This window comes from Drosophila subpulchrella, unplaced genomic scaffold (genome assembly GCF_014743375.2).
Source record: "Drosophila subpulchrella strain 33 F10 #4 breed RU33 unplaced genomic scaffold, RU_Dsub_v1.1 Primary Assembly Seq34, whole genome shotgun sequence".
NCBI lineage: Eukaryota > Metazoa > Arthropoda > Insecta > Diptera > Drosophilidae > Drosophila > Drosophila subpulchrella.
Genome location: NW_023665571.1, coordinates 579556 through 651644, shown reverse-complemented (window position 1 = coordinate 651644; position 72089 = coordinate 579556).

The window sequence follows — 72089 nt, the reverse complement described above, 5'->3', positions numbered from 1 at the left end:
TACAAGAATGCGTGCTTACTTTTTGTAACACACCTAAATATATAAATATTGATTTGAAACCATATATTCCACCACAAGCCCCAAGTAAATATTTAGTAATTGAAAACAAATAATGTTAATAAGATATATAGGTGATTAATATTAAATGTAAGAACAACTGTTATTGTTTCGGTTTTGTTATTGAATATCGAAATTAAAATGCAATCTCTGTATATAATTGTGAAAATGATCATGATGGCTTAAATTATTTATATCTCTGTCGGTCGAGTAATTATGCATATCTCACACAAAATTCAGTAAGGGAACATTAATCTGTGCACTGGGTCAACGCCTAAATAAAATAAGTTGCCATGGTTAGGTGGGTAGAGATAGGAGACAACTATCACCTTTGATCCCCTCACCGGATATATATTTTCTCTAATATACCAATTCACTCAAATGCGTGTCGGAGCAGCCTAGTATATTAATTTAACTCACTACTTAGGGACTTGTGTTAAACTTAGGTGCGCAAGAATGCGCACAGTTGATCCCAGTTCCTTTTAACAGTGAGTCAGAACCAATATAATGAGGCCAATGTGATAGAAAATATATTTTAAATTTTGGCATCGCTCCTTGTCCCAAACTGAACACTGCACACACTGGCGAAACAACCTTGCGCTGCGCTGGAATCTCTGCATGCCTAGTCCCAGTATTGTAGCTTTTATAGTTTCCGAGAACGCAGCGTTCATACAGACAGACGGACATGGCTAGATCAACTCGGCTATTGATCCTGACCATACGTTTACGGCAAACATTTTATAGTAAAATATACATTTTTTCATTGAAAGATCCTAGTTCAAAACGGGGAAGAATGCTATAGTCGAGTACCTCGACTATCAGCTACCCGTTACTCAGCTAAAGAACCAAGGGGAGATGGAGATATGCAAGCAGCATAGCGAGATTATAAAGCGCCACCTAACCGCGATCTCAATATATGGTTATGTGGGCGGCAGACAGATTAAGCGTTATGGGCGTAAGAGTGGGCGTGGAAAACTTTTTTTTTAGATCAATCGATAGGTATTGACGAGACTAATACATTTCAGTTAAAATTTTCTCTCTAGCATACAAATTGTGGGCGCCGCAGGTTTGGGCGGCTTGTGGTCGTTAGAGTAGGCGTGGCATATTCGCGTGATAAACTTGCGCCTCGTACAAGGCTACGGAATCTAAATCTTATATCCCATTTCTCCATCTTTGATAGTTAGCGTTCATATTTACGATTTTTTGAAGTTTGTGGGCGGCCTATGGGCTTTAAAGTAGGCGTGGGTCAATCGATAGGTATTGATGAGAACAATAAATTTCATTAAAATTTTTTATTCTAGCATTAAAACTGCAGGAGCCACTTTTTTGGGCGGTTGGGCCCAGACGGGGCGTGGCACACTGACGAAACAAACTTGCGCTGCGCAGGAATCTGCATGACTAATCCCAGTCGTAACGAACATCTAATAAATATCAACAAGGCTGGGTGTTATGGACGGGTTAGAGCGCACACAGAAATATCTGTCGCCTCAGCTCGTCGGCTAGTGGGGTGGATCCTTGCTTTTGGATAACTATCAGAGTGCGTGCTAGGACAAACGAAAACTTAGGCCGGGGAGAGAAAGCACTTCTACACATAGGCTATTGTCGGGCATTAGGCCCCCTACACCTTTTCCTTCTCCCCTTCGCGGTTGCGGCTTTACGGGGTCTCATGTCCGCCGAGGACAAACACTTACTTTACCACATTATAAACATATTGGTTTACCAACTAACAAATTAATATCGCCCAAAATACGGACTCAAAATAAACATCGAGTACAATATTAACAGTATAAAAGCAAGGAAGTACGCTATAGTCAAGTAACTCGACTATTAGATACCCGTTACTCAGCTAAAGGGACAAAAGGGAAATGGAGATATGCAAGTAGCAAAGCGAGACTGAAATGCACCACCTACCCCTGATCTCAATATATGGTTATGTGGGCGGTAGACATATTTAAGCGTTATGGGCGTTAGAGTGGGCGTGGCAAACTTTTTTTTGGATCATTCGTTAGGTATTGACGAGGCTATTACATTTCGGTTAAAATTTTTTATCTAGCATAAAAATTGTGGGCCCCACAGGCTTGGGCTGTTTGTGGGCGTTAGAGTGGGCGTGGCATATTTGCGTAACAAACTTGCTCTGCGCTCATGGCCACGGAATCTAAATCTGAAATCTCAATTCTTTATCTTTGATAGTTTGCGAGATAGCCGCGTTCATATTTACGATTTTTTGCAGTTTGTGGGCGTTAAAGTGGGCGTTGCAAACTTTTTTTTTGGGTCAATCGATAGGTATTGATGAGAAAAAATTAATTTCAGTTAAAATTTTTATACTAGCATTAAAACTGTAGGAGCCACATTTTTGGGCGGTTTGTGGGCTTAGAGTGGGCGTGACTCGCTGCTGAAACAAACTTGCGCTGCGTAAGAAGCTTGCCAAATCCCAATAGCCTAGCTCTTATAGTTTCCGAGATCTCAGCGTTCATCCGGACAGACAGACAGACGGACAGACGGACATGGCTAGATCGACACGGCTAGTGATCCTGATCAAGAATATATGGGGTCGGAAACGCTTCCTTTTGCCTGTTACATACTTTCCGACGAATACAGTATACCCTTTTACTCTACGAGTAACGGGTATAATAATACATAGATAAAATATCATAAATACAATAAATAGCATAAATATAATAAATAGAATAATTAGTTTCTTATAATTACGGGTAGGTGCAATAAACATAGTTTATAAACGTTTTGATTAAGATCGGCATGCTAGTTTAATTTAATTGACCTAAAACATTTCTTTACTTCAATTTCAAAAGGATTTTTATAAAGTTGTGGCCCTTTAAAATTTGTATTTGCTTCACTTTCTTTCTGTTCTCACTTACATACTAAATCAAAACTTAGGGAGCGCAAACGCAAAGGCCATTTATTCGTGCGTTGAGTGGGTTTCTGACTGTTCAAATCTACGGTATTGGGTTTTCACTCAATTTCTCAATTATCTTTATTTTTCCATCCTTTGCAATAACATAATGTCAATTATGACTTTGGACAAAACAAATTAAACTTGGAAAATTTTTTATTTGTTTTGTTTTCCACTAGCATCCTCACAACAAACAACAAAAATTTAAAAAAAAATTAAAATGGCCGCCTACCATAAAATATGCATGTTTTATAAAAAACGCTCACCAATGTTTCAGCAGCATCCTCGAATTTTCTTTTTATTTTAAAAGGGGTAAGCTAGCAGGCAAATTTTGTTAGACTTTCATTTTTTTTTGATAATAGGGAAACAATGCCTGAGTTTTTTCAGCTTACCGCAAACCCCAAACACTTTTCGAAATACGCAAAATACACATTAAAAGAACATATTAAAAAAATATCTTATGATTAACAAAAAAACTAATAATTAAATTCGGCTCTATTTCGACATTTTGGCTATTCTTTTCTTCTATCTCTTATCCTTTCTTCTTCTCGCCAATATGTGAGGTTAAATAATTTTTTTCACTGGGTTTTCAGCAATGGATTTCTCATTGCTCCCGGATTTAATGGGGGTCTTTGCAGATTCTTCACCAGCCATAAACAAAATCGGGGACAGGGTTAAATCAACACATCACGCCGGAAATTTAACCACTTCTTTCTGCGGTTTTTCTGAGGTTCCGCGCCGATCGTAATTAACGGCGACACTGGCTGACCTCTCCCGAATATCACTCCAATGTGAACTTCTCGTGCGCTCAGCTGGCTGAAGTCCATTGTGTTCCAGCCGGTATCAAATATCGTAATTGGGTTTTCTAACCGCTGATCGGAAACCGTTTGGTTTTTCTTTTCTTTCGAAATCACCCTCTTATCGGACTCGACCGGAATTAATTAATTAGTTTCCCTTTCAACCTCTTCTAGAGTTTCGCACAATTGACGGTTATCCCCAGACTTTTTACTATCTCTTAAACTTTTCTGATGTCTTAATCGATGGAAGGCTTAGATGGAAAATAACGCCGATGCCGCATTCCATGGGCGGCAAGCCCCTTAACAGCCGATATGACAGCCGCACTCAGCGGAAACCAACTGACATTTCGCCCTGTTGACCTATTTAGCTTTCTCTTACCCCCAAAGCCAGTTCAGCAATCCAGCCACAGATGGCGCTAGACCCGATCTGTTCTCATTTGACTACCAGCGCTGCACAGTATTGTAGGTTTTATAGTTTTCGAGATCACAGCGTTCATACGGACATGGCTAGATCGACTCGGCTAGTGATCCTGGTCAAGAATATATATACTTTATGGGGTCGAAAACGTTTTCTTCTACCTGTTACATACTTTCCGCCGAATCTAGTATACCCTTTTACTCTTCGAGTAACGGGTATAATTAGCCAGTGCCCAAAAACTCAGATGAGCCGCGGAGATTCGTAGCATTCTGTAATTATTATAGAAGATTTATACAACATTTTGCAGATTACTCTACACACATAACAAAACTTTGCAAGAAAAATACTCGCTTCGAATGGATCGGTGTTGTGGGCGTTAGAAGGGGCATATTCGCGTAACAAACTAGAGCTGCGTAGAAAGCTATGGAATCTACATTTGAAATCCCTATTCTCTATTTTTGATAGTTTCCGAGATATCCGCGTTCATATTTACGATTTCTTAAGGTCTGTAAGCGGTTTTGGGCGTTAAACATTTTTTGGGTCTATCGAAAGGTATTGATTAGAACAATACATTTCAGTTAAAATAGTTATTCTAGCATCAAAACTGTAGAATCCACAGTTTTAGGCGGCTTGTGGGCGTTAGAGTGGGCGTGGCACTCTGCTGAAACAAACTTGCGCTGCGTAAGAGGCTTTTATAGTTTTCGAGATAGCAGCGTTCATACGGACAGACGGACTTTGCTAGATCGATTCGGCTAGTAATCCTGACCATACGTTTACGGGAAACATTTTTTTCAACTGCTCTCGCTCTCAGCTCACGATCCGCATCAACCCCCGACTCATTGGGAGATTGTGAGAGCGATGAGAGAGATAGCGAACAGTGAGCGGCATCGTACAACAACAACAACTTATTCTTAGAACGTACAAGAATGATCTAGAAGGAATACATCAACACATACATACATACATACTACTACGTGGCAATCCTGCTACAATTCGGCCGTCCTGACATTTTAAGATCCCCTGATCTTCTGTTACTTTACAATTGATTTCAGCTTATATTTATCTTAGTTTCTATAAGTTAGTTTTGTATTTACAAATTCTTAGATATATTTACAACCTTATTTTCGTTTTCCAATTCAATGCTCAATATTTTGGCTACTCCAGACACCTTGACATGGGCAACGCGATAATTGAAAACCTTCAACATCTTTTATCAATTATCTATCATTTCTCAAAACTTTATCTGTAACATAAGGGCCCTTGTGTTTAGGTATTAGCTTTCTAGCAACTCCTACTGAGCTATCAAAATATTTTACCATAATATAGTCTCCCACTTTGTACTCCGAATTCTTTGTGCTTTTTTCATTATATCTCTGTTCGTTGTCTTTTTGTAATTTTCTTTGTGCTTCTGAGCCGTCTTTTCTAATTTTGTCTAAGTCTCTAACATTACTAACATTATCTAATTCTTCTAACTTTTGTCTTAATCCATCAATAACTTTTCCTTTCTGCTCGATTCCAAACAACATCTTACTTGGCATTTGTGCTATGCTTCTTTGCTTCGTGTTGTTCAGTGAAAACTCAACATCCTCCACAACTGTGTCCCAATACAGTTTCTCTTCTGGATCCGCTAATTTAGCTATCATTGGTCCCACAATTCGGTTAATCCTTTCTTCTGGCCCATTGGCTTGAGGTGACCCATTCGCAATTTTAACATGTTTAATATTACATTCTTCCATAAATTTTCCAAAATCTTCTGACGTAAAACAGCTTCCCCTATCCGAAACTATTTAAGTTGGTCTACTGTAAGACCTATAGTGGTTTTTCAATGCTATAATTACTTCCTTTTTGTTCGTCGTTTTTGTTGCATATAGCCTAAGATATTTGGTAAATCCGTCTATAACCACAAAGAGATGTTTCTTTGCTCTTCCATTATCAAATGGTCCATAATTATCAATATGTATAATTTCGAATGGCACATTTCCTTTTGGTATACTGTGCAACAGTCCTTCCCCTTTCCCTGACTTTGGCGAATATGCTACACATCTTATACAATTTTCAATATATCTAACCACTTTCTCTTTCATATTCAAAAACCAATACGTCCTAACAATAGCATCCATAACTTCATCTCTTCCTAAAAGACCTAATTCATTGTGATATTGCATAATATCTTTTCCTCCATTTCTTCTGGAACACAAAATAACAACTTTCCATTATTCGACATTTTATATATATGACTCCATTCCTCATCTCAAACATTTTATCTTCCTCATTTTCTAACTTTCTTCTAACATCTTTTAATTGTTCATCTTTCGCTTGACAAATAATTAAATTATCTTCAAAGCTATTCGTTTATACTACCATTATGTTTGTATTTCTACTTAACGCGTCAACATGTTGCATAAGTTTTCCCTATTTATGAACTAATTCAAAGTCATACTCTAGCAATTCTAATGCCCACCGTGCAATACGGGGGCTTAACTCAATTCTATTTAACGACAAAGTCATTGAGTTACAATCTGTGACTATTCTAAATCGTCTACCCTGCACATAAATTCTAAATCTTCTAAGAGCGTAAATTATTGCTAAAGTTTCCAGTTCAAAACTATGATATTTTGCTTCGTCTTTTGTTGTTGCTTTCGAAAAATAAAATATAGGATGTAGCTTTTTATCCTCTTTTCTTTGCAGCAAAACTGCCCCATAGCCTTGTGCACTGGCGTCCGTATGCAACTCTACCTCGTCCTTGTAATAATATAATCCTAACACTGAAGCTTCCACCAACTTTTTCTTAAGCATTTCAAAACATTGCAATTCCTTTTCTTCAAATACAAATTCTTTATCCTTTCTTAACAATTCATATAGAGGCTTAGCGATCATCGAAAAATCTTTAATGTACCTTCTAAAATACGAATACAAGCCCATAAAGCTTCTAACACCGTGTACTTTGTCTGGAACGGGAAAATCTTGAACAGCTTCTATTCCTTTGTCATTAGCCTGTATTCCATTGTTAGCTACCAAAAATCCTAAGTATTGTACACTTGCTTGTAGAAACTCACACTTGTCCATTCTCAATTCTAGTTTGTTTCTTGCTAATCGATCAAAAACTTCCCTAAGAACATCTAAATGTTCTTGCATTTCTCTACTCGCAGTCATAATATCGTCCATGTATATAACTACCTTACCATCCCTTATCATGTCTGCAAAAATCTTATTGATAAAACGTTGAAACACCGCTGGTGCATTCTTCAGCCCCATTGGCTTCCGCATAAGCTCAAATGGTCCTAATGGCGTCATAAATGAGGTATATTTTATCGATTCACTATCCACAAACACAAGAAAGTAGCCATGCTTTAAATCTAACTTTGAAAATATGGTTTTATTTACCAACGTATCTAATAAATCGTCGATCAAAGGTAACGGATAATAATCTTTAGCCATTGTCTTATAAAGCTTTCGATAATCCACACATAGTCGTAAGTCGCCTGACATTTTTTTAACTAACACTGTTGGAGATGCATACTCGGATTCACTTGGCCTTATAATTCCTTCACTTAAGTATTCATCTAATATCACCTGTAATTTTTCTTTTTCTGTGTAAGCTAAACGTCTGGGCGAACAACTAAATGGCTTTGAATCCTCTAATCTTAATTTCAGTTCGCATCTAACCTCTGGTTCTTTTGGCCTTTCTTTATTTACATAACAACTTTCTACCATCTTAACAAATTGACACCTAACATTATAATTCACATGATCACCAACTTTATATTCCACACTTTCATTCGTTAAATTTATATTAAATAATTCTTTTTCCACTAGATTTATTTTCGGCTCAATATAATTTCTTTCCGTAACTTTTACTTTGTCTCTGATTTTACTAAGCATTTGTTTAATTGTTTTCCTGCTGTCGCTAATTTCATCACTAACATCGCAAAAAATTTTATTTTTATCTTTAACATTACTAACAACCTCGCTAACTATTTGCTTTTCATCACTAACATTACTAACATCATCACTAACTGTCTGCTTTTCATCACAAACATCATCACTAACTGTCTGCTTTTCATCACTAACATCATCACTAACTATCTGCTTTTCATCATTAACATCATCACTAATATTACTAACATCAAAAGGTTTTTCAATATTCTCAACCGTAACCATTTTCAAGGTGTCAAGGTTTAAATTTAAATTATAAGCATCCATAAAATCTCGACCCAGGATTACATCATGACTCATAGATTCGTTTGCCACAATAACTTAATTAAAATGAATTTTATCTAAATTTTTCATAGCATAACATAATACTTTTCCATACGTTTTTAGGTAACTTTTGTTTAAACCGTAATATAAACTTTAAACTGGTAATTTTGAAATGTCTTTGGGTACTTTGGATATTTTGATAAATAAAATCGGACTTCTTGTATCTATGAGGCATTCTGCAATTAACCTGGTATTTGATTCGTCTACAAAATTAATTTTACCATATCTTACATAATTATTTTCGCCCTCGTTCTTGTTTTTATCTTCAAGCATTTCGCAACAAAATGTCCCCTCTTACCGCACGCATAGCACGATCCTTTCTTCCGCTTCAACTTCCTGCACTCCTACGCCCAATGCCCTTTTGCATTGCAATTTAAACAGCGAGTCTTCTTGCTGTCCTTGGGATCCGTTGATGTCGTCGGCCTGCCAACTCCATATGACTTTGGCAAGCTTACATCCGCAAACGCTCTCTTAATGTGTCCAATATCCACAAAGCATTGAATATGCGCCTGATTACGTAGCCCTTGATTGGGAATACCTTCGATGATGCAACTCAACATTTCATCAGCATCAATATTAATGCCCTGAGCAAGCATTATCTTGTCGTCGACATAACTTCCGAAAGTTTCGCTTTGTTTCCATTTGCGACCTTCGAATTTGCGTCTTATCTCCAACTTCGATGATTTTTCGCCAAACATTGAAATCAGCTCTGCAGTCATGCCATCCAACGGTAGCAACACGCAGTCTGAATTTGCGTGCAGCCACTCATAAGATTTTCCTTTAATTTTGATCACCATTATCATTTTCTCGAATTTTCCACCTATTCCATAAGTCTTCGCGATATTATGCATTTGAGTAGTCCATTTGCAGGCACACGACTCGTCAGGAAACTCTCTTAACACCTGTGTTGCCATACTCATCGAGACGCCGATGCTCTCGTTAAAATTTTCCACCACCGCAACGTTGCCGTTTTTCACTTTACGTTCGCTGCTTTTTGCGTTCCTAGAATTCTCTCCAGCCTGGTTATGCATGTCGTTTTCTGCATAATTGTCGTTCCTTCCACCTTCGTTTTGTTTGCCGCCTTTTTCGTTGCTCCGTTTGCCTCTAATTCTGAGAATGCTGCCAGCAACTTCGTCATTCGCTTCTTCGTCGTAATTCTCAATGCTGCCGTCTTCGCCGTTACTTTTGTCGCCGTCTTCTTCGTCGTAACTCTGGATGTCGCCATCTTCTTCGTCGTAACTCTGGATGCCGCCGTCTTTGCCGTTACTTTTGTCTCCGTCTTCTTCGTCGTAACTCTGGATGCCGCCGTCTTCGCCGTTACTTTTATCTCTGCCTTTTCTGTTACTTTTGTCGCCACCTTCTTTCTGGATAGTTCCGCCGCCGTCTTCGAAATTCTCGTCGCCGCTATCTTCGCCTTTACTTTTTTCTCCTTTTTGTCTCGCCATTTGGTCAAACTTTCCACGATTTTCCTTCGGTATATTATTTAATCGCAAGATCAATTGTCTCTTTGTTCCGGTTGTTAATAACTTCAATACACACCACCTTTTTAATTGTTCAATCGACTCGTTGTTTAAATCCATTTTGATTTTCTTTTGTACTAACGATTTAATTAATTGGCTCGTGATCGGCCCACTTCTGATTTTCTAGGGGTATAATATATTCCCCCGAAGTCAAGCACCAACACACATATATATGTACTTCTAGTCTTTACTTTTATTTTATAATTTCGTCTGTTCAGGATCACGGTCGGCGTTCAACTTCAATACTCTTAGCCACCTTTTTAATTGTTCAATCGACTCGTTGTTTAAATCCATTTTGATTTTCTTTTGTACTTACGATTTAATTAATTGGCTCGTGATCGGCCCACTTCTGATTTTCTAGGGGTATAATATATTCCCCCGAAGTTAAGCATCAACACACATATATATGTACTTCTAGTCCTTACTTTTATTTTATAATTTCGTCTGTTCAGGATCACGGTCGGCGTTCAACTGCTCTCGCTCTCAGCTCACGATCCGCATCAACCCCCGACTCATTGGGAGAGTGTGAGAGCGATGAGAGAGATAGAGAATAGTGAGCGGCATCGTACAACAACAACAACTTATTCTTAGAACGTACAAGAATGATCTAGAAGGAATACATCAACACATACATACATACATACTACCCTTCAGTTCCAAAAAAAAAAGTTTCACTTGTGAATCACCTTGGGAATCACGTGGGACATGTCCTCTTGCACAAGTGAAGAACAAGTGACGCTCCATATAGAAAATTGTATGGGATGGCCGCATTTTCACAAGTGAAAATTCAAATGAAAATTTTTCGAAGTCCTACGGGATTTCACTTGTTCCTTATACTCATTTTTCGTATGGCCTGTCACGTGCCGGTGACACGTCCCAAGTGAAGCACTTGTGAAAATCAGAATTTTTCCATGAGTTTTCACTTGTGAAATCACTTGCAAGGGACACGTCCCAAGTGAAATAACTTGGGAAAATCAGAATTTTTCCATGAGTTTTCACTTGTGAAATCACTTGCAAGTGACACGTCCCAAGTGAAATCACTTGGGAAAATCAGAATTTTTCCATGAGTTTTCACTTATGAAAATATAGAATTTAAAATACATACATTTTTATTTACTTTTAAATTCATTTTAATTAAATAGTGTTATTTAGGTTATCTGTTAAAGGACAATTATTATAGTAAGCCTAGTTTTATGTTACGTTATTGGCTTTTTACATTGGTCATCGCTTTCCTTAAACCTTTGTCCGGGTCCTCCGAATCCTTGGCCAACGCTCCTTAAAAATGTATGGGGATATGATTAAAGAATGCGTTTTACTTGTTTATTTGTATATTTACCTTTTAGAGCTGTGTATAAACCCTTTGCGGGATTTTTTTTTGCCACAAAACATTTCGTCATCCACTTTCGGCTAACGGAACGCATTGAATACCTTCAAAATATACGTACTTTAAACTAAGATCAATGAACAACATCTTAAACTTAACGTAGCACTTACCTGACTTTATTATATTAACTTAAAGAGACGATTAAAGTAACTCTGCTGCGCACAATTAAAATGGATGCTTCCCTTTCAATCACTCAAAAAGAATGCACCAAGTCTTCTTCTCACCCCTTTACTCGATTTCCTTTGTTTTCTCTTCGCTGTTGGCGCGTGCCACTGCACTTATACCCTTTCTAAGGCGAAATATATCCGACTATATAATTTGTACTTCTTCAGTAAAAAATACAATACGAATTTTTTAAAAATGTTAATACTAATACTACTAATGTTTTAAATATTGACATCAATTTTAACGCACTAATTTTCTATAATTACACTAAAAAAATATATTGTAAAAAAAATGTATAATAAGTAAACATAACATTATAAGTAAATCCAAATTACTTAATTTTACTATAATCAAATAATTTACTTTTATAAAACAATATAAGTTGTATATTTTCGATACACAATAATGCTCCTAAAATATTAGGGCATTCACATATCGCTGCTCCACGAAAATTTTTCCGCCGAAAATTAGTCGCTAGCCGAACATAACGGAGAGACGCAAAAAAAAACAAGGAAGAACGCTATAGTCGAGTACCTCGACTATCAGATACCCGTTACTCAGCTAAAGGGACCAAAGGAAAATGGAGATATGCAAGCAGCAAATGCGCCACCTACCGGCGGTAGACAGATTTAAGCGTTGTGGGCATTAGAGTGGGCGTGGCAAAGTTTTTTTTAAATCAATCGATAGGTATTGACGAGACCAATACATTTAAGTTAAAATTTTTTGTCTAGCACGAAAATTGTGGGCGCCACAGGCTTGGGCGGTTTGTGGGCGTTAGAGTGGGCGTGGCAAACTTTTTTTTAAATCAATCGTTAGGTATTGACGAGACCAATACATTTCAGTTTAAATTTTTTATCTACCATTAAAATTGTGCGCGCTACAGACTTGGGCGGTTTGTGGGCGTTGGAGTGGGCGTTGAGCTGCGCTCAAGCCTACGGAATCTAAATCTGAAATCTCGTTTCTCTATCTTAATAAACTTGAGCTGCGCTCAAGCCTACGGAATCTAAATCTGAAATCTCGTTTCTCTATCTTTGATATTTTCCGAGATATCCGCGTTCATACTTACGATTTTTTGAAGTTTATGGGCGGTTTGTGGGCGTTAAAGTGGGCGTGGCAAACTTTTTTTTAGGTCAGTCGGTAGGTATTGATGAGAACAATACATTTCAGTTCAAATTTTTGTTCTAGCATCAAAACTGTAGGAGCCACAGTTTTGGGCGGTTTGTGGGCGTTAGAGTGGGCGTGGCACTCTTTTGAAACAAACTTGCGCTGCGCAGGAATCTCAGGAATCTGCATGCCTAATCCCATTATTGTAGCTCTTATAGTTTCCAAGATCTCAGCGTTCATACGGACAGACGGACAGACGGACAGACGGACAGACGGACAGACGGACAGACGGACATGGCTAGATCGACTCGGCTAGTGATCCTGATCAAGAATATATATACTTTATGGGGTCGGAAACGCTTCCTTCTGCCTGTTACATACTTTCCGACGAATCTAGTATACCCTTTTACTCTACGAGTAACGGGTATAATAACGGACCGGCCGAAATTTGTCTCTGCGAGCGCGGAGTGCAGGCAGATTATAAGACAAGAAAGAGAGGGAAATATCCGAATAACTGCCTCTCTTTGTTGCACGATCGTTTTCGTGGGCAGTCTTCTACGGCTGCGTCGACTGCTCTGCTGACGTCAACAGCGGCACAGCGTTTTAGGCACAAAAAAAGCTTTTTGCCTTGAGCCATGTCACCGCGTCCCTACTGCAGAACTGAAGGGTACTACGTAGCAATCCTGCAACAGATCCTAGTTCAAAATAAGGAAGAACGCTATGGTCGAGTACCTCGACTATCAGATACCCCTCACTCAGCTAAAGGACCAAAGGGAGATGGAGATATGCAAGCAGCATAGCGAGATTATAAAGCGCCAGACCGGCAGACAGATTTAAGCGTTATGGGCGTTAGAAGGGGCGTTGCAAACTTTTTTAGGTCAATCGATAGGTATTGATGAGTACAATACATTTCAGTTAAAATTGTTATTCTAGCATCAAAACTGTAGAAGCCACAGTGTAAGGCGGCTTGTGGGCGTTAGAGTGGGGGTGGTACCCTGCTCAGGAATCTGCATGCCTAATCCCAGTATTGTAGCTCTTATAGTTTCCGAGATCTCAGCGTTCATACGGACAGACGGACAGACAGACAGACGGTCAGACGGACAGACGGACAGACGGACATGGCTAGATCGACTCGGCTGGTGATCCTGATCAAGAATATATATACTTTATGGGGTCGGAAACGCCTCCTTCTGCCTGTTACATACTTTCCGACGAATCTAGTATACCCTTTTACTCTACGAGTAACGGGTATAACTACTAACTGAGTCGCCTTAACGCAAAAAAGCCAGCTTATCAGCAGTTAATACGGTCACGGTATCCTCCCCAAATCCTAACTTGGTAGCTGCAGCAGTGCCTATGGATACAGCTGATTCTGGTGGAGTCACTGTTTCTCGAAATCTGGTGGTAAAAAATCTTCAGTGCCGGCTACGGTGCCAACCGCACCTATATGTACAGAAGGTACCGTTTCTGGCTCTCAGCTTAGTGTGGTTCACTCTGCTGCTGGGGGACGTAAGAAACTGTCAGTTGTTCCACTTTGGAAGCAATTATTTGTTTCTAGATTCACCCCAGGTACCACATCTGAGGATGTTTTGGAATTTATACGTGAAAAATTCCCACCCGAGAATATTTCAGTTGAAATATTTCGATTTTCTTACGTTCGTAGTATATCCTCTTTTAAAATATTTGCACCGCCTTATGTGTTTAAGGTACTACTTTCTGAAAGCTTTTGGCTTAATGATGATTTAGTAATAAAAGAATTTGTTCCCAATAAACCGAGAACAAATAACAGAAAAAGTTTATTTTTGGTTTATCAAAATGTTAGGGGACTAAATATGAAGCTACCTAAGCTTTATGCTGACTCCTCTGCATTAACTGCAGATATTTTGGCTTTTACGGAAACTTCGCTGAAACCAGAGATATCTGACTCTGAAGTTCTGTCAAATAACTTTAATGCCTATAGGACCGCTCGCTCCTCACGTAGGGGAGGCGGTGTGCTGATTGCCGTTACCACTAGCCTAACATCCGAAAGAATTCAGTATGATACTCCTAACGAAATTGAATTTTTATTGTGAAATTTTCCTTGCAATCCTTAAATATTTTTGTAACATGTTCCTATATTCCACCTGGCTCTGATTTAATAATTTATGAACTCCATCTGTCTGCGATAAAATCTGTTCTATCCCTTCTTTCTAACAGAGACCTTTTGATTGTTTTGGGTGACTTAAATCTCCCTGATATTTCTTGGTCTCCTCCTACTGACTCTTTTGTCGCTTTACCCTTATTTGTCCATGATTTTGTAAATGGCCTTTTAGAATTATCGTTACAGCAAGTAAGCTTTATACGGAATTCATTAAATAGACAACTAGATCTTGTGTTTGTTTCAGATCCGTCTGAAGTCTCGGTATCTAGAATTGACGCTCTTGTTGTACCTGAAGACCGATATCATCCAACAATGGAATTGACAATCTGCCTCCCATGCGTTGATAGCCTCTCTCCTTTGGCTTCTTAAACTAAAATGAGATTTTTTCGAAAATGTGACTATAAAAAACTTAACGATATGATTTCTCAATATAATTGGACAGACTTGTACAATTGTAGGGATATTGAAAGTGCCACTAAACTATTCTATATAGTGTTACATACTTTTTTAATGAAAGCGATCCTGATAGGCTTCCTTCAAAACTAAACAGGCCTCCTTGGTTTACCAATGCGCTTCAAAGACTTAAAAACCTTAAAACAAACACCTATAAAAAGTATGAAAAATCGGGTAAGCCATCTGTATTTCGAAACATGTGGTGGCTCGATCGGACTTTAATGTTCTGAATAGTCATTGCTATTCTATGTATTTAAGTCGATGTAAATTTGAATTTTCAAATGGTCTGAAGCAGTTTTATAACTTTGTTAATGCCAAGCGTAAGTCGTCGCCATTGCCTTCATCGGTGCGTTTTAACTCTATGGAGGCATCGACGGATTCTGAAATTGCTGATTTATTTGCCGAGTTTTTCCAAACTACATATAGTTCGGCTGCTTGGTCAAATTTTAACTACCCTAATCCCTTAAATAGGGCAAATTGTATTTTTACCCCTGAAATAACGGAAAATTCTCTCTTTAGAGACTTAGCAACAACAACGCCAACATATTCTCCCGGTCCGGATGGACCACCCGGGGAGTCCATGTGCTTAAGTTTTGTGCGTCAACTGTATGTAAACCGATTCTTAAACTTTTTAATTTGTATATTTCATCATCAGTTTTTCCTACTATCTGGAAGGACTCTTTTATCATTCCACTTTACAAAAAGGGTGCGATGGCGGATGCCCAGAATTATAGAGGTATTTCTAAATATTCGGCAATTCGCAAAGCATTTGAACGTATTATTACTTCTCATTTGCAACATTTATGTTCCTCGCTAATATCACCGTGTCAGCATGGTTTTGTTAAGCGAAGATCGACCACCACCAACCTTCTTGAATTGTCATCTATTGTAATTTATGGAATTAAGAAAACAATGCAGACTGACGTTATATATAAAGATTTCAGTAAGGCCTTTGACCTTGTCAACCACTCTCTTCTCTTAACCAAATTAAATCAGCTTGGGTTTCCATGTAATCTATTAACTTGGATTTCAAGTTATTTGAATGGTAGGACTCAGAGGGTTATATTCAAGAACGCTGCTTCAAAATTGATCTACGTGACATCTGGAGTGCCTCAGGGTAATCATTTGGGCCCTTTGCTGTTTACTTTGTTTATTAACGATCTTCCATAACACATTCTCGTGTACTAATGTATGCTGATGATGTTAAGTTTTGTTTATCATATAATGATATAGCGTCGGGTTTCAACTTAGAGTCAGACATTGATTGTTTTCAGGGATGGTGTGAGTACAACCTTTTAAATTTGAACTGCATTAAATGCAACGCTATGACTTTTTAGAGGGGTACTCCTACTTTTGTTAGATACTCTCTTCAAAATACGTCACTCGACCGTATATATTCAGTTAATGACTTAGGCGTTCTTCTGGACCCAAAACTTAAATTTGACTGCCACATAATGTCCACTGTCAACAAGGCCATGAGTGTTCTTGGGTTTATAAAGCGTTGGTCAAAAGAATTTGATGACCCTTATACAAACCAAATTATTATTTACCTCCCTTGTCCGTCCTATTTTGGAATATTGTTCTTCGGTTTGGAGTCCACAATATCAAGTGCACATTGACCGTATTGAGTCGGTACAAAAAAAGTTTCTTCTTTTTGCCCTTCGTAGTTTGAACTGGGATCAAAACGTAAGGCTACCTTCCTATCAGAGTAGATTACTGTTGCTTAATTTACCTACACTTGTAAATCGTAGAACAATGCTTGGTAGTATTTTTATGCAAAATTTTATTAGAGGTGATATTGATTCTGTAGAACTTGTAAGCCGCCTAACTTTCAATGTCCCTGCTAGACTAACACGAAATTATTATCCCCTAAATTTGCCACGATGTACATCAAGTTTTTGTCTGAACGATCCCTTTTGCGTTCTATGTAATAATCATAACATCCTCTATCATTTAATTTGCACTTCAACTTCTATCCCGGTATTAAAAACTAATATTTTAACTCATTTGCTTAATTCTTAGTTGCTTCTTTTATTTTCATTTGTGTACCGTCTCTATTTGTTTTTTGTATCTTCCTGATAATAGGCACCACGCGTAACAAGCACGTGCTTGGTGTCGTTGGGCCACTTGTTTGTACTGCTCGTAGTGCATCAACGTCCATCATATATATACAATACTCATCTGGTTTTCGTGATTCATGATGGCGGTTGAGCTGATTGGACTTTGATTACTAGCTGTTGGTAACTGTTATGATCTTTTATTAGATGGTTACTATCTGCTCAGTAGATCTCTACTAGTTGCCTACTTGCTGTTATTAGCTGGTTACTACATATATGTTTAATTGATGTATACAAGTTGTTTAATAGATGTTATTAGCTGGTTACTAGCTGTTTAGTTCTGGTTTCTACATGTTTAGTAGATGCATACAAGTTGTTTACTAGATGTTAGTAGCTGGTTACTAGCTGTTTAGTATCTGGTTTCTATATGTTTAGTGTTATATAGCACATATTTAGTATATATCGCATGTTAAGCTTTCGATCGATATCTTTGCCTGTATAATCGACATTAGAGATCTTGGTACTAAACCGTGACGGCCACACTTTGAATAAAACCATGCTGGAATACATTACATATTGGCGACGAGACGCTAAATTTTACAAAGTGAATAACAAACTTGTATTACAAGGACGGAAAAGTTGTATGTACAACACCAAAACCAAATGCCTGACAATAAGCAAAAGCTCGCAGACGCTCAAGTTCCGGCAGTGGCTCAGTCTAACCTCACCATCATGCAGGCTGTGAATTTTCCAGAATTCGTACCGAGTAAATCCACGTGGCAGATGTGGCTAGAGCGTTTAGAGGTGCATTTCACAGAAGTGGCGATCACGTTGGACGACTCCAAAAGGGCGACATTACTGAAGTCAGTTGGCTCAGAAGCCTATTGTGTATTACACAGTCTCTGTAGTCCAGAATTACCGACAAGAAAAACATATAAAGAACTATGCGCCATGCTACACACCCAGTATACACCGCCAACAATCACATTCTACGAACGCAGGCAATTTCATCTGGATCGTAAACTCACTGAAAAATCGGCGGCAGCATGGTTTGCAAGGGTAAAAAACCTAGCGATTAGCTGCACTTTTGGACAGCATCTAGAAGCATTTGTTCTAGACAAGTTCATCGTTGGAATGTCCAACAAGCTGTTTGAAAGATTTTACGAGGAAGACGGGACTATATTTCTGGATGTGGCACTAAGGAAGGCGGTACTGTACGAGACCAAGTTGGCGACTAACCAGGTCAGACGGAATGGTCAATTTCGTAAACAAGACGCACCATAAGCAAGTGGCGAAAGGCAAAAAGCGGCAGCCATGTTCAAGATGCGGATGGCGAAATCATTCATCACAGGAGTGCAAATACAAAGACAGTACTTGTCATAAATGTGGCAAAATTGGACATCTTGCAACTGTATGCAAAGCAACTAAAGGCAGAAATTGAAACTTTGTATCTGATCCAAATCACCTAAACAGGCATAACGAAATTATTAATAATAGCATTTTCAGTATCTTATGTATAGGTTCAGAGGAAGTGTTCACACTTACTGTTAGAGTGGACGGCATCAAATTTGATGCAGCATGTGACACGGGTCCACCTTGTAACCTGATCCCTGTAGATCTATTTCGACAAATGAAAACGCCCAAGTTAAAATCTTGCGAAACACAATATGTAAATTATAATGGTGACCCGATAAGGATTCTGGGTGAGTTTGTTGCACAAATTAAATTCAAAGACACCTATGCCAATTCTATTTTTGTCGTGACCTAGTCTAAAAATATGCCTCTATTAGGAAGATCCTTTTTACGAGCATTCAACTTCGAATTATGTCAAGTCAATGCCATAGAGAGCAGTGAAAGCCCTAAAACGCTAGTAGATCAAATTCAAAATGAGTTTTCTTCAGTTTTTCAGATGAATTAGGAGCGTATCACGGTGAAGCAGTCAAGCTTCGACTTTCGGAAGAAGCTTAACGTATCTTTCACAAGCCGAGACCCTTACCATTTATGATGATAAGGAAGCTGGTAGACCAGGGCATGCTTGAGCAAGTAGATAGTTCAGATTGGGGGACCCTTCTTGTTCCCATACTGAAACCTAATGGTGAATTGAGGGTTTGCGCAGACTACAAAGTTACCATTAATAAAAATCCTAATGAGTTTAGGTACCCGCTTCCAAGAATTGACGAGATATTCGCTGTATTACAGGGAGGCCAACGTTTTACAAAGCTGGATTTATCTCAAGCATACAATCAGTTATTACTTGATCAGGAGTCTCAGTCATTATGCACGTGGAGCACACATGTAGGAATCTTTAAGGTCAAAAGATTGCCATTTGGAACTAAAATTGCAGCATCCATATTCCAAAAGACAATGGAATCTTTGCTTCGAAACATTCCTTATGTTGTTGTTTATCAAGATGACATAACCATCAGTGGTTTAGACTTGAAATCTCATGTAGACACATTAAGAAAGGTTTTAGGAAAGCTTAAGTCAGCTGGGTTACACTTGAATAAAGAAAAGCGCATGTTTTTCAAAAACAAAATAACATATTTAGGGTTCAATATTGACAAGGACGGTCTCAGCAAAAACAAGGAACGAGTTTCATGTGTGCTGAACGCACCAAATCCAAGAAATATGAATGGTAAACTACTATTCCAAGTTCTTAGATAGATTTTCCGAGAAAATGGTTCCGATTTATCAGCTTCTCAGAAAAGGTGTAGAGTTCGAATGGACGAATCAATGTCAGAATGCCTATCAACAGATTAAAGAAGATGTTGCTTCTGATCATGTGTTGGTACACTTCAATCCAGAGTTGAAAATATTTTTAATCACAGATGCGTGTAATACAGCAGTAGCAGGTATTCTTTCACACAAGTTCGTAGATGTTTCTTTAAAACCAATAGCTTTTGTTTCGCGAGCCCTTCAGTCGAGTGAACGAAATTACAGCACTGTGGAAAAGGTGGCGTTAGCAATTGTCTTTTTCGTTAACAAACTTCGCCAGTATCTACTGAGCAACAGATTAACGTTGCGTACTGATCACAAGCCTCTACTTACTCTATTTGGCGAGTGTAAAGGATTGCCTGAAATGGCGTTAGTTCGAATACAAAGATGGGCTTTAAATTTTTCAGGGTTTGATTATAGTTTAGGTACCCGGATCAAGGGATCAGTGAATGAGGCAGGTAGTTTATCGAGAATTCCGCAAGTTCCATTAACACAGACGCAGACTGAAGAGTGCAATTATGTGAACTTCGTAACTCAACATAATCATTTAAACTTAAATTTTCAATGCATATCCAGACTATCCCGACGTGATTCTACATTGTCAAAAGTAATAAAGGCAATAAAACATGGTAGCATTTAATCCTTGGACAAGGAGTTTCGACCCTTCATTCAGAAACACACAGAGCTATCAATTGAATAAGGCTGTTTTATGTCGTGATATCGTACCATTGTACCAAAGAATCTTTATAAGGAAGTTCTTGAACTTTACAAAGCATTGGCCAGAAACTTTGCATGGTGGCCAAGGTTAGAAAAGGACATAGAGTACATGATTAGCAAATGCGATCCATGTCAAAAACTCATGGATAGTCCCAGCAAAAGGGCTTTAATTTCATGGAGCCCTGAAGACTGAGTATGGAAACGAATTCACGTTGATTTTGCTGGGCCTATTAAAAATCATTACTTCAAGGTTGTGGTCGACTCGTATTCGAAATGGAGCGAAGTTGTAATCACAAAACAAATTACAAGTAACTTTACAGTGGAAAAGTTAAGAGAAATGTTTTGTAGGTATGGATTAATAGATGTTTTAGTCACTGATAACGGGCGTCAATTTACATCGCAGGAGTTTAAAACGTTTACGGAAATAAATGGAATAAAACATGTTTTAACCGCTGCAGGTCTTCCTGCCACGAACGGACAGGCAGAGATTTTCGTTAGGGTCTTAAAAAATTAATACTAGCAACACTTGATAAGGAATGTCACGGAAGTTTAGAAACCATTACAAACAGATTCTTAGCAGACTACCGAAATTCACCCCATTGTACAACGGGAGAAGCCCCAGCAAAGCTTTTCTTTGGTAGAAGTCTAAAAACTAGATTTGATCTCATGAGTCCACCCACAGTCAGTTCAAGAATTTTGAAACAGCAAGAAAAAAGCATAAGAAGTTATAAAGGGAATCGTCTAAATCATTCAATCAGGGACAAAAAGTATACATTCGGGATTACACGAATCCAAATAAGGCATCTTGGTCACAAGCAACAATAGTCAATTTAGTCATTTGTGCAACCTTGCTCACAACCACAGAATCATAAAGCGGCACACCGATGAATTCCGAGCTCCCGAGGATAACACAAAACGAATGGACAATACGGATCAGGTTCACAAATGTGCACAAGTGTAGAAATTGTAAGCATTGAAATATTAGAATCATTAATGAATTGAAATTGAAAGCATTGAAAATATGAAGAAAGCCTTTAGAAGGGACATGTTATATAGCATATATTTAGTATATATCGTATGTTAAGCTTTCGATCGATATCTTTGCCTGTGTAATCGACATAAGAGATCTTGGTACTAAACAGTGACGGCCACACTTTGAATAAAAGCATGCTGGAATACATTGCATATAGTAAATGTATACAAGTTGTCTACAAGATGTTATTAGCTGGTTACTAGCTGTTAAGTATCTGTTTACTAATTGTTATTAGCTGGTTACTAGTTGTGATTAGTTTCTACGAGCTGTTATAGTCATAGTTAAGAATGATCAAAAATTCTTAATCACTAGACGACTTTCGAAGTGAAGTAAAAACTTACACTCTGATTTTCAATGTGTTTGCTGTGTACGTAAGAAAGAACGTACAACCAAAATATCTGAAGATTGATATATAAATCTTAGAGGAACATGTCTGATTATGTTGGGGAAAGATGTATCCTGTGACAGATATTAAGATTATATAATAATATCACTAGTCCATTGTAAAAAAAAAACATTTCCTTTTTACATATTCCTTCATCTTATGTATATATAATAAGTGTGTCCTAACCTACAATAGCTAGCCTTACACACCATAGCTATAGTTATTAGCTACATTAAAATGTCTAGAAAGAACAAAATATATGAAAGTCATAAAAATAAAAACGATTTGAAACTAACTATAATTGGGAAAGTAATTGAAATCGCTGCGGCGTAATACAGTAAAAAACAAGGAAGAACGCTATAGTCGAGTACCTCGACTATCAGATACCCGTTACTCAGCTAAAGGGACCAAAGGAAAATGGAGATATGCAAGCAGCAAAGCGAGATTGAAATGCGCCACCTACCGGCGGTAGACAGATTTAAGCGTTGTGGGCGTTAGAGTGGGCGTGGCAAAATTTTTTTTGGATTTATCGATAGGTATTGACAAGACCAATACATTTCAGTTAAAATTTTTGATCTAGCGTGAAAATTGTGGGCGCCACAGGCTTGTGCGGTTTGTAGGCTTCCTAGTGGGCGTGGCATATTCGCGTGACAAAATTGCGCTGCGCTTAAGCCTAAGGAATCTAAATCTGAAATCCCATTTCTCAATCTTTGATATTTTCCAAGATATCCACGTTCATATTTACGATTTTTTGAAGTTTGTGGGCGGTTTGTGGGCGTTAAAGTGGGCTTGGCAAACTTTTTTTTGGGTCAATCGATAGGTATTGATGAGAACAAGACATTTCAGTTAAAATATTTATTCTAGCATGAAAACTGTAGGAGCCACAGTTTTGGGCGGTTTGTGGGCGTTAGAGTGGGCGTGGCACTCTGCTGAAACAAACTTGCGCTGCGTAAGAAGCTCAGGAATCTGCACGCCCAATCTCAATAGCCTAGCTCTTATAGCTTCCGAGATCTCAGCGTTCATCCGGACGGACAGACAGACGGACAGACGGACAGACGGACAGACGGACATGGCTAGATCGACTCGGCTAGTGATCCTGATCAAGAATATATATACTTTATGGGGTCGGAAACGCTTCCTTCTGCCTGTTACATACTTTCCGACGAATCTAGTATACCCTTTTACTCTACGAGTAACGGGTATAAAAACACTGTGATTATCCCATTTTCTATCATAATAAATGTATATACCCACACCTAAATGACCAATTGTATCCTTTGTCCAAAATGTCTGTGACATTCACTTATAAATTTGTCACCGATAATTTAAATCCTATTAAGCAAACCACCCATTGTTAACCGTACCATAACCCCAGAGTCAATTTGGTTACCTACAATAAACACTGATGGTGGTGTAAAAGATTGCTAAAATACCTCGACGCAGGCGCAAAGGTCAAGGTAATGGGAAAAATGCATGGAATATTATCCCTTCATAAAACAGATCATAAAAAATATAATTAGGACATTTTTTTAAATTTGCGAACCATTTATAACTGTTACCAACAACACAAATAGTTATGTTACAAAGGATTGCTAAAATGCCTCGACGCAGGCGCAAAGGTCAAGGTGTTGGAAAAAATTCATGGAATATTATTCTTTCATAAAAAAGGTCATAAAAAAATAATTACGAAAGAATTTTTTATTTGCCAACCATTTATAACTGTTATAAACAACACAAATAGTTATGTTACAAAGGATTGCTAAAATGACTCGACGCCGGCGTAAAGGTCAAGGTAATGGAAAAAATTCATCAAATATTATCCCTTGACCAAAAAAAAAAAAAAAACGAAAATGTTTTCTGTTTGGATAATAAAAAAAATATAAATTAATTCAATACTTTGATTGAGTAATGAGTTTTCATGTGCCTTTTTAATTTACCGAAAACAGTATTAGTCTTCTCTCTTAAAATTGACCGGTGAAATATATGTTGTTCATATTTAATAATGATCGTTTGCCAACTCCGACCAACCTCCGCAACATAGATGGGTACTTGTAATTCATATTAAAGATATTTCCATCCTTCTCTAACTAATATTCTTTTATCCATCATGTAAACAGGTTAAGAATTCTATTGCATGCTTCAACCCCTAGCCACAGCCATTACTGAAACAGATTTGACTTTTCCAATGGCTGCCCCAGCTACCTAAACTGTACATATTTCTTTTGATTTTCTTTTTTCTTTTCTAAGCAATGTACACAATTTTTAAACTGGTTCTGACCTCCCTCTTTCATGACATCCTATACTTTATTTTCGTTATATTTCTGATCTTTTCCTAACAGTAGGTTGTTAAACTTTAATCATTTTATGGGATTATTGAGCACCCCAAATCCCAGATATTAACTCATAGCATGTAACTAGCAGAATATAGGGAAAGTGATCGGACTCGAAAAGGACAAGATTTACCTCCAATTCAATTAACCATCTACAATCCCTGGAGAACAGTTTAGTATTTGCAGTTGCATTTTTTATTTTATTGATTTCACAGATTCCAGCTGGTGAATACCAATTTTTAAAAAGATACTATACCATTCAGACACTGGTTTACAACCTCATAGAACTGACTTTCAAGGTATTTGTAATGCACAATAAATTTCCGTCTCTTTCCATCAATATTAAAAAATGTCATAAATGATAGTAAATCATATCTTTTTTTAAGAATAAATATTAAGCTAGGATCGTCCTCGCGAGACATAGCGCTGACCAACTCACATTGGTCTGCCTCACCATTAAATTGAAGACATTCTAAGTCTGATATTGAATCCCTTATACGAAAAATTATCTCCTTATCTTCCAGTAGCAGTCTTGACAGCGGATTTTTTTCGGATTTTTTCCGATGTTGTTTTCGCTCTGCAAATCCACCAAGCGCCATTTCAGGATGTCCAACTCTTCTATAATATCGTAATAGATACTACCAAATTCCCGTAGCGACTCCTTGGAAACTTTTAAAATTTCCTTAAAGATTCGTATCTTAGTCAACAAATCTTCATTTATTTGAAAGTCACAGTGGTTGATTTGGCTGTTGATGATTTCTGAACATCTTTTGACTTTCGATTCAGATTTTGTAACAAAAAAATAACATGAAACATAACAGAAATAAGGAAGGTAACAAAATTATAACAGTTTCAGTTCAACATTATTGTTTTAGGACACGGGTACGATGACGTCCTCGTGCCCAGAGATCGCCAGGGTGCCGACGCTTCAGTCTTCTTCTAGTTGTAGTTGGGTTTGCCAGGGATGCTGCTAGATGGTTTGTGTGGGCTAGTAGACGGTCGTTGTAACGGCCTGAGTGCATGTTTATCTGCTCTCGCACCGTGGGGATGTGAAGATCGCAGGCTAGGACCTCGTTCCTTACGTACCAAGGCGCATCCGCAATCGTACGTAGCGCCCGGTTTTGCACTCTTTGGACCCTCGTGACATTTGAGTCTGAATCAGTACCCCATATTTGTATGCAATAAGTGAATGAAGGAACCACTACCGACCTGTACAGCAACATCTTGTTGCTAAGGCTGAGCTCACTTGTACCTTTAATCATCCAATTTAGTTTCCGCAGTTTAGCACGACATGTTGCTGTAATCTTAGTTATGTGCTGCCTCCACGTAAGACGTTTGTCCAAAATGAAGCCCAAATACTGATCCTGGGCTGATTGCGGTATGACTGTGTCCTGGAATTTCACTCTGGGGAGAATTTTACTTCTAAGAGAGAAGTTGCAGTGCTGAGACTCATTCCCGTTAATCGAAATATTCCATCGATTCGTCCATTCGCCATACAAATCCAAAAAGTTTTGTGTGATTTGAGACGCTTCAATTCGACACGTGGAGTTGGCAATAAAGGCTGTATCATCAGTATATGTAGCCAAGAGGGTACCCAGTTCCCTAGGGTATGGCAGGTCAGCGGTAAACAGAGTGTATAGGACCGGACAAAGAACGCTACCCTGAGGTACGCCTGCTCGAATGCATCTGATAGACGATCTCACATCTACCATAAAATTTCGTTCTAAGAGATACGATTTCAGGAGAAGATATTGGGCAGTAGGCAGGAGAGTTTTCAACTTAAACAGCAAGCCATCGTGCCAAACGCGGTCAAAAGCTTCTTTGACGTCAAGAAAGACTGCTGAACTGTACTGCTTGTTTTTGAACGCTCCAAGGATGTGCTGCGTTACCCGATGTGCTTGCTCTGGGGTTCCATGGTGACGTCTAAAGCCGAACTGGTGGTCTGGAATGGCGTCCTGCACTCTTCTTACTGCCATCATTCTGCTAAACAATATTCTTTCGAATATTTTAGAGAAGGTGGGCAGTAGACTTATTGGACGGTAGGATGCAACAAGATTTTCCGGTTTTACTGGCTTAGGTATCATCGATATCACAGCACACTTCCACTGTGCGGGAAAATGGTAGATACGTAACATGGAGTTGAAAAGGAGAACTAGAAATAGTATACCCTTCCTAGGTAGGAGTCTTACTGCGTTGCAGTTTACGAATTTGGAGACAGACCTCTTCCGGACTCACATGTGGGATGGGTTCGATCGCCGAAGAGGGGGCATTTAGAAATGGTAGGGTATTATCCGAATGGGAATGGGAATGGGATTTGGTCCGAACGTAGTTCAACAATTTCAGAGATGCTTAGTAAATCAGAACGAATTCCTTTGTAAATGGCAAAGTCTATGGATTATGGCATGCGTTGGCTGTACGGGTAATGTGTAGGCCCTCCGGTAGCAAGAACCTGCATATGAGATGTGAGTATTATATCCGCTAGAGTTCTGCCCCTAATTGTAGAGCTACGTGATCCCCAGAGACGATGATGCGCATTCCAGTCCCCTGCAATTATAAAATTTGGCCCAAGCTCCCTAAGAAGCTCTTCGTAGTGGTTAGCTGTGAGAGGCGAATTTGGAGGACAATATATAGACGCAATGACTATTTCCCCTTGATCAGTTTTGACTTTGATCGCAGCACACTGAGCCGTTTGGTGTTCTATACATACGAATTGGTAGTATTTATGGCACGATTTTATGATAATTGCGGATCCTCCGTGATGGCGATCAGCAGGATGGTTTGAGAGATGTACGTCATATCCCCTTAGCTGGTAGTATGATCTGGAAGAGAAATGAGTTTCGCTGACCAACATAACGTCGATATGATGTTGCTTTACAAAAAGCTCCATCTCGAGTGACTTGTTGGTCAAGCCACACACCGATTTTGAGTCCAATTTGACTCATGGTCGGGCTGTAAAGGCAGAGTGGAGACCAGCGGCTGCTTGTGCAGATCCTGGCGCTATTTGGGGTAAAGGGTTGGTTATGAGGGACATCATCGACATCATCATCTGAAGCATTTTGTCAAACCGAGCAACAAGGTCAGACAGTTGTTCTTCGGATCGTAGATACATTTGTTCTTGTCGTTTCCATTGCGGATCGTTTTGGAATTGCTCGCGATTTCGTTGATGTTGTTGCTGGAAGGACTGCTGCTGCTGATGGCGGGTCTCTGGGAATTGTTGTTGGTCTGTCGTCTGTATGGCTTGTGGCCGTAACCGAGGGAGGTCATTTGGCTTATGTTGCTGGTTAGGCCTCTTATTGCTTGTTCCCAGTGGAGGGAATTGGCTCTGGTGCAAGTTCGCAGGTTGCTGCAACTGGGGCCGTTGATTGATCTGATTTTGGTGTCGAGAATGACCATTGGTGACATTTGCGTATGACAGAGCTCCCACGACATCCGATCGAACAGTCGTTCTTTTTGCAGATGTTTTTTGGGGAAGAGCGTTACCCTGGGATGAAAGATTTTTTCGGCGTCTTACTGTCTGTTGGTAGACAACACAGCCCTTGTAATTTGCTGTGTGCTTTTCACCACAATTAACACATTTAACAGGATGAATATCTCGTTCGCAGGCCTCTATGGCATGTTTCTAACCACATCTCACACAGTTATGATTCAGAAAACAGTTGTTTTTTGTATGGTGGAAATCCTGGCAACGATGGCATTGTACGACTTTATCCGTTTTGTATGGTAATTCCACTTGAACACGCTGGCGACATAGAGTATTAACTTCGTGGATTTCCTTGTTGGTTGGAGATGGCTCTAGTTCAACAAACACTAGGTTGACGAACTTTGTTTTGTCGAATCGGCTTTTTGGTCTATTGATGAAACGAACAATATGGCCAAGCAAGGTAAGGCTTTCTTTAATATGTTCGTCCGGAGTGGAGTGATGAACACCTCGAATAACCATGCGATAAGATCTGTCCTCTTTAAGCTGCCAGGAGTGGAACGGGACCTTTTTTGCAATTAAATATTTACTGATAGCTCTAAACGCGTCTGAATCTGCAGCAAGGATCGAAACGGAATTGTTGGAATGACATTTTAGGGAGTATTTAGACGGATGAACGATTTTATCTATAGATCGAATAAGCCCGTTCAGATTCCCGCAGTTATTACTTACAATCGGCGGAGGCTTGTGATTGGGTTAGTGTTTGTTAGTAGCATTGTTGATACTGTTGTTGTTGGATTGACTGCTGTTGCGTTCGACGTTCTTGTTGTTACTGGAGCTGCCGTGGCTTAGGCCTATGCTGGTACTGGCCTGATCAGGGTTGTTAACCAACTGGCTGACTGTTTGGTAAGATTGTAAATATTCTTCGGTTGTGTCCATGTCCGAAAGCTCAGCAAATCGGTTGGCGGACTCAGTTGTTTTGGGACTAGTGGAAATTCTCCGCATTTTATTGGCAGAATTGGGAGACCTGGATTCTGGACGGCGTTATTCATAGTCTGTTGCGCCTTAACCACCTTTGAATGGATGTCGAATTCGGATTCGGAGTCCGACATTGTAGGCATATTGGAAGCTGTGCACTGCTTTTTACTGCTTTACCGGCTTCCAGTAGACAAACCCGGTAGGTTTGACAAAAGCAGTCGTAGCCTAGTGGGCAAGGTGTGCACCTTGCACCCGGGAGGCACAGGGTTCAATTCGGGAAACGGATGTCTGTATTTTTTAAATTTTATTGTTTATTTTGTTGTTTATTTGAAATCGAAACAACAAATTGGAACTGTTGCCTTTTGATCTATGTTTCACTTATTTTCGCGATTTACCAGAGCTAACGGAGAGTCTGACCACTGTCACTGCAGCCTTAGCTGCCGGATTTACAAAAACAAATTGTTTTGCCACGAAGGTGGACTTGTCCATAGAATCTTCACAAAGAATTTCGCAGCAATGCAAAAACGCGTCTGCACTCCACGAAAGCATGATCGAGACTGATTGGTTTAAATAAAACAATTCCACACTGTGTCAAAGTGAGATGGAGAATACATAAGAAACCGGAAATCAAAGGCAAAGTAAGATTGTTGGCCAATATATATCGATAGTAGGAACTGTTAAATTGTATTTAATATAATAGTTGTTGATAATGATAATTGTATAATGATCATCATTAAGTAGGAGGAGTGGTACAGAACTTTTATTTTTAATATTTAATCTTAAAAATAGATATGATGCAATATGCATTTAATTGATGCATTTAATATTAATACTTGGGAAACTCTATTGATAAGATATATTATAAAAATTATTTGAATGCGATTAATGAATAATTTTCTGAAATAAATAATTTTGAAAATATGTAAATAAGAATTATGTATTATTCATGGGATATTATCACAAAAACATTATTATCTCTGTTGGCTTAATATTTTTGAAAAATTTAATTGTAAGAATAAAATGAACTCCAAAACCAGTTTTTGAAATTTTTTAATATTGATTAGAAGGAAAGACACGGAAATATATTGTGCATTACAGATACCTTGAAAGTCAGTTCTATGAGGTTGTAAACCAGTGTATAGTATATTATCTTGTTAAAAATTGGTATTCACCAGCTGGAATCTGTGAAATCAATAAATTAAAAAATGCAACAGCAAATACTAAACTGCTCTCCAGCGATTGCAGAAGGTAAATTGAATTGGAGGTAAGTAATGTCCTTTTAGAGTCTGATATCTTTGACTATATTCTGCTAGTTACATGTTGTGAGTTAATATCTGGGATTTGGGGTGCTCAATAATCCCATAAAATGATTAAAGTTTAACAACCTACTGTTAGGAAAAGATCAGAAATATAACGAAAATAAAGTATAGGATGCCATTAAAGAGGGAGGTCAGAACCAGTTTAAAAATTGTGTACATTGCTTAGAAAGGAAAAGGGAAAATCAAAAGAAATGTACAGTTTAGGTAGCTGGGGCAGCCATTGGAAAATTCAAATCTGTTACAGTGGTGGGTGTGGCTAGGGGTTGAAGCATGCAATACGATTCTAATCCTGTTTACATGATGGATAAAAGGATAGTAGTTAGAGAAGGATGGAAATATCTTTAATATGAATTTCAAGTACCCATCTATGTTGCGGAGGTTGGTCGGGGTTGGCAAACGATCATTATTAAATATGAGCAACATATATTTCACCGGTCAATTTTAAGAGAGAAGACTAATACTGTTTTCGGTAAATTAAAAAGGCACATGAAAACTCATTACTCAATCAGGAGACATTTGTTTCTAGGTTCACCCCAGATACTACATCTGAGGATGTTTTGGAATTTATACGTGAAAAATTCCCATCCGAGAATATTTCAGTTGAACAATTTCGATTTTCATACGCTCGTAGTATATCCTCTTTTAAAATATTTGCACCGCCTGATGTGTTTAAGGTACTACTTTCTGAAAGCTTTTGGCTTAATGATGATTTAGTAATAAAAGAATTTGTTCCCTATAAACCGAGAACAAATAACAGACCCTCCACTGCGCCAAAAAACTAAAAAGTTTATTTTTGGCTTATCAAAATGTTAGGGGACTAAATATGAAGCTACCCAAGCTTTATGTTGACTCCTCTGCATTTACTGCAGATATTTTGGCTTTTACGGAAACTTGGCTGAAACCAGAGATATCTGACCCTGAAGTTCTGTCAAATAACTTTAATGCCTATAGGACCGATCGCTCCTCACGTAGGGGAGGCGGTGTGCTGATTGCCGTTACCACTAGCCTCACATCTGAAAAAATTTACTTTGATACCCATAACGAAATTGAATTTGTTAGTGTGAAAGTTTCCTTGCAATCCATATCTATTTTTGTAACATGTTCCTATATTCCACCTGGCTCTGATTTAATAATTTATGAGCACCATCTGTCTGCCATAAAATCTGTTCTATCCCTTCTTTCTAACAGAGACCTTTTGATTGTTTTGGGTGACTTTATTCTCCCTGATATCTCTTGGTCTTCTCCTACTGACTCACATGTCGCTATACCTCTATCCGCCCATGATTTTGTAGATGGTCTTCTAGAATTATCGTTACAGCAAGTAAGCTTTATACGGAATTCATTAAATAGACAACTAGATCTCGTGTTTGTTTCAGACCCGTCTGAAGTCACAGTATCTAGAATTGACGCTCTTGTTGTACCTGAAGACCGATATCATCCAACAATGGAATTGACAATCTGCCTCCCATGCGTTGATACCCTCTCTCCTTTAGTTCCTCAAACTAAAATGAGATGTTTTCGAAAATGTGACTATAAAAAACTTAACGATATGATTTCTCAATATAATTGGACAGACTTGTACAATTGTATGGATATTGAAAGTGCCACTGAACTCTTCTATATAGTGTTAAATACTTTTTTTAATGAATGCGTTCCTGATAGGCTTCCTTCAAAGCTAAACAGGCCTCCTTGGTTTACCAATGCGCTTCAAAGACTTAAAAACCTTAAAACAAACACCTATAAAAAGTATAAAAAATCGGGTAAGCCATCTGATTTTTCGAAATATGTGTTGGCTCGATCGGACTTTAATGTTCTCAATAGTCATTGCTATTCTATGTATTTAAGTCGATGTAAATTCGAATTTTCAAATGATCCGAAGCAGTTTTATAACTTTGTTAATGCCAAGCGTAAGTCGTCGGCATTGCCTTCATCTGTACGTTTTAACTCAATGGAGGCATCGACGGAATTTTTAATATTTAATCTTAAAAATAGATATGATGCAATATGCATTTAATTGATGCATTTAATATTAATACTTGGGAAACTCTATTGATAAGATATATTATAAAAATTATTTGAATGCGATTAATGAATAATTTTCTGAAATAAATAATTTTGAAAATATATAAATAAGAATTATGTATTATTCATGGGATATTATCACAAAAACATTATTATCTCTGTTGGCTTAATATTTTTGAAAAATTTAATTGTAAGAATAAAATGAACTCCAAAACCAGTTTTTGAAATTTTTTAATATTGATTAGAAGGAAAGACACGGAAATATATTGTGCATTACAGATACCTTGAAAGTCAGTTCTATGAGGTTGTAAACCAGTGTCTGAATGGTATAGTATCTTGTTAAAAATTGGTATTCACCAGCTGGAATCTGTGAAATCAATAAATTAAAAAATGCAACAGCAAATACTAAACTGCTCTCCAGCGATTGCAGAAGGTAAATTGAATTGGAGGTAAGTAATGTTCTTTTAGAGTCTGATATCTTTGACTATATTCTGCTAGTTACATGTTGTGAGTTAATATCTGGGATTTGGGGTGCTCAATAATCCCATAAAATGATTAAAGTTTAACAACCTACTGTTAGGAAAAGATCAGAAATATAACGAAAATAAAGTATAGGATGCCATTAAAGAGGGAGGTCAGAACCAGTTTAAAAATTGTGTACATTGCTTAGAAAGGAAAAGGGAAAATCAAAAGAAATGTACAGTTTAGGTAGCTGGGGCAGCCATTGGAAAATTCAAATCTGTTACAGTGGTGGGTGTGGCTAGGGGTTGAAGCATGCAATACGATTCTAATCCTGTTTACATGATGGATAAAAGGATAGTAGTTAGAGAAGGATGGAAATATCTTAAATATGAATTTCAAGTACCCATCTATGTTGCGGAGGTTGGTCGGGGTTGGCAAACGATCATTATTAAATATGAGCAACATATATTTCACCGGTCAATTTTAAGAGAGAAGACTAATACTGTTTTCGGTAAATTAAAAAGGCACATGAAAACTCATTACTCAATCAAGAGACATTTTCGTTTTTTTTTTTTTGGTCAAGGGATAATATTCGATGAATTTTTTCCATTACCTTGACCTTTACGCCGGCGTCGAGTCATTTTAGCAATACTTTGTAACATAACTATTTGTGTTGTTTATAACAGTTATAAGTTATAACTATTTGTGTTGTTGGTAACAGTTATAAATGGTTCGCAAATAAAAAAAAATTTCCTAATTATATTTTTTATGACCTGTTTTATGAAGGGATAATATTCCATGCATTTTTTCCATTACCTTGACATTTGCGCCTGCGTCGAGGCATTTTAGCAATCTTTTACACCACCACCTGTGTTTATTGTAGGTAACCAACTTGACTCTGGGGTTATGGTACGGTTAACAATGGGTGGTTTGCTTAATAGGATTTAAATTATCGGTGACAAATTTATAAGTGAATGTCACAGACATTTTGGACAAAGGATACAATTGGTCATTTAGGTGTGGGTATATACATTTTTTATGGTGATAGAAAATGGGATAATCACAGTGCTTTTTTTACTGTATTACGCCGGAGCGATTTCAATTCCTTTCCGAATTATAGTAAGTTTCAAATCGTTTTTATTTTTTGACTTTCATATATTTTGTTCTTTCTAGACTATACTATAGATATAATATCTGTCACAGGATACATCTTTCCCCAACATAATCGGATATGTTCCTCTAAGATTTATATATCAATCTTCAAATAAAAACGGAAACCTTCTTCGTCGAATCTAGTATACCCTTTTAATCTACGAGTAACGGGTATAACGAGAAAGAATGCTATGCTCGAGTACCTCGACTATCAGATACCCCTTACTCAGCCAGAGGACCAAAGGGAGATGGAGATATGCAAGCAGCAAAGCGAGATTGTAATGCGCCACCTAACCGCGATCTCAACATATGGTTATGTGGGCGGCAGACAGATTTAAGCGTTATGGGCGTGGCAAACTTTTTTTTTTAGATCAATCGATAGGTATTGACGAGAGTAATACATTTCAGGTATAATTTTCTTTCTATCATAAAAATTGTGGGCGCCGCAGGTTTGGGCGGCTTGTGGTCGTTAGAGTAGGCGTGGCATATTCGCGTGATAAACTTGCGCTGCGTGCAAGGCTACGGAATCAAAATCTGAAATCCCAGTTCTCCATCTTTGAAAGTTACCGACATATCAGCGTTCATATTTACGATTTTTTGAAGTTTGTGGGCGGCTTGTGTGCGTTAAAGTGGGCGTGGGTCAATCGATAGGTATTGATGAGAACAATAAATTTCATTTAAATTTTTTATTCTAGCATTAAAACAGCAGGAGCCACTTTTTTGGGCGGTTGGGCCCAGACGGGGCGTGGCACACTGATGAAACCAACTTGCGCTGCGCAGGAATCTCAGGAATCTGCATGCCTAATCCCAGTTGTAACGAACATCTAAAAAATATCAACAAGGCTGGGTGTTATGGGGGGGTTAGAGCGCACGCAACAATATCTATCGCCTCAGCTCGTCGGCTAGTGGGTTGCATCTTTGCTTTAACCCGTCGTTGCCTTTTGGATTACTATCAGAACTTGGATTGCGTGCTAGGACAAACCAAAACTTAGGCCGGGGAGAGAAAGCACTTCTAGACATGGGCTATTGTCGGGCATTAGGCCCCCTACACCCACTTTTCCTCCTCAGCTGTTGATGAGGCGGCATTCAGCCCACTCTTCCACCTTCCAGAACCCTTTTACTTCTCCTAGAACGGCCCCTTCGCGGTTGCGGCTTTATGTCCGCCGGGGACAAACACTTAGTTTACCACATTATAAACATATTTATTTACCAACTAACAAATTAATATCACCCAAAATACGGACTCAAAATAAACATCGAGTACAATATAAACAGTATAAAAATAATAAATAGATAAAATATCATAAATACAATAAATAGCATAAATATAATAAATAGAATAAATAGTTTCTTATTAATAGGGGTAGGTGCAATAAACATAGTTTATAAATGTTTTGATTTAGATCGGCATGCTAGTTTAATTTAATTAACCTAAAGCATTTCTTTACTTCAATTTCAAAGGGATTCTTTTAAAGTTGTGGCCTTTTAAAATATGCATGTGCTTCACTTTTTTTCTGTTCTCATTTACATACTAAATCAAAACTTAGCGAGCGCAAACGCAAAGGCCATTTACGAGTTTCGTGCGTTGAGTGGGTTTCTGACTGTTCAAATCTACGGTATTGAGTTTTCACTCAATTTCTCAATTATCTTTACTTTTTGCATCTTTTGCAATTACATATTGCCAATTATGACTTTGGACAAAACAAATAAAAATTGGAAATTTTTTTATTTTTTTGTTTTCCACAGCACACTAATAACAAACAACAAAAATTAAAATAAAAATTAAAATTGCCGCCTACCATAAAATATGCATGTTTTATAAAAAAAAAACGCTTTTTTTGAAGCCGGTTGAAAATGCTGTGAAAAGAAAAAAATATTCTTCGTTTTTGGGACACTTTTCCACTTTTTCACTTTACTCAAATTTTCTTTTTTTTTTAAATGGGGTAAGTTGCCAGGGAAATTTTGATAAACTTTCATTTTTTATACCCGTTACTCGTAGAGTAAAAGGGTATACTAGATTTGTCGGAAAGTATGTAACAGGCAGAAGGAAGCGTTTCCGACCCCATAAAGTGTATATATTCTTGATCAGGATCACTAGCCGAGTCGATCTAGCCATGTCCGTCTGTCCTGATGAACGCTGAGATCTCGAAAACTATTAGAGCTAGGCTTTTGGGATTTGGCATGCAGATTCCTGAGCTTCTTAAGCAGCGCAAGTTTGTTTCAGCAGGGTGCCACGCCCACTCTAAATCCCACAAACCGCCCAAAACTGTAGCTCCTACAGTTTTGAAGCTTGAATAAAAATATTAACTGAAATGTATTGTTCTCATCAATACCTATCGATTGACCCAAAAAAAGCTTGCCACGCCCACTTTAACGCCCACAAACTTAAAAAAATCGTAAGTATGAACGCGGATATCTCAGAAACTATCAAAGATACAGAACTGGGATCTCAGATCTACTCTAACGCCCAAAAACCGACCAAACCTGTGGCGCCCACAATTTTCATGCATTCAAAAAATAGTTTTCCACGCCCACTCTAACGCCCATAACGCTTAAATCTGTCTACCGCCCACATAACTATATATTGAGATCACGGGTAGGTGGCGCATTTCAATCTCACTTTGCTGCTTGCATATCTCCATTTCCCTTTGGACCCTTTTAGCTGAGTAACGGGTATCTGATAGTCGACGTACTCGACTATAGCGTTCTTCGTTGTTGTTTTCAATTAACTCATTGATTTTTTTTTGTGCTTTAATGAAATCATCATGATCCGGAGTTCCAGCCAACCAATCCCACACGGTGCCCAACTCATTTATTCCTCATTTTAATCTAGCTGATATTAACTGGGATAAAATAAATTCGATTACTTCTATGTCGTATTTAATTTCCCATTGTGACCTTTTATTTGAATCCCTTTTTATATAATCCGATTCTATATTTATTATTTCTTTATAAAAACTTTAATTAGTTACTTGGAATAAATCGTTTTACGATTCATAGGAAAGAACATCACTGTTTTCTTTCAACCGAAAAATGCATGGTTCGAGTAATCAATTATTTCTGAACTCGCCATATTATGATTGACAATATAGGTATTAAGAAATGCATTTTCTGCAAGTTAAAAAAAAAAAAAATTATTAATTCTTAATATTATCTTTGTATATGTTTCTGTTTCTATTGTTGATTATTATTTTATTTGTCATAACCTCCTTAACTATTTGCTTTTCATACCTTGGTTTAAGTTTATTTCTTTCTCCATATTTATTTTCATGAACAACTTGTAATGCATGATATTGTATTTCCCTTCTGTTTTCATTATGTGTTTCTAGCATTTTCTCTTGAGTTTTTTTCAACATTTGAGGAATATTTTCGTGTTCGATTTTATTATAAGGAATGTCAAAAGGTTTCTGGTTTGTTGTGGATTATATTATATTCCTGAGCTGCACTAGTTACAATTTCCGAATAATCGGTTAGATTAATTTCTTTTTTTAAGCAGCGTGCTAAACACAAGGGTGGTCAAAAGTATTTTCACAAAACATAAGTTTAATATACTCATAATTTGAACTTACATCTTGTTAACTTTGGCATCAATGGAAAGGTAATTAAAATGCCGTTTGAATGATACAATACATTTTTTAACCCATTCAGTACTTATTGAAAAGGACGAATTTGAGTGAAAATGTCCTTTTTGAACTTTTTTCCTCGACTTGAAAACTTAAATTTTTTGATGCAAAAAGTTTCTTCAAACAAAAATAATAGTAACTGCAAAAAGAATTTTTCAAAAATCATTTTGCTTATATTTTTTATGATTTTTTGAAGGTGACAATGTCGAACAAAAATTTGTATGAAAAAGTGAATAATATGGCTCAAATGCATGTTTCTAAGCATTTTCAAAAAATCATAAAAAATATAAGCAAAATGATTTTAGAAAAAGTCTTTTTGCAGTTACTATTATTTTTGTTTGAAGAAACTTTTTGTCGAGGAAAAAAGTTCAAAAAGGATATTTTCACACAAATTCGTCCTTTTCAATAAGTACTGAATGGGTTAAGAAATGTACCTTTCCATTGATGCCAAAGTTAACAAGATGTAAGTTCAAATTATGAGTATATTCAACTTTTGTTTTGTGAAAATACTTTTGACCACCCCTGTATGTTAGTGTCGAAGATGCCCTTTCAACCTGTCCGTTTAGGGTACTGTGCCTCGGATCTGCGTATTGTAAAGTTAACACGCACCTTTGCTCAAAAGATTTAAATTGGGAGGATGTAAACCTTTGTTCCTTATCTGCCATAAGTACTTTGGCTTGGGGAAATTGTTGAAGTGGTTCCTTTACTTTATTTTCGATTTTCAATTTATTTTGAATTTCTTTAATTTAGAGCAAGCGTCAATACAAGTGATAGAAGTTCAACTTTGACCATAGTATATGTCAATGCGTAAGTTTTCTCCATATTTATTTTGTATTGGGGCTTTACAATTGGAATTTTAATGGGATATCTTCTATAGTTGTTCTCATTGCAAGTTTTACAATTTTGTATGTATTATTTTAGTTTTGTATATAGATTGGGCCAATAATATAAACTATTGATTTGTTTATAATTTTCGTCCAGTCCCCTATGAGCTCGATTGTGTGTTTCCTCTACTGTTATAGTTCTATCTTCGGCGTTTTCTACGTCTTGCAGAAATATATGCGTAAAAAGATATTTGTTAGTAAAATTATTTTTTAAAGATTTATGAATATGATATAAATCTTCTAAGCTGGAGTGAATTCCAACCGTTATGTTAGGTTGAAGATTCTCTCTTAACATGGTTACTAAGTTCTCAGCTGTATCATATTCCATTATGTGTCTCGTCTTGTCAAGAATTTCCAGTGACTCATGTATTGTATATTTCCCCGTTGTTAATAACAATTTTTTTTAAAAGTAGATTAACGGCTTACATTTTCAAAACTACTTTTATCAGAATGTTGTGTGTCTTGATCTGAGTTTGACTGTTTGGAAACCTCTATATCGCTGATTGTAATATTATTTATTTATATTCGTGATAATGCATCGGCTACACCATTTGTTGGTATAACTTTCAATGAAAGAATCTTTTAATTTCTACGTTTGGCTACGTTTCTGTGGCAAACAGTCCTTTTTTTATTTGTGACATAAAGTTGTTCCGTTTTATCTAATTTTTAAGAAAGAAACGTAATTGGCTTAATTTTTTATGTTAGTACTGCCCTGATAGCTATATCTAATGCGTCTGTTTTTAAAACTAATTTCTTACTATAATCTGGCTGATGTAATTCAACTTGTGCTACTAGATTCTCTGTCAGCTCGTTAAAAGCTTGTACAGCTGATTTGTTAAGCTTTATTGAAATTTTTATAGACTTTCTATTATAGGGCTGTCACAGAAACTAGCGACGGATTTGTGAACGGTTGGTTTGGGAACCAACCCATCAAAACCGTATGTGTCACAGAAATTCGAGCAACATCCTTTTTTCGGAAAAATTACCGAAAAATGACAAAGGCTTGATACATGCACTAAATATCGAATATTGAATAGTTACCGAATTTTGTTTCACTTATTTTGACCATTTTTCCATAAGTTTTAAACCTAAATTATGTTTTTTTTTTCAAAATTACAAAAATAATAATTGTTTAAAGCGCATTATGTACAAAAAAAAGAAAAAAATGAAAAATTTGAATTACCCGCCAAGCTACATACTGCAGCCCTGAACAGCTGCTTGCGGCTGCTTATTTGGTGTATTTACATTTGAAAACTGTCAACTGTCTTGCTCTAGAGTACTTGCAAAGACAAAAACTTCGAGAGGCTAGGTTGCAGAATATGGCGTCCCCTAAAAATTAGCAACGTTTCTTAGTTTAAATTTATAATAAACAACAATCTTTTGCGTACATGTTTTCTTTCTCTTCATAGCCGTCTTCTTATCCGTGCTGCCACTTTTTTGCAAAGGCGGCATGTTTTTATAATTTTTCTCAATAACTACAACTTATTTTAACATGAAATTTTTACCAGAAATAGGTTTTATTTTTTACTACAATACTAAGTACCGTACTATAAAAAATTCGTTACCACAACATTTTGAAAACTACTCCGAAATTTGGTATTTAAAAGCTCGAGCAAATTGGTACCACTGTCAGGCTGAACGGTTTGCAGACTGTTTTTTTAGCTATTTTTTTCAAGACGGTGTATAAAATGCGTATTTTTAAATATAACCCTAAGTAAATATAAAAATTGGAGTGTGCAGATTGTTCATAGATTTCATTAGTGTTGTCTTAATTAAAGTTTTATTCTTAACAAGCATTTGAAAGTTGGTTTATTTTATCAAAACGTCTGTCAATAAAGCGGAGACTTAGAAACCGTCAAAAATGACGTATGTTACACCGAGATTGGCTTTTCGGGGGAAATTTGGTTGGAAGGGATTTCTATGACATCCCCGTTGGAAACCTTTCCATTTTCCCCTCCTAGATATTTAGTTAATAGTTTAGCAATTTAGAAAACTTCGGAGTTCTCTAATATTGCGTGGAATCGGAAATTTGTAGTTGTGGCAATTTTTTCAGGATCCGTTTTAATAACATGGTAATTTTTTCCTACTTGTTCTTTTAAGATATCATCCATGGATCTTTGAAAAATTCTTGGTGCGTTTGTTAACCCAAAAGACATTCGTAAGAATTCAAATTTTCCGTTATTAATAGAAAATGCTGTTTTTTCAATATCTGAATCCTTCATTAAGATTTGGTGAAATCCAGATTCCAAATCAATTGTTCAGAAATACTTAGTCTTTCCTAAATAAGCTGATATTACAGACGGGTCTTGCATCGGGTATCTGTCCGGTATAGTGTTTTCGTTTAGTTTTATTATTACTAGTCTATATTTAAGGCTGCCATCTTTATTCTGTACTTTCTCGGGTACCACTAACGTTGGTGAATTATAAGGGCTTCTACTTCAACTTATAATATTTTTCTGAAGCATATAATATAAGCATTGCCCTGTCATTTTCGGTGTTTATTTCACTTCAAATATCGGTTCGAAATGGAATTTGTAAATATATTTTTGAGTGTTCTTCTTCGATTATGTCAATTATTTTCTTCTCAAGTACTTCTAATTTGTTTGTTTTTTACTTTTTTGTTGTTTAGAATTTTTAGATCATAAACAATTACCTTTTTTGCTGACGGAAATTTCATCGTCGGCGTGCTCACACCTTATTGATCCCAACTATTTAATTTTTTGTTGACGGAAATTTCATCGTCGGCGAGCTCAGTATTTTTTTATCCCAAACTATTTGATTTTTTTATTGACGGATATTTCTACGTCGGCGTATTCAGGATTTGTTGATCCCAAACCTGGTAATTTTTTATTGACGGATATTTATACGTCGGCGAGCTCTGAATTTTTTGATCCCAAACTTGGTAATTTTTTATTGACGGATACTTCTATGTCGGCGTGTTCAGGATTTATTGATCCCAAACTTTTCTCGCTACTTTCCACAAATATAGAATCAACTTTTACCATCAAAATATTTTTTTTTAAATACATTTTTTTATTAGAAGAGTGTTATTGACTTCATTTAAACTTGTTTCGATTTTTTCACATTATCATAATACAAGGGTGGTCAAAAGTATTTTCACAAAACAAAAGTTAAATATACTTATAATTTGAACTTACATCTTCTTAACTTTGGCATCAATGGAAATGCCGTTTGAATGATACAATACATTTCTTAACCCATTCAGTACTTATTGAAAAGGACGAATTTGTGTGAAAATCTCCTTTTTAACCTTTTTTCCTTGACTTGAAAACTTAAATATTTTTAATTATTATAATATTATATTATAATAATAATATTATAATACTATAATATTATAATAATATTTTTTATGATTTTTTGAAGGTGACAATGTCGGAAAAAATTTGTATGAAAAAGAGAAAAATATGGCTCAAGTGCCTGTTTCTAAGCATTTTCAAAAAATCATAAAAAATATAAGCAAAATGATTTTTGAAAAATTCTTTTTGCAGTTACTATTATTTTTGTTTGAAGAAACTTTTTGCATCAAAAAATTAATAAGTCATACACCAAATATACATTACTTTAACATATTTATAAAAATATTTGTTTGATCATTCTTATAGGAGGTATAAGATATTGTTGCCGATCCGGCTCGTTCCGACTTATATACGACCTACAATAGAAGTACGACTTTTGTGAAGGACTCATCCCGATAGCTTTTAAAATAAGAGACTAGTTTGCGTAGAAACGGACAAATGGACAGACGGACGGACGTGCGGATCGGCTCGTCTAATTATGCTGATCAAAAATATCTTTCTATCTTTGATAGTTTCCGAGATATCCGAGTTCATACTTACGATCTGGAGAAGTTTGTGGGCGTTAAAAAGGGCGTGGCAAACTTTTTTGATCAATCGATAGGTACTGACGAGACTAAGACATTTCAGCTAAAATTTTTTTGTGAGCATGAAAATTGTGGGCGCCACCGGCTTGGGCGGTTTGAGGGCGTGACGTATTTGCGTAAAAAACTTGCGCTGCGTACAAGGCTTCGGAATCTAAATGTAAAATCCCAATTCTCTATCTGTGATAGTTTCCGAGATATCAGCGTTCATATTTACGATTTTTAAAAGCTTGTGAGCAGTTTGTGGGCTTTAAAGGTGGCGTAGCAATTTTTTTGTTAGGTCAATCGATAGCACCAGCTTACAAAAAAAAATTGATGAAATACGCCTTTCAGAAAACCTTTGTTTTCCAATTTTTTTTAAGTGTAAAAAACGTTATTAGCACTTTTTTATTTTCTAACTCGAATTGTGATAAACCGAGTTCGGTCATTAAAGACTCATTTTACAGGTAATAGAATGCTCTTTAACTTTCTTATACACATCATTGAGTTCCATTCATTAGTTTAGAAGCTACAATTCGTCAAAGCGTTACAAATGTAGGGTCCACAGTTTTGGACGGTTTGTGGACGTTAGAGTGCGCGTGGCACACTGACGAAACAAACTTGCGCTGCCCAAGAAGCTCAGGAATCTACATGCCAAATCCCAACTTTTTCAGGGATCTCGGCGTTCATACGGACGGACAGACAGACATGGCTAGATCAACTCGGCTAGAGATTCCATTCGATAATTTGCTCTACGAGTAACGGGTATAAAAATTAATGTTTCCTTCTGAATTCCAAACGAAGTTATCAGAACAGTGATATATTCCGTATTGATTCTAAACCGATATAAGCTAACAATTTCTATAATCAAAAGCTTTGCTTGAGCGATAAATCACCCGTGTACATAAAAAGCTATAGAAATGCAGAAGCTGAGAAACCAGAAAAAGATAAACAAGTAGACAAATTGGTAAGGGATGACATAGTTAAGCCATCTATATCAGAATATAATAGACCATTATTGTAAGATCAAAAAATAATGTCTGCCAAATTCAACAGAAAAACGGTGGAGGGTAGTGGTTGCCTACAGGCAAATAAACAAAAAATTAGAGTTATTGGATCAGTAGGGACGGGCTAATTATTTTTTTGTTTATGCCTAACGTCCGGATTCCATCAAATAGAGTTGTCCTAAAAGTAACGAAATCACTCTTTACAAATAAAGGCTCATTTCGTTCAACGCGGTTACCGTATGGACTTAAAGTTGCACCAAATGCGTATGATGACCCTAACATTTTCCGGTATACAACCATCGTTGGCGTTCTTATATCTTTTTTCTATCATGGAAATTGTGGGCGCCACAGTGTTGGGCGTTTTGTGGGAGCTAGAGTGGGCGTGGCAATCTTTTTCTTAGGTCAATCGATAGGTATCGACGAGACTAATACATTTCAGCTAAAATTTTTTTCTAGCATGAAAATTGTGGGGGCCGTACAAGGCTACGGAATCTCAATATGAAATCCCAATTCTCTCTATTTGATAGTTTCCGAGATATCAGCGTTCATACCTAAAATTTTTTAAGCTTGTGGGCGTTTTATGGGCGTTAAAGTGGGCGTGTCCCTTTTTTTGGCTCCATCGATAGGAATTGATGAGAACAATAAATTTCAGTTAAAATTTTTATTCTAGCATTAAAACTGTAGGAGCCACAGTTTTGGGCAGCTTGTGCGCGTTAGAGTGGGCGTGGCACACTGACAAAACAAACTTGCACTGCGCAGAAATCTCAGGAATCTGCATGCCTAATCCCAGTATTGTAGCTTTTATAGTTTCCGAGATCTCAGCGTTCATACGGACGGACAGACAGACGGACATGGCTAGATCGACTCGGCTAGTGATCCTGAGTAGTATGAAAAGATAGCCTCTGGGACAATTAGCTCTACGAATGACTGGAAAGTCGTCAAGGTGGAGGACCATGAAGGGGATGTCAACCAGGCGATAGTGGTACTTAACAAGGAGTCGGTTGCTCCAATCGAGGCTGCTAGAGGAGTGCTGAACTACGGTTTTAGTCCCATCCATATTAAAATATATAAGGGCGACTTCAACTCCGCTGGAAGCTCTGCCGGCAACTTAGCCGAGCAGGTGCTTGTCGAGGAGTTATAGGCACCTGGTGAGCAGGAGGACGGCTACTCCACCGATTCTTCGCTGAGCAGAGAGATGCGAGCGCTTGGACCGGCAATCGAGGACGTGGACCTAAGCGATACAGAGGAGGTTGACGTCACTGTGGTGGAGGTTGCAGCTGTAGATGTCGATAAGACTTCTGCAAATCAACCTATATCACAGTAAATCAGCGTCGGCTGCACTAGTCCTAGTACAGGAACCTTGGGTAGTAGGAGGCAAGGTTGCTGGACTAGGAACAAAAGAATACAAGCTTGTGCTTGACCCCAAAGAAGGTAAAATTCGAACTTGAATTTTAGCCAAAAGGCATCTTAGTATATTTCTGCTTCGCAACTACAGCAACGGAGATAACACCGCAATAAGCCTGGAGCTGCAAAGCAGCCCCATAAGGATTCTATCGGCCTACTTGGCCTTTAAAAAGAAAAACCCCAGATGCGCTGGTCAGAGGACTGGCAGAGGAATGCGAAAAGCACAAGAAAGGTTTGGTAATAGGGTGCGACGCCAACGCCCATCACATTCAGTGGGGTTGCCCAAATAATAACGACAGAGGTGAGTCTTCATTTGATATTATTCTAAGTTCGAACCTTTTCTTATGCAATAGGGGCAATGTCCCTACCTTTATAACCAAAACCTTTCAAACGATCATAGATCTAACGTTGGTATCAGATTCACTCGTAGGCGCAGTCAAAAACTGGGCAGTCTCTGACGTGCACTCTTTTTCAGATCATAGATTCATAGAAACAGTATTTTCCCTTGATTCGCCCTTGCCTGCCAGTTTCGCTAACTGCACACGGGCCGACTGGCACAGGTACAAATAAACTCTGACGAATATCCTCTACCTCACTGCCTTCAAAGTTGCATGCTCCATAGAGAAACCAAGGGGGAGGAAAAAATCCCCGTGGTGGACACAACAACTATCAACTGCAGAGGCCTGTTTAACAGAGCAAAAGCGGGAAACGAGGACACTAACTGGCAGAACTACAAACATGAACTTGCCTCTTACAAAAAGGCCATTAGAAGGGCGAAACGAACTACATGGCAGACCTTCTGCTCTGATATAGAAAAAACGATTGAAGCCGCAAGGCTCAGAAAAAATACTCTCTAAGACGGCTGCGCCCTTGCGCGATCTTCAGAAGGCAAATGGATCATGGTCAGACTCCAGTAAAGAGTCATTGGACCTGCTCCTAGATGCTCACTTTCCAGGGAGCCATCAAACCGGTCATCCTCCAGAAAAAAGTGCCGGAGAAGGAATCAAATTAGATCTCTCCAGACCGCAACATTAAATGGTCCATTCAGAGTTTCAAGCCATACAAATCGCTGGGACCGGTCGGGATGACACCGGGACATATCCAACAAGCAGGACAACTAGCTATAAACTGGCTAAGAAAAATCTTTCACCGCATGGCGGGAAACGAAAGTGGTTTTCATTCCCAAGGTCGGGAAGGCCACCCACACCACAGCAAAGGACTTCAGGTCAATAAGCCTTACATCATTCCTGCTAAAGAGCTTTGAAAGAATGATAAGTCTACACATAAGAGCCACTATCGGCCCGACACTAATATCAGACACGCTTATACCAAAGGTAAGTCAACCGAATCGGCGCTACACTTGGTGGTAAGCAGCATCGAGAAATCACTCAGCATCCAGGAATACACGTTGATCGCCTTCCTTGACATAGAGGGAGCCTTCAACAAAGTGCTTCCCATAGCAATAAAATAATCCCTCACAGAGCTAGGGGCTAAGCCGCCAATGTTGGGGTTGATCCATTAATTGCTGATAAGCAGAATGTTCACAATCACACTAGGATCCTCAACCCAGACCAGACTAGTGAACAGAGGCACCCCGCAAGGAGGTGTGGAATATCGCAGTAAATAAACTACTGCGGATTCTTGAGGGAGGAGGCTGTAAGGTAATGGCATACAAAGACGATGTCGCTATCATCTTTAATGGCAAATATCCACTAACACTTTGCGATCTTATGACCGCAAAACTAAAAATACTATAAAAATGGACGATAAAGAACGGACTTGGGGTAAGTCCCTCAAAAACGGAACTTGTTCTATTTACACATAGATACAAAATCCCACAACTTAGCCCACCCATTTTAAACAATTCTAATCTCTCTTTTAGCGATCACGCCAGATATTAGATAAGCGCCTCAAATGGGGCTTAAATAACCAAGAGAGAACCAAGAAAGCGACCGTTGGACTTTACTCCTGTAAAAAAGCAATTGGGCTTAGATGGGGCATGTCCCCTAGAATAGTCATCTGGATATACACAGCGGTAGTCAAGCCAATCCTATAATATGGAGTGACTCTGTGGTGCACCGCTTTACACAAACAACGCATACTGACTCTTCTAAACAAAGTACAGCGAATGGCGGCTTTGTGTATTAGTAGAGCCCTTCGAACCACCCCGAATGATGCGCTGAATGCGATCTAGAACCTCCCTAGCCTGGACTTAGCAGACATAGAAAGGGCCAAATCGGCACCTATTCGACTGAAGGATACAGGGCAGTGGAAAGCCCAATTTTATGGTCACGCTTAAATTCTCCAGAATAATAAATCGATTCCGAAGAAAACGGATCTATGCAAATCTCTTGACTTCAGTTACACACCATTTGAGGCCTGGATTCCAGATGGGGAGGAATGGGAATAGGGCCGACTGGGCTCGACGGACGCAATCTGTTTCTATACAGATGGCTCCAAATAAGGACCTTTGGCGGAGGTGTATACTCCGAACAATTAGATATCAGGAAGTCATTCAGACTCCCGGACCACTTTAGCGTCTTTTAAGCGGAGGTTCACGCTATAAAGAAAGCACTTAACTGTTTAGGGAACATAAGCCATCAAGGAGAACACCTAATATATATAGTGGCAGCCAAGGGGCTATTAAATCTGTCTATTCGACAAACACAAACTCCCGAGCAATAGCAGACTGTCGCAGATCTCTCCACGAGATGGATAAACAGTTTACTATCAGCCTAATATTGGTTCCGGCTCACCGGGATATCGTAGGCAACTGCATAGCGGTCAAGTTAGCCAGGCAGGGCACCATCATGCCTCTCCTTCCAGAAAAGGAGAATGTCGGCATGCCCATGGCAACTTGCAAGCTAAATATCAAAAACAACTTTAACAAATTAGCCAACACTCAATGGCAAAACGCACCACAGTGTCGAATCTCTCACCAGACATGACCTGTGATAAACAGTAAAAAAACTTCGGAGCTACTCAAATTCAGCCGCACAGAGTGTGGTATGCTAGTTCAACCTCGTACAGGCCACTAGCTTGTTGGCACACATGCCGGCAGGCTAAAAGCCCCAAAAAATGACTTCTGCATAATAATACATCTATTCATTTATTTTGGTAAAGCGAACATGTTTTAATATATTATTTAATTTGTTTATTCTTTTTTCTAGATTATAGTATATATTCATAATATTGAGTGCTTCCTATTTGTAATCCCAAATTCGATGACATACACAAGTATCAACTCCCTCGGTGCCTGCATCATTGCTCCACACGCAGGTGTCCATAAGATTTCCATGAAAATATGTTTTCATAGTACCTCCATCACATTCAAAGTGCCTTGATTGTATGAACTGGAGTCGTACATAGTGTGCATTTAACCGTCAAATACTTTCAGAAAATTATTTATTTTAAGAGTCGATTTAGCGTCGCTTGTGACCGGTTGTGTTTATCTTGTGCTCTGTGATTTTTGTCAATATGTCATTAATATCTGTGATACTGGTGCCTTGCTTTGTGACTTAGCCCAACATAAAAAGCCGTGCTTGTGTTTAAAGTCGTCTGTTTATGTTTGATTGTCTATTTTATCGTAGCAATTTTAACAAAACCTAACTCTGTTTTAAGCCTGTGCATTTTGTTATTGTAACTTCTCTACGCTGTGGTGCATTTGTTTCAATAGCTTTTGTTGTTGTTTCCCATAACTTTATTGTAATCTCTCTCCCTCAGTGCTTTCAAAGGCAGCAAGTATGTCCTGGCTTCTTTCGTCAAGAAATAAGCTCTCTTTGTCCAACAAAGTTCGAATATATAAATCGATTCTCAGTCCAATCTGGAAATACGCGTTACAAGTATACGGCATAGCGTCTAAATCGAACTTAAACAAAATACGAGTAGCGCAAAGCAAGATTATAAGATCGATTTGTAATGCCCCCTGGTTCATGAGAACCAGAGATATTGAAAGAGATCTCAAAATCCCAAAGATAGGCGATGTTTGTCGTATGCATGCTGAAAACTACTTCAGACGCCTTGGCTCTCATCCTAACTCCCTGGCGAAGAGGCTAATTTGGAGACCAACAAGAAGAAGACTGAAAAGATACCACCCACATGACCTTCCATTAAGATACATTTAATACCCTCGAAGTCTGAAGTCTAAATTACAAATGAAATGAAATAATGTATAAACTTATATACCAACACTTTGTTATCCCCTATATTTACAACCTGCTCAAGCTGCCACATAGGTAGCAGTATACCCGTTAATTTTGAATAAATATACACTTTTACAAAAAAAAAAAAAAAAAAAAAAATAGTCTCTCTCCCGTTTCTTGTCAGAAAAACTGTGGTCGTGTATATTTTGTTTGTGTTTTGCAAGCCACGCTCAGTCGACAGCCACTCTGTCGCGCTCTCTCGCTCTCGCAGTCTCTACGAGCTCTTATACTTTTGCGTTCTTGTGTGTCTACATTTTTATTGTTTGATCCCAGTGTCAAATTAAGTGAGGTATTTATAATTCGTTTGATTTTTGGTTTTGTAAATATCTTTTTTTTCTTATATTAAAATACTTAAAAATGGCTCTTTTTTGTTCCAAAAAAGATTGTCAGTTTGGATCGTCACCTAATGAAGTTTTTATTTACTGTCGCCTCTGCAACATAGTCATACATCCGAAATCTACTTGACTTGTTGGCAGAGTAAAAGACTATATTGATCTGCGTGTTGGTTTTTCGTGGACTTGTGCCTCATGCGTTGAAATAGACCGTGATTTGGATGGCTGTGTTGCGCTGACCAATGATCGTTTTATGAAACTGTTTGGTAAACTTATGAGCGTAGTTGCAGAATTTGACAATAAAAAAATATCAGTTGGGTCACCTAAACGCAATAAGACCGCTCCTTCAAAATATGTTGAAGTAAAGGCATCAGTTCCAAATCCCAAATTAGCTTCGAATATTTTTACCCGATCGGAAACGGCAGCTATGTCGGCATCCACTGGCGCCGGGGGACCTAAAGCTTCACTGCCAGCAGTACCCACTGTTTCTGCTAGTCAGCCTAAGGGGTCAAACACTACGCAGCTTTCTGTACCTACAGGTGAAGTTAGCTCTATAAGAGTCCCTAGTCTCGATAATCTGACGAACGATGTTCAGATTGCTGGTGGTGGAAAAAAGAGCCTCTCGGTTGTTCCATATAGGAAGCAATTATTTGTGTCTCGCCTAACAACTGAAACCACATCTGTACATGTTTTGGAATTTATACACCAGGAATTCCCATCTCAAAACACCACAGTGGAGGAGCTTAAGTTTCCATATGTTCGTAGGATATCCTCATTTAAAATATCTGCTCCTCCTGAAGTATTTAAAGTACTAAATTCTACAAGTTTTTGGCTTAATGATGAAATGGTCATTAAAGAATTTGTTCCAAACAGACGGAGAACTAATAATAGGCCTTCCACGACAGTACCTGTGCCAAAAAACTGAGTAGTTTATTTTTGGCCTATCAGAATGTTAGGGGACTTAATATGAAGCTACCTTAGCTTTATGCTGACTCCTCTGCCTTTTCTGAAGACATTCTGGCCTTTACTGAAACTTGGCTGAAACCGGAGATATCAGACTCTGAAGTTCTGTTCAAAAATGTTAATAATATAGAACTGATCGCTCTCCTCGTAGGGGGGTGGGGTGCTGATTGCCGTTACCTCAATTTTAACATCGGAGAGAATATACTTTCTTAATCCCAATGACATAGAATTTGTTGGTGTTAAAGTCTCTTTGAAATCTTTTTCTATTTATGTAACTAGTTCTTATATTCCACCTGGATCCGACTTAACAATTTGTGAGCAACATTTGGCTGCAATAAAAACTGTTCTATCTCATCTTTCCGAAAGGGATCTATTTATTGATTTGGGTGATTTCAATCTCCCTGCATTTCTTGGTCCCCTTCCACTGACTCACTTGTCTCTACCCCTTTATCTGACCATGACTTCGTCGACGGTCTGTTAGAATTATCATTACAGCAAGTTAACTTTATACGTAATTCACAAAACAGACAATTAGATCATGTATTTGTTTTAGATCCGTCTGAAGTCACGGTATCTAGAATTGACCCACTAGTTGTGCCAGAAGATCGGTACCATTCCACATTGGAACTTACAATTTGTCTTCCCTGTGTTGATACTTTCTCCAGCTAAAAGTAGATGCTTTCGTAAATGCGACTTTAATAAACTCAACAACAATATTTCACAATATAACTGGACAAATTTGTATAATTGCTTGGATATTGAAAGTGCTACGGAACTATTTTATAGTGTCCTAAACTCTTTTTTCTGTGAATGTGTTCCTGATAGTTTTCCTCCTAAGTTAGACAGACCTCCTTGGTTTACCAATGAGTTGCAAAGAATTAGAAACCTTAAAACAAACTTATATAAAAAGTACAAAAAGTCGGGTAGGCCATCCGATTTTTCAAGATATGTGGTGGCTCGTACTAATTTTAATGTACCTAACAGTCATTGCTATTCCATATATTTGAATTTATGTAAGTTTGAATTTTTAAAGGATCCGAGGCTGTTTTATAACTTTGTCAATGCTAAGCGAAAGTCTTCAGCATTGCCATCATCAGTACGATTATCTACGGATCTACGGATCCCGAAATTGCAGATTTATTTGCTGAATTCTTCCAATCTACTTACAGTTCTGTTTCTTGGTCTAATACTAGCTATTCTAATCACTTAAACCGCGCAAATTGTATTTTTTTATACCCGTTACTCGTAGAGTAAAAGGGTGTACTAGATTCGTCGGAAAGTATGTAACAGGCAGGAGGAAGCGTTTCCGACCACATAAAGTATATATATTCTTGATCAGGATCACTAGCCGAGTCGATCTAGCCATGTCCGTCTGTCCGGATGAACGCTGAGATCTCGGAAACTATAAGAGCTATTGAGATTTGGCGTGCAGATTCCTGAGCTTCTTACTTTGTTTCTTTGTTTTAGTAGAGTGCCACTCCCACTCTAACGCCCACTAACCGCCCAAAACTGTGGCTCTTACAGTTTTGATGCTAGAGTAAAAATTTAAACTGAAATGAATTGTTCTCATCAATACCTATCGATTGACAAAGTTTGCCACGCCCACTTTAACGCCCACAAACTTCAAAAAATCGTAAATATGAACGTGGATATCTCGGAAACTATCAGAGATAGAGAATTGGGATCTCAGATTTAGATTCCGTAGCCTTGTACGCAGCGCTAGTTTGTTACGCGAATATGCCACGCCCACTCTAACGCCCACAAACCGCCCAAACCTGAGGCGCCAACAATTTTCATGATAGATAAAAAATTTTAACTGAAATGTATTGGTCTCGTCAATACCTATCGATTGATCAAAAAAAAATTTGCCACGCCCACTCTAAGGCCCATAACGCTTAAGTCTGTCTTCCGCCGGTCGGTGGCGCATTTCAGTCTCCCCTCGCTGCTTGCATATCTCAATTTCCCTTTTGTCCCTTTAGCTGAGTGACGGGTATCTGATAGTCGAGGTACTCGACTATAGCGTTCTTCCTCGTTTTTCTCATGTAATCACCGAAAGTTCTCTCTTAAGTGATTTAGAAATTATAACGCCAACCTATTCTCCGGGGCCAGATGGACTCCCTGGGTGTGTGCTTAAGTTTTGTGCCCGAACTATTTCCAAACCCATTCTTAAACTTTTTAATTTGTCTATCTCATCATCTGTTTTTCCTACTATCTGGAAAGATTCTTTTATTATTCCACTCCACAAAATGGGTGCGAAGGTTAATGTTCAGAACTATAGAGCAATCTCATAATTGTCTGCAATTCCTAAAACATTTGAACGCATTATTACCTCTCATTTGCAACATTTGTGCTCCTCTTTGATATCTCCGTGTCAACATGGTTTTGTTAAGCGAAGATCGACCACCACTAACCTGCTCGAATTGACATCTTTTGTAATATATGGATTTAACAAAAAATTGGAGACAGACGTTATATATACAGATTTTAGTAAAGCCTTTGACTCTGTAAACCGCTCTCTTCTTTTATTCAAATTAGATCAACTCGGGTTTCCAATAATCTGGTAACTTGGATTTCAAGTTATTTGAATGGTAGATCTCAGAGGGTTTTATTCAAAAACGCTGTTTCCAAGAGGATCAATGTGACATCTGGAGTGCCTCAGGGCAGTCATTTAGGCCCTTTGCTGTTTACTCTGTTTATAAATGATCTTCCCTCTATCGTAACTCACTCTCGTGTGTTAATGTATGCTGATCATGTTAAGCTTTGTTTTCCATATTATAATATTGAGTCTGGTTTCTGCTTGCAGTCAGACATTAATAGATTCCAGGAATGGTGTCAATACAACCTTTTGAATTAAAACTATCTTAAATGAAACGTTATGACTTTTATAGGGGTACGCCAACGTTCATGAGTTAATTTCTTCAGTACATGTCCCTGGACCGAGTATACTCAGTAAACGATTTAGGTGTTCTCCTAGATCCTAAACTTAAATTTGACTCCCACATAACCTCTACTGTAAATAAAGCTATGAGTATTCATGGGTTTATAAAGCGTTGGTCTAAAGAATTTGATGATCTATACACTACCAAATTATTATTTACCTCCCTTGTCCGTCCTAATTTAGAATACTGCTCTTCCGTTTGGAGTCCTCAGTATTAAGTGCACATTGACCGTAAAGAAACAATTTCTTCTTTTTGCCTTACGTGGTTTAAACCGGGATCAAAACGTCAGGATGCCTTCTTACTCAAGTAGATTGCTATTAATTAATTTGCCTAGTCTAGTAAACCATAGAACTATTCTTGGTACTATTTTTATGAATAATCTTATCAGAGGCGATATTGATTCTGAAGATTTGGTAAGCCGCCTAACTTTCAATGTTCCTGTTAGACTAATGCGAAACTACTATCCTACAAACTTACCACGATGTCTATCTAATTTTAGTCAGCACGAGCCCTTTCGTGTTCTTTCTAAAATTTATAACAACCTATATCATTTAATTTGTTCCTCAACTTTTATCCCTGTATTATAAACTAAAATCTTAGCTCATTTGCTTTAGTCTTGTTGATCTATGCTTTGTCCTGTCGTTATTTGTTCTATGTACCTTCCTCGCGAACCGTAATTGCCCGAAATAAAAATGGGCCCACGTGTAACAAGCACGTGCTTGGTGTTGTTTGGGCCACTTGTTTGTACTGCTCTTACTGCATTAACGTTCAACAACATATTAACTGAATGCATGTTGTCTATCTGAGTCAACAATCTCGTTGTTGAACTAATAAGCTTTTTTATTAGTTATTGCAAAATTAAAATACGAAATTTCTGGTTGCTTTATGCTTGTTAACAATTTATTAGCGAAAGAGAGTACAGCTTGCAAGACGAGAGTACGTTTAATGTCGAGATCACTCTGGCGAGGGGCCACTTCATGGGAGGCAACCAGGCCAGGTTTTGAGGTGCGCCACTTGGAGCGCTGCTGCAATAGTGTTAAGTATTATTCCTTCCATCGGGACCAAAAGATCTGCTGCAAGTAAGCCAGGCGTTGCCACCTAGCCAAGCGATTGAAGTTAAGACTGGTCAAATCCGGCTCGACGGACAGAGCTTCCCACCATTCAAAAATTGTGCTGGGGCTAATACATCCAGATCAGCGGGGTTGTCTGAAATCAAGACTAATGGTCGAGAACTAACAAGCGCCGAAATGTGACACACCAGGGTCTGCAACTCCTCAAAGGCTAAAACAGCAGTGCCAACAGCGCGGTAGAAATGATGCTTAGCGATCTTCACAGGCGCTTCCCAAAGACCGCCAAAGTGCGGCGACCTAGGAGGAATGGAACACCAATCAATAGCCTCCGCTAGGCAAAAGTCCAATGTAGCTCTCTGATGATCATTGCTGAGGAATAGGCGCCTTAGTTCGAGCAGCTCATTGCGAGTGCCAACAAAGTTGGTTGCATTATCAGACCAAATCTTCCGCGGCCTTCGTCTAGTGCATATAAATCGTTTGAGGCCATGTAGAAACGACACCGTAGAGAGATCCTTGATCAACTCCAAATGAATAGCCTTTGTGGTGAAGCAAATGAAGACACAAACGTAGCATTTTACTGGAGGCTTGCTTCGCACCTCTGACTTGTAGAGAAATGGCCCGCAAAAGTCAATGCCAGTGACTTCGAATGCGTGAGATCCATCAAGTCGTTCCTTTGGAAGATCCGCCATTATATGCTCCACTACTAGAGGCTTCATTCGAAAGCATCTAATACATTTATTTATTGGAATCGAATTATGCCGAGTAGTGCCCATGGCCCAGTGTGCAGAATGCGTTCATGAAAGTGATCAATAATGGCAATAGTGACCGAATGACTCCGTGGTAATATAATTGGATGACGCCCATTAAAATCCAGCGAAGAATTCCTTAGCCGACCATCCACTCTAAGAAGCCCACATTGATCAATGAATGGCGAAAGAGATGCGAGCGAGCTGGACGAGTTCACTCCTTTTGAGTTCAATCCTTTTGACTGCAATGATTTGATGTCATCCCTTAAATGTGAGCGCTGGACAAGACGAAGCAACAGCAGAGAACCGCCTTGAAGATCAGACCTCGGGAGCGTAGGGCCACGGATGCGATTACTAAACTTATAGACGTATCCGAAAATTCTTTGAAGGACAGCAAAGGAATTGGCAAATTTTGAACTGGCCACTATGTTTTCGTATGGAGATTTTATTAGTGGAATCCTCCGGCGAACCTCAAGCGCTGGCTTTTCAGCAATGATTGGGGTCGGCCAGTCAGCTTTGGGGCCACAAAGGAATTTTGGTTCATGAGCCCAGATAGGAGACTCGTTGAGCTCAGCTGGATTTAAAGAAGTTGCAACATATCGCCACTCAACTGACTCAGTTAGCTCTTAAATGGCAGCTACTCGGTTCGCTACAAAAATATTGAATCTGGACGGCTCGTCTCGGGTCCATGAACGCACAACAGCAGAGTCGCTCCAGCAGTATAACTTTCGCTCAAATACTCTCGTTCAAGCCACTTCTGCGATGAGCGTAGACAGGAGTTCAGCCCTACAAAGTTCCAGCTTGGGCACAGTGGGTGTTTTGACTTGACTTTGAGCAAAGTAATTGAGATCGGCCGTTTCAAACGATGTAGACACAGGCACCATATGCTTCTATGGTAGCATCACTAAATCCACGAATCTCACTTTCAGAGTTTGGAGAAAGAACCAGCCGAGGAAATGACATAAGCCTTATCTGCCGAAAACTCGTGCGTATAGCACTCCATTCCGTATTCTGTGACTCAGGAAAGCTTTCATCTCAGGCTAACTTCTCCTTGCACAGTTGCTGAAGGACAATTTTCGATTTTGTAATCACAGGTCCAACCAGACAGGACAGATGGCCTGCAGGGGCTTGATGCTGACTGTAAGACGGAAAAGAAAAACAATAGTTGGTTAGAAACTGGGTCCCAAGCGAGACCTAGGGTTTTTGCAAAATCAGTGCCATCATCCAAATTCAAATAAGACTCCTTATCCTTGTCTGCAACTCCATCCAAAACACCTGACACATTTGGGCACCACTTTCTAAGCCTACATTTTCCCTTGGCTAGAAGTTTTGAAGCCTGATCCATAATGATGACTGCCTCTTCCTTGGATTTGGCTCCAGATATCAAATCATCCACATAAAAATCGCGAGGAATGACCTTAGCCCCCGCCAGAAATGATGCTGCATTCGTGCCATAAGTAACGGTGTCTAGCTTAAACACCCGCAATTGGTCCTGGGGGGCATCCCGCCACAAAATGCATTGCAAGTGGCTGTCCTCAGGCTGAACTCTAACACAACGGTACATTTTCCAAATGTCTCCTGTGATTGCTACTGGATGTGAACGAAACCAAAGAAGAATCTGGAACAGCTTAGGCTGATTTACAGAGCCTGCCATAAGAACATCGTTGAGAGAATAGCCTGAGGAACTGGCCGCCGATCCATCAAAAACTACGCTATACTTTGTGGTGGAGCTATCTTCCTTCATGACGCAATGATGAGGACAAGAATCTTCGATAAGCTCTTCCAAGAGATCTAGATTGAGGTTGGCCGGCAGCCGAACAGAATAATCACCAGCTGGCAAACGAACGACGTGTCTCACGAAATGTGCTTCACAGTCCAATTCTTCCTTAGTAGCGCGTATAATTGGCTCGGCGCAGCTTTCCACTTCCCAAAATCGTCGAAGAAGATCATCTAACCGATCGAAACTATTCTCTCTGCTAGAGAGAGGTACATCTTGAGAAGACATTAAGGACGATCCATTGGAAAGGCCATAACCTCCAAAAACAACCCAACCCAGAAGCGTCTTTTGAATTAGGGGTAGTCCAGGTGGGAGCTTGATTTGGCCAACGCACAACCTATCGAAAAAAAGGCTGGTTCCAGTTGCCAATTTCGACGTTGAAGCTGGGCTGTCGCTCTGTAATGTTCGGAGCAATCACCGCGGTAATGTTGGCTGAGTTTTGGAAGTTCGGGACTGAATCGTAATATTAACCGAGTGGCCATCCGTCACAAAACTGGAGTCTCCTATTCCAGTTACAGATGCTGAAGATTTTATTTTCCTTATTTGAAGCTGATTTACGATTTGGGACGTTATTAGATGCAGTTACGAGCCCGAACCGAGTAGAGCTCCGGAACGGATTTTTACTCAAACGCTAGCCGTTGCTTAGCCTAACTTGATGACCAAGGACCGAGCCGTTTCGCTTCTTGAAGCCTTCTCGTACGAGACAGGGTTTTAAAATTCTGACAATAAGAAATGGAGTGACCCGCATCATTACAGAACATACAGATCCAAGGGTTAGAATTCGAGGCAACAAATGCTGATCTACGCGTATTGGGTATTCTGTATCCATAGTCTCCAACGACCTGGAGCGCTGCTCCAGAAATGATGCAATTGACTCCCACGTAGGCATTAAGTTGACGAAGGCAGGGTCCTCTAAACGCTCTTCCCACTTTGCCTGACTTGCCGGATATAACCTTTGGAACAGGACTTGGACGGTGATGCATCCGTCGATTTACTCCGTCGTGCCCAGTCCTTTGAGAGCGCGAATATGAGCGTTGAATTTATCTGACAGCTCCCGAAGGATCGAGACGGAACCACTCTGCACCGGCTTTAGTCCAGGCATCTCAGTAATGTGTGCCTGAAAAACCAATCGTCGACTATTAAATCAATTTTGCAGCAAATCCAAAGTAATTGCGCAGTTGCCATCTGAAATTTCCAACGAGCGAATAGCTTCCAAAGCTGCGTCCCTCAGGCATGGTCCAAAGACTCTTATTTCTAATTACGCTATTATTCGATCTGGCATACTTTCTATCAAATTTTGTATGATTTCTTTTGGAATTGCTCTCCAATCTTGATGGACTCGTTGCCATAACTCGTGCTGGTTTGCTGGTACCGATTCGTAGAGTCCCAATCGACTTTTCACTATCGATTGAGATTAGGACTCTGTGCTGGCCACTCCATTAACTTAAAATGTTGTTTTGCGATCCATTCTTTGACGATTTTGGACGTGTGTTTTGGATCGCCATCTTGTTGGAATGTGATGTCACTCTCCTTATATGCACATTTGTCAACAAAATCGCAAAGATGGGTCTGCAAAATATCTAGATAGTCCTCCTTCATAATTCCATCTATTTTCTTAATTGGTCCAACGCTCCACCAAGTAAAACAGCTCCAGACCATGACATTTCCTCCTCCATGTTTCATAGTTTTTTGTACGTGACGTTTCTGCAACGACTCTTCAGGCTTCTTCCAACAATATTGTTTACCATCCGACTGGTATCGATTGAATTTAGATTCATCAGCCCATAGAACTCTTTTCCAGTCGTCCAGTTTCCAATTTTTATGCGCCCTCGCAAATTTTAATCGCGCTTTTATATTTTTATCGGACAAGGCCGGTTTCTTCTTTTTAACTTTTGAGGCGTATCCAATGCGCCTAAGTGCTCGACACGCTGTCCACTGGCTGACGGGCTTCCCTATGCCTGCGGATGCATCCTTGGGCTTACAATTTGTCTCATTTTTAATATTTTGCATCATAAGCCTTGCATCTGCATCAGTCAAAATTCGACGTGGACCACTTCTTTGTACCTTGGGTACCGCGTTGCGCCTTTTTTGGACACGAAAGAATGCTGATTGGCTGATTTTTAACTTTTTGGATATTATTACTGAATCTTTAACGTCACTTGACAATTTCTTAATTTTTTTATTTTTAATACAAAAGAGCAAAACCACGTGAGATTTCGTACGTTTTTAACTAAAATCTTTCAAAAAGCACTTCAAAACAGAAGCTTCTCAAAAACAAACGGTAAAATTCTGTAGTTAAGCTTTTAATTGAATCAGCTGTCCAACTTTTGTTGAAAAGTTCAAATTGAGCATAACTGAGTATATGTGAGTTTATTTGGTTTTTTATTTCTTAATTAGACCAATTAGTTTATTTTGTTATATTTTGTATACGAATTTGCTAATAAATATTCAAAGAATAAACACAAAAAAGTTGGCTTCATTTACTTTACTAATAACTTTTTTATGTGGGCACAAGGTCAATAGTTGCAAACATGTACTCAGACTTGCACGCCAATGTACATCTGTTTCAAAGACTAATGACTGCTCAAAGAGGAAATCAGAAGAGGTCGCAATTTTTTTGAAAATTTTTCCAAAACTTAGGAATCTGAATGGAAACACAAGACGCTATGTAGTAGGAAGGACTTAAAGATGCCAAACCCCCAGAATAATACACTGGAATTTCCACAAGTTTAACATCACCTTGAAGTTCCATTCGTTGTCTAAGCGGATTTTGAATGCATTTTTGAACCGAAAAATCTAGAAGTGAGCCCCAATTTATTTAATATTTATGAACATATTCCAATATCATATGCTTATTATATAAAGTGTGCTTTTGATTCTCGACTAGATACATTTGTTTTAGAAACAGGAAAAAATTCAGGAATAAGTTTTGTAAATTCATTGATAAAAAATTTAACTAAATTGAGTAATGAGTACTTACACAAAATAGTTCCTTTGAGAATAACTTTGGATGACCAATAATTTATTTAAGAGTTGGGATAGATTTGTGGTGAAATTACCGTAATACCAATAAATAAGGAAAACTATATCTCTGTCTCAAAAAAGATAAAATGTTTAAATGGAAATAGTTTTGAAATTCGTTTTCTCGATACGTATAGATTTATGCCATCAAGTTTAGATACCCTAGCTTTTTCTTGATGATCAATTGAATACTGTAGTCATTTTGCAGTAATGATATAGAGTTTCGACTAAGTAAGAAGGGTATATTTCCCTATAAATATATAGATTCCGCTATTAGACTCGAGGAAACTTCCCTCCCACCAAGGGAAGCATTCTATAGTAATTTAACGGAAAGGGAATGCTCTCAGGAAGATTATGATCAACATCTTAAAGTTTGGTCGCACTTCTCATGTTCCACTTTTAAAGATTATTTAGAATAATACTTGAAAACTGAAGTATTCCCTTTAACCAATATTTTTAAAATCTTCCGAAAAATTTGTATGCAAATTTATTGACTTGAGCCAGATCAGTATTTTACGACAGGAGGTCTATCTTGGGAGGCAATGTTGAAAACTACAAATATTCAACTTTAATTACTGACAGATATTGATATGTATAGATTTATTAAAAATAGCATTCGAGGTGGATTAGTTCAATGTTGTTATAGATATACAAAGGCAAATAATAAATGTTTGTCAGATTCTGATTCCTCGAAGAAGTCTTCATTTTTAACGTATGTGGGGTTGGGCAATGTCACAACCTTTACCATATAAAGACTATAAGTGGATGTCTACCACAGACATGGACAATACGATTATTTTGTGGAAGTGGACTTAATATATCCATACCGTTTACATGATCTTCATAATTATCTTCCATTCTGTCCTTCAAATTGTCTGGCCCCAAAAGGGGATAAGGTAAAAAAATTAATCGCTGACCTGGGAATTAAGAAATTTTATGTAATGCGTTATCGCAATTTGCAACAATGTATACAGAATGGGTTAGTACTGAAAAAGATCCATAGAGGTTTTCAGTTCTTACAAAAGCCTTGGTTTAAGAATTACTTTACAATGGCAAAATGCAAAAAATAAATTTGCAAAAGATATTTTTAATTAATGAATTATTCTGTTGACGGAAAAACAATGTAAGGTCTTGAGCGCAGGGTCGATATTAAGCTTGTTAGTAAATGGGAAGATCCGGATAGCACCAAGACTGGACGAAAGGCACATTGTGCCATAACTTTAATTTGACAATTCAATTTTCATGGTGCAACTAAAATTAATGATAATTTCTATGCAATTGAAATGAAAAGATTGTCCGTTATATTTAATAAGCCAATGTATTTAGGATTTCCACTATTAGACTTATCGAAATGGAAAATGTGAGATTTTCACTATCAATATATGAAGCCAAAGTTTCAGGAAAAGTTATTCTTAAACAAGGAAGAACGCTATGGCCTAGTACCTCGACTATCAGATACCCGTTACTCAACTAATGTGACCAAAGAGAAATGGAGATATGCTAGCATCAAAGCGAGATTGAAATGCGCCACCTACCCGCGATTTAAATACATGGTTATGTGGGCGGTAGACAGATTTAAGCGTTATGGGCATTAGAGTGGGCGTGGCAAACTTTTTATGAGTCAATCAAAAGTCTCGTCAAACTAATACATTTCAGTTAAAATTTTTTTCTAGCATGAAAATTGTGGGCGCCACAGGCTTAGGCGGTTTGTGGGCGTTAGAGTGGGCGTAGCATGTTCCCGTAATAAGCTTGGGCTGCGTATAAGACAACGGAATCTAGATCTGAAATCCCAATTCTCTAACTTTGATAGTTTCCGAGATATCCACGTTCATACTTACGATTTTTTGAAGTTTGTGGGCGTTAAAGTGGGCGTGGCATACTTTTTTGGGTCAATCGATAGGTACTGATGAAAACAATACTTTTCAGTTAAAAGTTTTTATTCTAGCATCAAAACTGTAGGAGCCACAGTTTTGGGAGCTTTGTGGAGCGCTGCGCAAGAAGCTCAGTAATCTGCATACCAAATCCCAATAGCTTAGCTTTCATAGTTCATCCGGACGAACAGACAGACGGATAGCGGACATGGCTAGATCGACTCGGCTAGTGATCCTGATCAAGAAAATATATACTTTATGAGGTCGGAAACGCTTCCTACTGTCTGTTACATACTTTCCGACGAGTTACTCTATGAGTAACGGATGTAATTATATGGATACTGATTCATTTATCTATACAAGAAAAACTGAAGATTTTTATAAAGATGTTCAAAATGATCTTGAAGCAAAGTTCGATACTTCGGACTATTCAGATGAAAGAATTAATCTGTATGACTTCAAAAGAGTTTAAAAAAAAGTTTAGGGTTTTTTAAAGATGAGCTTAACGGTAAACTTTAGTATGCATGTATTATTGTAACGAGTACCCACTGTACCGACACCAACATTGTGTTACAGTGTACTTAACCAAAAACAAAAGTGCCGGCCGCTAAACTCTTGCGGCCAGCCGACATATGAATGCGCCTCAGACTCAACTTTTGGGAAGTGCTAGTGTCAGCATATTCACATGGCCTCAGTGCAGACACATACGAGGCATGCATATACAACTTCTCTCGCGCTCTTGGTGCTACCAGCACAAATACAATTGTGAGCATATACTTCGATATATACATGACGGCCGCTGCCAATGTTTGCAGGCAGCGCAGCCGCGAATAGCTAGAAGAATAAAGATCAAGCTTGGCCGTTGGCCGCTATAAGCAAAATTCATTTAACTTTTTTAATAAAGAAGATAATTAAAACTAAAGGAAATGATTATTATACAGATTGTGTACAACCAACAAAAATAAGAGCAACAAAAACTGAAGAGAAAGATTATGATACAGATTGTGTACAACCAACAAAAATAAGTGCAACAAAAACTGAAGAAAATACTGATACAGATTGTGTGCAACCAAAAAAAAATGCTAGAAAAATGCAAATGCTAAGAAAAAGCTATTGATGAGATAATCTACGTTACTGCCTGTGCGAGGACTAGCACCGGCGCCTAAACCTAAACCCATAGGCCAAGGACGACTAAAGAGGATAAAAAAGTGTGGGACGCATGGCAATTCCTCCTACACCTACGATGGAAAAGTAATGAGCATAAACGACGACGTTGGACTGGACAAAGCTGCTCCTGTCGAGCAAAGGGATGCACCGAGTCTAAAAGAAGCTTTAGAGGTGTATCCAAACGATGGACCACGCCCCCTCACAATAGCTGAGTACAGGGCACGCCAGCAAAAGAAGAACAAACCCAAAAAGAAGAGGAGCGGCAAGAGAAATAAACTCTTGCGCCAACGGAGGTTGGCTAAGGATTTAATAAAGACGGCAGCGACACCTGAAGAAGCACAATTTCACAAGTCCGAGCTAACTAAGATTGAAAACAAACTTCGTACTGGTGCGAAGTAACGTAACAAGGCTGCATTAATTGCCAATGCCTAAGTTGCCTTTAATATTAAAGTCTTACACTCAAGCCGATGCGTGAAAACGCTGCTTGAAAACTACTAACCCCTTGTTAGGCTTTATACTAAAATCATATGGCAGATATTTTAATTATATAGAGCGACAAATTGTAAATCTGCCATGTGAAAAAAATTACTATCCAAAATATTTTCTTTACTTTCCAAATTTTTCTTTATGAACAATAGTATATCTAAATCAAAAGATTCGCCATATATACTTGGCATAAAACATAGAATTTTGGAAAACATTCCCAAAATGGGTTTTGTATACACAAAAGTTGTCGATTCAACGGCGAACGTCGTTAATAAAGTAGAATCTAAAAATATTGATTTAGAAACGATAACAATACTATTAATAATAATTGTAATTATAATGTCAGCAAATGTTTTTCTAAAAATCTATAAATTACACAATAGATGTTTGAAGAAGAGATTCTAGAGTCGAGCAAACGACCTGGATAAAATAAAAAAAAGGATACAAAAAAAAAAACTTACCGTTTACAATTTTAAGAATTATTGAAAGAAAAAGAAAAAAAACAAAAATTACTTTAAAAAAAAAATAAAAATAAAAAACAAAAACAAAATATTACAATTTCTTCTATTATGGCCACAAGTATAGGTAGATAAACAAAACAAACAGAATGAATGCAGAGGCAGTTTTCAATACCTATATGAGGGATCAACATTTTAGTGAAAGAATAATCACACTGGTCTCAACGACCCCAATTACTATCTATGAGTTAGAATACAAACAAACCATTAATACATTGCTCTAATAAACAAAAAGCGATGGTATTGAGCACCATCCCGGGTGTCCATGTGAGAACAATTTTAAGCGAACATGACATATTAGGTAGTACTAGAATTTCAGTGGTGTACAAGAATAATTTATATCCATATTATAATGGAATGGAGTGAATTATATAAGGATCTAAATAAATTAAAAAGCGATTTTGATGAATCATATAAATCGTTAACGCAAAATAGATCAATACAACAAGTCAATATAAATAAACATGCAGAAATATTAGTAACTCGCTTCAACAATGCGCGAATACTAATACATGAGCAAAGAGATCGACTAGATAAAAATCGTTGGTCTGAAGTATCAAAATTTCTGACCAGACTTCGATCAAACCTAATAACTATAAAATAAAGTTATAACTTAAATATTTCAATACCGACCATTCTGAACACCCCTTTGAGAGTAGAAACTGGGGACAAATTGGAATCATCAGATCCACCAGAAGTCGACTCAGTACAGGTAGAAGAATCTGAATTTGACAACCCAGAAGTAGAAGAGAAAGACTTAAATAATCTCACAGTTCCAGCTGTACTTTTTCAATCTGAATTATCAAATCAGGAAACAACTGATTCCGATTGCGAAATCGAACAACACCAAATAACAACAATGACGGACGAAACTGTTGCCCAACGGGCATATATTAAGGATATAGCAAATGCTATCCCTGAATTCAACGGACAAAAAATCAATCTTCTAAGATTCATAACAGCCTTGAAGTTAGTAAACCTAACCAAAGGCACATTTGAAGAAATAGCAGTTGAAGTCATAAAATCGAAAATAGTGGGCTCAACCTTGTACAAAGTTCAAAACGAATCCACTATAAACGGAATTATAAAAAAAATTACAAGACACAATTATCGGCGAAACATCTGATGTAGTCAAAGCAAAAATGACTACTCAAAATGGAAAAACAGCTGAAAAATTCACAATAGTACTGAAATGACGGGTAATGCCAACGCAATACTATTTGCCAGAAAAGGACAGGCCTATAGAGTTAACAACTCCAGAAGTAACTACCGTGGTAGAGGAAATGTTCCTGGTAACTACCAAAATAATGGGTATTACCAATATAACGGCTACAACAGAAATGGCGGTTACAACCAAAATAATGGTTTTAATCGAAACTATAATAACCAGACCAATAACTATAATAGAGGTCGTGGAAATTATAGACAAAACAACAATAACCAAAATACCAGCAATTACGGCAACATACAACACAACAATAATGTCCGCTTTACCCAGCCAGTTTCGGGAAACTCACAGACCCCTTAACCTCAATCTCAATATCTTCGTACCATTTATTAATTCAGAAACAGAAAGGCAGCTTACGTTCCTTGTGGATACGGAAGCCAATATTTCACTATTAAAAGAAAATGGAGATACCTTTAACAATATACAAATAAAAAAAAATACAATAAATATTCAAGGAATAGGCGAGGGAATCATAAAATCCAAAGGACTTGCACCAGTAGAACTCCAAACAGACAAATATATAATGCAATATAATTTTCATATAGTAAATCAAGATTTTGCGATTCCATGTGATGGAATAATAGGAATAGATTTTATAAAATAATTAAACTGCCAAGTAGATCTTAACCCTACAGAGGATTGGTTTATAATAAGACCAAATAATATAGACATTCATGTTTATATTCCAATAACATATACTTCTGGTAATAATACAATTCTCCTACCAGCCAGATCTCAAGTAGTACGAAAAATCAAAATAATGTCCGATACTGATATTATATTAATACCAAATCAGGAAATTCAACCTGGTATATACGTTGCCAATACAATCTCATCAAAACAGAATACATTTGTCCGATTACTCAATACAACCAGTACTGATCAATTTATTAGTATAACAAATTTAAAATGTGAACCAATTTCCGATTATAATGTAATTCAAAACACTTCAGGTAATAGAGAGCAAAACATCATAGAAGAACTGAAGAAAAATTTTCCAATTCAATTTAAACAACAATTAACGGAACTATGTGGAAAATATACTGACGTATTCTGTCTTGAAACCGGATCAATAACAACAAATAATTTTTACAAGCAGAAATTGAGATTGAAGGACGATGAACCGATCTATATAAAAAATTATCGAAGCCCGCACAGCCAAGTTGAGGAAATTCAAAAACAAGTAGGAAAATTTACTAAAGACAATAAAGTCGAGCCATCTATATCAGAATACAACAGCCCACTTCTACTTGTCCCAAAGAAAACCCTTCAGGGTTCAAAAGAAAAGAAATGGCGACTAGTAGTTGACTATCGTCAAATCAACAAAAACTTCTGTCTGATAAATTTCCACTCCCAAGAATTGATGACATTTTGGATCAACTAGGTAGAGCAAAGTATTTCTCATGCCTTGATTCAATGTCAGGTTTCTATCAAATTGAACTAGAAGAAATTTTAGGAAACATAACGTCGTTTTCAACGAGCAATGGCTCTTATCGTTTTACGCGATTACCTTTCGGTTTAAAAATAGCTCCAAATTCATTTCAGAGAATGATGACTATTGCATTTTCTGGACTTGAAGCTTCTCAAGCATTCCTTTATATAGATGATTTAATAAAAACCTAAACCTTAATAAAACCTAAAAACCTAAAAGACATCTTTGAAATATGCAGAAAATACAACTTAAAATTACTCCCACAAAAAGGTTAATTTTTTATGCATGAAGTGACCTTCCTTGGTCATAAATGCACAGACACAGGAATCTTACCAGACGACAAGAAATATAATGTCATAAGAAACTATCTAGTCCCACATGATGCAGATAGCGCTAGACGATTTATAGCATTTTGCAATTATTATAGACGTTTCATTAAAAACTTCGCCGACTATTCACGGCACGGTTTATGTAAAAAGAATGTTCCATTTGAATTTCCAATATTTAAAAGATAAACTTATAGAACCAACTTTATTACAATATCCTGATTTCCTTAAAGAATTTTGTATAATAACGGATGCAAGTAAACAAGCATGTGGTGCGGTATTAACGCAAAACCATAACGGACTCCAACTCCCGATAGCATATGCATCACGTTCATTTACAAAAGCTGAAAGCAATAAAAGCACCACAGAACAGGAACTAGCTGCAATTCATTGGGCAATTACACACTTTCGACCATATATTTATGGCAAACCGATCACAGACCACTAACATACTTATTTTCAATGGTCAATCCTAGTTCAAAACTCACACGCATGCGGCTCGAATTAGAATTCCTCTTCTGACTTCACAGTCGAGTATCTAAAGGGAAAAGATAACTTCGTGGCAGACGCCCTTTCTAGAATAACAATTAAAGATCTTCAAAATATTACGGCAAATATGTTACAAGTCACTACAAGACAAAAAAGTAGACAAAATTCCTGCGCAGGAAAAGATAAAGTAGAATTGCCTAGGCAATTTCAAGTAAAAGCTTCTAAGCCCAACGTATGTGAAGTCATTAACAATAACGAAGTACGTAAAGTAGTGACCTTGCATGTGAATAATAATCTTTGTTTTTTCAAACATGGAAAAAAAATTACAGCAATATATGATGTTGGAGATTTGTATACTAATGGAAGTCTTGACCTTAGGTGAGTTTTTCCAAAGGCTTGAACTGCAGGCTGGTAAACAAAAAATTACCCAACTCAATGTGGCACCATGGGATAATATCTTTGAAAATATTTCAATAGATAAACTTAAAACAAGGAAGAACGCTGTAGTCGAGTACCCCGACTATCAGATACCCGTTACTCAGCTAAAGGGACCAAAGAAAAATGGGGATATGAAAGCAGCAAATGGGCCACCTACCGGCGGTAGACAGATTTAAGCGTTGTGGGCGTTAGAGTCGGCGTGGCAAAGTTTTTTTTAAATCAATCGATAGATATTGACGAGACCAATACATTTCAGTTAAAATTTTTGTTCTAGCATCAAAACTGTAGGAGCCACAGTTTTGGTAGTTGTAGTTGTTAACTTGCGCTGCGCAGGAATCTCAGGAATCTGCATGCCTAATCCCAGTATTGTAGCTCTTATAGTTTCCGAGATCTCAGCGTTCATACGGACAGACGGACAGACGGACATGGCTACATACTTTCCGACGAATCTAGTATACCCTTTTACTCTACGAGTAACGGGTATAAAAATGGGCAACAAATCATTAAGAGTAGCGCTACTCAACCCGGTGACCATAATAACAACTCATAATGAAAAAGAAGCAATATTGTCTACATTACATGACGATCCTATTCAAGGAGGACATTCAGGTATAACAAAAGCCTTGGCCAAGGTCAAAAGACACTACTATTGGAAAGGAATGAGTAAAGACATAACCCAGTACATACGTAAATGTCCAAAATGCCAAATGTCAAAAACGACAAGACATACTAAAACTCCTTTAACACTTACAGAAACACCAGAAATGGTATTCGATAAGGTAATTGTGGATACGATCGGTCCACTGCCGAAATCAGATCAAGGATATGAATATGCAGTCACCTTAATACGTGATCTGTCAAAATACCTTGTTACCATACCTGTACCTAATAAAAATGCAAAAACAGTAGCAAAGGCTATACTCGAAGAATTTGTTCTAAAGTACGGTCCAATAAAGACGTTCATTACGGACATGGGAACAGAATACAAAAATTTTTTAATCGAACACCTATGCAAGAACTTAAATATCAAACATATTACATCGACAGCACACCATCATCAGACTGTCGGAACTGTGGAACGAGGCCACAGAACCTTTAATGAATTTATACGTACATACATCTCAACTGATAAGAAGGATTGGGATATATGGCTAAAATATTTTGTTTATTGTTTCAACACGACACCCTCTATGGCACATGATTATTGTCCATATGAGTTAGTATTTGGTAGGACTTCGAATTTACCAAAACATTTTAATAGCGTAGAGAGAATAGAACCTATTTATAATGTAGAAGTTATAGCCAGTCATGGCCAGAGGGGGGAGGATTCTCCCCGATATTACCTAGTTAAGATCAGTCTCATTCTTTCGTCTTCTTCCTTCTAAGCCTTTTTAATTTAGTTAACGAATTTACTTTAAAATAAAACAGTAAACGTTCTTTAACGTTACAATTGGTTTTATTATTCAAATTGTTAAGTCTAGGCTGGTCAGGGGTACAAATGCAAGTAAAACTAAAATCATTCCTCGAGTCGCTGGTTGGCTTGGACGGTACCGCCCGTCAGCATAACGTTGGCAGAGCGGCTCCGGAAACCCGATGCCGATGGCAGCGGTTTTGGGTATTTTGCCCAATGTTGTTGCTAAGTCCCATATGCTAACGCTGCTCCGTTAGGGCGCAGCGATGGGTAGGGGTAGCGGCGGCTATAGCTGAGGCAGCTAGCGGGCGGTCAGCGCTCTTGCATTGTCGCGCTGCTGCCGTTGCATTTCTCACGCTGACGTTCTGTCGCTGTGCTGTCGCTCTGACGCCGCCGTCGCTGCGTCGCTGACGTTGTCTCTGCTGCTGCATCGCTGCTGCTCCATCGCTGCTGGTACCATAACTTAGCGGCTGCATTATTGTAGCCACTTGAAATTGTAGGCACTCGAATGTTTTGGTGTTGCTGGGTGGCCGAGAGGGGTGATGAGAGAGATGCGGTGTCCAGTATCGGGGTCGAGAGGGAGTGAAGGGAAGGGGGCGTTTGGCCGGTGTTAACTCCTCCCCACCACAAGATCTGTGTCCCACAGATTATTAGGCCTTGGTTGCGGGCTCCAGGGTGCCCTGCGTTTCCAGGTTCGCAAGCGGATCCCGCAGCTTAGGGATTCCTTTGGTCGACGTTATCTTTTTCCACACGAGGTACACCGCTGTCATGATGGAGAGAGCTATGACTAGCTCCACTGAGAAGGATATCAAAATCTCATTGGACATGACTGATCATTTTTTCAGGTTCTCTCACAGGTTTTGATCGTTTCGTTGTCAAACTGCACGACGTATGAGCCTTCTAGGTGGTGTTTCTTGACCGGAGTGGATTCTGTTCCATTGAAGTTTGTCAAAAAAATTGTGCCGTCATCGATAAGCTCCACTGTTTCCTGGTTGGTCCTCAAGTAGTCACATTCGGCTTGGCCTCCTTTCAACAGTCTGGGTATGCAACTGTCCTCCTCCAATTTAAGCAGGTCCTTTTCTCGGCAGACTGTTGTGTTACTAATGGATACACAATTTCCGAGAAGGGCGTATGTTTTCAGGCTGTCCATTGCCAGTGTGGTATATTTTAGCACCACTTGTTTACCGTCGGATGTCGTTGGGTAGATCCTCATCAATCGGTACTTCCTGTCAACTACCTTGGGCATCGCTAGGATGTACAAAAGAGTAGTCCCGTTTGTAAGGATTGTAGGTCTGGAAAATTCGACTGCCTCCACGACTGCCTCCACGACGTAAGGAAGGCTGTCCACCTCTGCCAATATCATGTTGATTTCGTCGTGATCCAAGAGATTCGTGTTGACCACTCCAGTCTTTCCTAGTTGGCAGGCTCTCAGTATCTCGTTGACCTGGTCCGCTATTATAATTGCCTTGTGGAGGACGGCCGTCGTCACGTGGAAGTCCCCGTCTATTGCGTTGACTCTCCCGATAACATCGTTCTGCTTCTGGAGCGATTCGTGCGTTGAGTCAAACAACTTAGTGTTGATTCGAATCTGCTGGTTGTTGTTCCTTGCCAAGCTGTCCTCCTCTTTCAAGATGGCATTCCAATCCGATTTGTCCGGTGATCCCGCGACCCACTTCCAGGCTGATCCTAGCCAATCGATTGAGCGTTGTCTCCGTGTTGGTGCGCTATCCATGCGCGAGATTCCTTCCGAAGCGTGCTGCAGATAGTGGCCAACCAAAGCGCCAATATGTTGATCGGTGATTATCATAGCCTCGTTTGCTACCTGGTCGATGAGTTGCTGCATGCGGCCTAGATTGATGACGTGAGCCAGTTTGAAGACGCCATTGGTCCTCCAGACGGTACCTTGTTGTAAGGCGACAACCGGTGCACCATATTTGAAAATATGGAGGGTTGCCGCCACGTAGATGGTAGACGCGCTTGTAGCGTCAGAAGAGGATTAAATCAGTGGTCGGCAGCGGCCTATCTAGTGAGCATAGGGAAGTGTTCTGCCCATCCTCTGCTCACTCACGTAAAACGTAGATGTTCGTATGACTTCGGCATGGGTCTTCGGGTCTTTTTTCTATCAGCTTCGGCGCGCTTTTTTGCTGCTGCGGCAAAGATTCTCAGTGCAAAACAGAGAAACGTCAGGCTTCAGAGCGCTGAGCGCCAACTTCGTGTTTTTACACTCACACTAATGCAAGGCAAACTTGTGATGGTATGTGTGTGCCGACCACTGGATTAAATGCACATGAAATTGCAGATTCTTATAATTAAATTTTCTATTTGTCTTAATCTTAATGTTCGTGTTGGTGTGTTTCTGTGTGTGTATTATTTTCGTATTGTTATTATTTGCGTATTTATTCTTATTGGTGTATAGCTATTACTAAAGGAATTTATTGTTCCCCTTTTCTGAGGGGTTTATATTTTTCATATCAATAAGTGTGTATCTAAGACTAGGTTTTTCTTAATTATATTTGTGAAGATATTAAATGGTTTAATTTGTTTGTGTTTGGGGAAGGTTAAGAGTTAGTGAAACGTTCAGTACGCATTTCCCTTTATGGTTTTTAGATGAATTTTTGTAAAGAGTTAGGATATTCTGTGGGATGGCTCTGAGTGCGCCGAGCTGAAGGCTACCGAACGGGTCGCAGGTTGCGGATAGCGAGCGCCCTGGTTCTCCAGGGTAGCTACGAATAAGCGTGGAAGTTGGACACGGCCCGGCTACCGCCAAGCCCCCAACACAAAGCGCAAATAAGTAGCCCCGGACAGTCAGCGGGTATCTGCGCCGTAGCAGTACCGACGTCGCGCTTGTGCTGCCGCCTCCGACAAATAGCTCACACACAGCCCTTCCCACACTCTTTGAACCTACCTCTTCCCTACCCACACAACTCATCTCACCCCGGGCTAGACTAAGGTGTCACTCGTACCGTGCCGAGAGTCAATCTGGCTGGGAGCCCGAGTCATCAAATAACTCAGTCTCAAACGGTGAGCTCAGGCAAGTGGCGACCGCCTGTTCTAAGTCAGCCTTACCCGGGTACGGCGGAT